Source organism: Heteronotia binoei, chromosome 17 (genome assembly GCF_032191835.1).
Source record: "Heteronotia binoei isolate CCM8104 ecotype False Entrance Well chromosome 17, APGP_CSIRO_Hbin_v1, whole genome shotgun sequence".
NCBI lineage: Eukaryota > Metazoa > Chordata > Lepidosauria > Squamata > Gekkonidae > Heteronotia > Heteronotia binoei.
In genome coordinates this window covers 32,533,169-32,605,257 of record NC_083239.1, presented here as the reverse complement: position 1 = coordinate 32,605,257, position 72,089 = coordinate 32,533,169, and the positions used below count along the sequence as shown (strand labels likewise).

Genomic DNA, 72,089 nt, shown 5'->3' with positions numbered 1-72,089 from the left:
AAACTTTTTTTAAAGTACACCAATTCAAGTAACAGCAAAATAAATGTGCTGATGAAGAAAACACAAATGTCCCCCAAACAGAACCTCCCCCCCCCGCCCAGGCTGCCTGTAGGCTGAAGAAGCAAGAGGACAAAAACCTTGGACTTCTGTGCTGCTTAGCCTCTATCAGCAACTCCAGAAAAGCAGGATATTGCTTGCCACCAAAAGATTTACCTTTAAGTCACCTAGACCCAACCCAAACATCAGTTGCTCCAATCCAGAGTAGTGTGACAAGGGCTCAGAACTGTGAATTTTCATATACACTCCTACGGATATTAACTATGCTCGAATATTCACACTCAACTGCTATCTCAAGCATGTACTCAAAAATTATATCCCCCTGCTCCCTCTCTGTAATAGCAAAATGGGTGGCCAAGTATCCACTGGTCACTCAGACAATATCAGGTATGCAGAAAGGATGGTTACTAACTGAGATACAGACCAGTTTCTAAGACAGAAGAGAAAACTGTAACGGCAAAATGATGTGTTAGTGGGAACCAGTATTACTCTGGGCCATGGAGTGTATTGTTTGCAAACATTAAGAACAGAGTATCATGACATCACAAAATTACATTCAAAAGAACGTTAGTTGCCAGCCATTACCGAAAATGCAAAAATGCTATTAAATTTAAGTTTTTTAAAAAAATATTGTAGGAGCAGAGTATAACAAAAAGTTGGTGCAACTGGAAAGATCTTCACAGGTCTCTCTTCTTTCATAGGAGCTCTAGATGAGTGAAATTCAACTTCATACACACTGGAGTTCTGTTTTTCTGTCCTTTGTGAGGAAAAGCAGATGGGAGGCTGGTAGCAATTTTAGGTGAAAAATATTACAGAGGAGAAAGGGTTAAGAAGTCCTGGCTTCCTTCTCCTCCAAAACCTGTATATTTTGGTGCTGCATGCTGTCTCCATAACTGCATTTTCTGAAGCAAGAAAAGTTTGGTCCTCAGTCCATACAGCTGTAGGCCTCTATTGCTCATTACAAACTGAATTTGCTATGTGTCCATTTCACCTGTGAATTGTTGGGAACGTATAGTAATGATCTCTGAAAGAAGCTTCTCCTCGATTATTGATTTTCTCATTCAAGATTCCTTGATAAGCTTCAGTGGTAATTTGTTGTCTACTTTTTTTTAACCTTAGAAGCCCTTCTTTCTCTAAATTAGATTTAAAAAACCATTGAGCAGGACTTGTGTTTATCTTTTGCACCATGCATATGCTGTCAAGTATATATATGCCATCAACTGATGGAGACCCCAGCATAAGGCTTTTAAGACAAGAGATGAACAAAATTAGTTTGTCATTGCCTTCCTCTGCAGAGTCTTCCTTGGCAACCTCCCAACCAAGTATCAATTTGGTTTTGCTTTGGAGATCTGACGTGATCAGGCTATAATGTACTGTTCCATGTCCCACTTCGCTGCTACAATTGTTCGTTTTAATAATAATTGCAATATTTTAGAAACTCCTCATAGGATTATTTATGAAACAGTGTACCTTACAGAAGATTAAGAGCTCTGCTACTTAGAAAAGTTCCTTGCTCCATAGACAGAGGGATAAAGCTTCAGATTATGTACTGAAGCCAAGTATTACTACTGTAGAAAAAGGCAATATCTGGGGTACAAAGAAGAGAAGAAGATACTGAAGGGGCAGGAGGAAGGTAATTAGACAGGATAATGAGGACAGCACCTTCTCTCTCCTGAAATGTCATTCCTTATCTATCCCCAGATTGCTACTCTTGGGGCAATTTCCTCTTTCATCTCAGAAATGTCACACTAAGGGTGTGATCAGATGAGCAGTTTGGCCCACTATAGCTACCCCCCTCCTCTCTGGATTAAATGGGCAGGATCACATGCGTACCTCTTGCCCCCATGCCCCACTTATCCCTACCTCTCCCTAAAATGACTCCCACATGTATTAAATAGACACCAGTAAATTCTGCTGGCTTCCTTGGTGAAGCACTTTTATTGCAGGTTTCTGGCCATCTGATCACTCCAGGGTACCATGCAATTGCATGAGTGGTGTGATCACTCCACCCCATTCCCTGAATATCCTTTCCCTCCCAACCCCACTCTGATGTATCCTTCAGCGTCCCTACAGAATTGGTTAGGAGTTGTCTGCTTCTGTGCATGCACAGTGGGAATTTAAGGGGAAGAACACCCAATCCAGCCACAGGTCCTTGGTTGTGGCACATTAGCAATATGGATGACCAACCACGGGCCAGGAGCACTATGATGCCAGCTTAGCAGCTGCCATCTCATCAACATGAATGTAGGGCTGCCCCCTTCAGCTGCCCCTCCTGGAGAGTGTTGGCTATCCCTCCTGGAGAGTGTCGGCTGTGACATGGAGGGAGGCCTAGGGGTTGCTTCTGGCCTCAGAAACAGAGTGTGGCTGAGTTCCAGTCATTCGGTCGTTGACTCCATGGAGTAGGGGTACATTGCCTGCATGGCACTCTCTCTCTCTCAGTATGACACCCTCCTCCATCCTTCCTCCCTGGCTGTCAGTGTCAATCCCTTTTATTTGCTTCACACCTCCGTGCCCTCCCCTCTTCCTTTCATCCATTCCACTGACCAACCACCCATCTTTTCCTTCCCTTCCCCATTGGTGCAGCTCTCCCTTTTCCGCTCTTGCTCCCACCGCCCAGTAGCCCTCCGTTCTGCTCCCTCGCCCCATGGCATTGCAGAAGGGCAGTTCCGGGCGTTCGCATCAGCGGTGGCCATTTTCCTGCCTGGACCAGGTGACTTCCCCGCTGCCTCGCTATTGGTGCCACCATTCTCAGCTGCCCTGCCCCTGCATTGGCTGTGCTCTGCCGCTGTTCGGCCTGATTGGCTCTGCAGCTTTGCCACTGGAAAGGGCTGGATTGTGTCACTGGGGCTCCTGGCCCCTGTCCCTCTGCCAAGGCCCCAGGAGGCTCTTCGCTAGCAGGAGAGGTAGAGTGAACCGCAGTCCTGGCATGCTCCTGGCCCCTTGTTTGGGTTCTGACCCTGCCCTGCTCTATGTGCCAGCAGCCGCTGGGGTGCCTGGGAAGTGGGGTTGCCAGAGCCCCAGGACAGGTAAGAATGCCTTGGCCTGGACAATGAAGCAAGGCAAAATCAAGCAGCTTTTTAAAAGCCGAGATCCTGCCATGGCAGCCTACCCATCTGATCACACCCATTATCTGGCAAAAGAAAGCCACTGCTTAAATATCCATTTGTTGGTTTTCCATCTTAAATTCTTCTGATAAGAGCATAAGATGAGCCATGGTGGAATAAACCAAAGCCCTCCTAGTCCAGCATTCCATTCACATACTGGCCAATCAGCTACCTCTAGGAAGCCCACAAACAGGAAGCCTGCAACAGCATTAAGAACATAAGAGAAGCCATGTTGGATCAGGCCAACGGCCCATCCAGTCCAACACTTTGTCACACAGTGGCAAAAAAATTTATATATACACACACACTGTGGCTAATAGCCACTGATGGACCTGTGCTCCATATTTTTATCTAAACCCCTCTTGAAGGTGGCTATACTTGTGGCTGCCACCACCTCCTGTGGCAGTGAATTCCACATGTTAATCACCCTTTGGGTGAAGAAGTACTTCCTTTTATCCGTTTTAACCTGTCTGCTCAGCAATTTCATCGAATGCCCACGAGTTCTTGTATTGTGAGAAAGGGAGAAAAATACTTCTTTCTCTACTTTCTCCATCCCATGCATTATCTTGTAAACCTCTATCATGTCACCCCTCAAGCTAAAGAGTCCCAAGTGTTTCAACCTTTCTTCATAGGGAAAGTGCTCCAGCCCTTTAATCATTCTAGTTGCCCTTCTCTGGACTTTCTCCAATGCTATAATATCCTTTTTGAGGTGCGGCGACCAGAACTGCACACAGTACTCCAAATGAGACCGCACCATCGATTTATACAGGGGCATTATGATACTGGCTGATTTGTTTTCAATTCCCTTCCTAATAATTCCCAGCATGGCGTTGGCCTTTTTTATTGCAAACGCACACTGTCTTGACATTTTCAGTGAGTTATCTACCACGACCCCAAGATCTCTCTCTTGGTCAGTCTCTGCCAGTTCACACCCCATCGACTTGTATTTGTAGCTGGGATTCTTGGCCCCAATGTGCATTACTTTGCACTTGGCCACATTGAACCGCATCTGCCACGTTGACGCCCACTCACCCAGCCTCAACAGATCCCTGCCTATGCTCCCCAGACACTGATTTAATAAGGCATACTACCTTTTGCTACTGGAGGGAGTAGATATTTATCATGACTAGTAGTCATTGCTAGCCCAGACCTCCATGAGTTTGTCCACTGCCCTTTTGATAATAAAGATATACTTTGAAAAAGATCAGGATATCATCACTTTTGTTGATATTAGTATTAAGGGTTTTTTTAAAATGGGTGATGTATCCTGTCCAGAATAATTACACAGCGTGGTGCTTCTCAGTACTACTTTCATCCATCTTGAAGGATTCAGACATTCCTGTCACCTACTCTCACATTAGTTTATCTTGTCATTTTGTCATCAGTTGCATGATTGTGAGAAGCGGCAAAAAGCCCAGTCACTTGTTACTACAACGGGAAAAGAAAATTGACTGTTTACATAAGACATTCATTGGGGTGATGGGTTTGCATTCATTTGTGATAGAGGAGTGACCAAGGATACCTCCAAGGCTAGTCAGCAAGGGATCAAGTCACACAGACGTTGTTCGGAAATTTACTGTTGTCATCTGTAATCTTAAACTCTACTTTTAAGCACAGCCTTGTCACCTTTGTGCAAACACTTCAGATGAATTCATTGTAACTGGGGCAGCCATGTTTATTTATTGAACCATTAGGCCATTCACATTTCAAAGTCCCTCAGCTCTTTCTCTAAGAACACATTGTTCTGTCCTATGGATTATGTTACAGGTTGGACTTGTGGAAGCAGGCAGTTTAAATGCATCACCAGCATCAATCAGGATGAAAAGTGGACGCTGGATCCAGCTGCCTTAATACATGATGAGTCCTCACTGGCTAAGGCAGCAAGCAGTCATGTAGCCCCAGGAACCGGCAGTCCTCTTCACTCTTCCAAATATCATTCGTCCAGCTACCCACTTAATTTGTCCAACAGGAGATTGCATTTGGCATGTTACGAACAGACTATCACAAAAACCTATAGTCTGATTTTTTTTTCTTAACCACAGTAATGTAAATAATATTTAAGAATGCAGCTCAGAGAGATTCTTGAGTGGGGGGGGGGCAAGTTTGACCAAGAACCCTAGGGAGTCCATCAAGAGCAGTGATGATTAAAAAAAACCAGACAAGGAGAGTAGCTCTCAGATCCCAGAGCTCCTAATGAGAGGGTTTCTATCAAGGCTTCCCACAAGCCCAGTGATCAAAGCTGGGCTGCCCTCTCCCACCCCAATTAAGAAAAATTGCATTTTTTTTTGTAGCTGCAGAAATACACCAGAGAAAAAAAAATGGTGCGTATGGCAGGCATAGAATCCAAAGTAAAGCTTAAAGTCTTGGCTGCCTGGATTCTCTGTAGTAAGCTGTGCTTGAATAACAGGACTTGGTTCCTATACTCTGCTTTTCTCTGCCAGAAGCAGCCTTAAAGCGGCTTACACTCACCTTCCCTCTCTCCCCTCACAACAGGCACCTTGTCAGGTAGCTGGGGCTGAGAGAGTTCTGAGAGACTTGTGACTGGCCCCAGGTCGCCCACGTAGAGGACTGGAGGGATCTGGGGATCCCCCAGTTTTTGGGCTCCTGGCTGGCATAGGAAGCCCCATCCCAACTGTCCTCCATGGCTTCACAGGCCCTGTCAGCACCTGCCCCACAAGCCACAAATTTGCAGCTTGGAAGGCAGGCGCTCAGCACCCACTCTTTTCAAGCAGGGACAGTGCGTGCCTGCCCTACAAGCGATGAATTTGTGGCCTGCAAATCAGGAATGCAGATCAGGGGGCACCCACTTCCCTCCCAACCATTTAAAGGGAAGGCCCCTTTAAATAGTTGGGGGAAAGGGGGGCATGTGTATGAAGAGAGACCCCTGAATAATTATGAACACCCCTATAATAATAATAATAATTGAAAATATGGTTTTGCCTTTAACAGCAAAGAGAATGTCTGATGCAATATTTGAAGAGCTGTGATTGTTAGAAAAGCAGGCAGCCCAAATGGGTGTAAGACACAGATGGGTACTGATAAAGAGGCCCTCTGAATAAGCTCCTTGCCGAAAGTTGATAAGGCAAGAGCAGAGGAAAATGTTAGAAGTTACTGGAAGGGTGGATTTGAATAAGATAACCAGGGAGAAGGGGAGGAGAGAAATGAATCAGATAACATGTAAGGTGGCAGGCTGCAGGCTCGCTTTTGCTTAAAGCTGATGTTTTGAGAAGTGTCCGGGGTTCATTATTTTTGGGAGCCTTGATGCTGAAATGAACCTGCTTTGATGTCAAAGTAAAATACCTCGTTTTTCAATCAGTAAGTGTGCGCCTCGCTTATTCCTCTGCTACATGTATGCAGTGCTGTATCACTCTGCATTATGTCATTGTGTTGGGGATGGCCCCACACCCTCCCAGAACACCCCCCAAATCCTCCCCACTGGGGAGAAGATGGGACCTGGCAACCCTAAACCAAACCCTATTCTCCAGATTAGAATCAGCAGCTCTTAACCACTACCCCACAATGGCTTTTCATGGTTAGAGGCATCTGCAGAAGATGTCAGCCTCTGGGTATTTCTGTGGTAGGTAACAGCATCTGTGGTTGGTAACAGCATCTGCCACACTTCTGTTATTGCAAAGATATTAAAACAGTGGAATTTCTCCACTGACCCCCAAGAAAACTCCTTCTGACTCAAGCAGGCACAAAGTTCACCAGTGTGAATATCCCAGCAACTACTTGAACAACAGCTACAGCTAAGCAACCTGTTCTCTGTAAAAGAAGCAGAGGCTGTTAGTGATGTGAAGTCTGCCACAATTAATACAGAAAACTAGCTGGACAATTTTTTTCTTAAATAGAAGAGGAGTAGGAGTGCTGTGGTGGCCTAAAACCTCACTTGTGTTTGTGAAATGTAAGTAAGCAAGAGTTTCTTTGGGGGTAAACTGGCAAGCTGTGCAAATAATCTGGGCAAGAATGCAGCAGGACTTATCTGTGCCTGTGCCTTGTCAACGTTTGTACCTGGCGTTCAGGGATTTACATCCAGAAGAACTTTATCCCAGCAGGGTAAGCTGCTTTTCAGTCAGTTTTCCAAAGACAGGGATTTCATTTCTTTACCTGAATGAACATCCAAAATATTTTAAAATTCCAGTTTCGCTTTTTAAAAAAGTGATGCAATTGTTATTTTTGTTAATGGCAGTGTGTAATTTTGTCAATATTAAGATACTATATAGCAAGGAAACCACCTAAATCCCGTATTTAATTCTAAAGGAGTTTCATAATCCTTTTAGTTCTGGCCATCGGAGTTAAAGGGACTGCACACCTTTTAGATGCCTTCCCTCCATTGAAAATAATGAAGGATGGGAGCACTTTCTTTTGGGGCTTATAGAATTGGACCCCCTGGCCCAATCTTTTTGAAACATGGGGGGTTAGTGGAGAGGCGGCAGATGCTATGATGAAAATTTGGTGCTTTTACCTCAAAAAAAAGCTCCCCCTGAGCCCCAGATACCCACAGATTGATTCTCCATTATACCCTATGGGAACTGGTCTTCATAGGGAGTAATAGAGTGCCCAGTAGACATTTCCCTCCCCTCCCTGCTTTCTGATAATCCTGAAGTGGGGGAGGGCCTTCAAACTGGGGGATCCCCTGCCTGCAACTGGGGATTGGCAAACCTTTGTGCAGGCCTATCTCAGCTAAAAAAGGTCTGTCTGGGGTAGTAGAGCTCTGTATTCTTGGTGCCTGAGGGGAAACAGTGGGATGGCTTCTGAAGTCTGGCCCTGTTGGTGGACCTCTAGAGGGTGCCTGCTTTTTGGCCACTGTGTGACAGAGTGTTGGACTGGATGGACCATCAGCCTGATCCAACATGGCTTCTCTTATGTTCTTCAAAATAATTTCCTCTGCTCCTGAACCTGGGTAAAGATTAGCTAAGAATGCTGATGGTGGAAATTGCTGGCAAGTCACAACCAACCTAAGGAAATTCTGTCAAGTTTTCAAGCCAAGAGGCTTTCAGAGGTGGTTTGCCATTGCCTGCCAGGGAACAACCCTGGACTTCCTTGGTGGTCTCCCATCCAAGTATTAACCAGACAGGGCTGGTGCTAGACTTTTTGGTGCGCTAGGCAAGACTAGCTATTTACGCCCCCCCTCCCGTGCTCTTCGTCCAGTACCTACCTGTGGCTCGCTCCCCACCACCCCTGAATCCTGCCCTCACCAGAGCTGACCCTGCTTAGCTTCCAAGAGCTGACAAGATCGGGCTAGCCTGAGTCTTCCAGGTCATTCCTTGCTAGGATTACCTTAAAGAATTTAGATCTAGCATCCAAATAGAAACAGGAGAAACCATGAGGAAGAGCCTCTAAATTCCATGGATCCACAATGACACAGGCACTGGGCAACAGGTTGGATGGCAGCTTGGAGGTATAGGGGGAAAATGGTGTATATGCAGTGTGCACAGAATGGGGGGGATTTAAATTTTATGCATTTTAAACTAAGTGCATCCAACATTTTTTTACTTTTGTGTGTCTGTTTAAGTGCCATCAAGTCAGTTCCGACTTATGGTGACCCTAGTTTATTCCATCTTTGCACAGGTACAATAGCAGCATAAAAAATTAAACACAGAGCACAACCAAAGCATACAAGTTTACAAAAAGAAATGCAAAATAGTTACCAAGGTTGTGATTTAAAAGTATAAGAACTCATGATACACAGGATTACTCAGAAGAGTGCTGCAAAAAGCTAGCTATTCCGTTACTGGCAGAGCTTTTTGAAAGCAGGAACACAGTTCTAACTGGCTTGACATCGTTGGTGTGGCCTAATATGCAAATAAATTCATGTTGGGATTTTTGTATAAAAAAGCTCTGTGTGAAACCATGGGGATGCCAGGGGGTGTGGCCTAATATGCAAAGACATTCCTGCTGAGCTTTTTCTACCACACCCCCCCCCCCTTGGTTACTGAAAACCAAAGTTTTTAGAAGCTTGTTTAACAAGAATCAACATTCGGGAAAGCCACAAGGTTAGTAATTTTTCTAAGAATGAAGAAGTCCCACAATTTTGTTTGCCACATTTGTAGTGTAGGAACTTGCCAGTGTTTGGCTATGACAATTCTAGCTGCAGTGAGTAGATAGGTTAACAATCTGGTCTTTAATTTGTCACCTGTTGGGATAAACCAATATGAAAGAAGTGCAGATTCTTTGATAGAGTCCATCCATCTTATCTTGGGTTTGCCTTTATTCCTGCTGCCTTCAACTTTCCCTAGCTTTCTAGTAATTTCATAATAAACTGTACATTCCAAATATTGCTGCAATCCCCAACCTGAAAGCTGAAGTTCCCCAAAAATATACCACAAACAAATGAATCACAATTACCAATGCACAATTAACTTCTCTAAACAAGGATGAAGTTCTCTAAAACTGCTCCATCCCATTTTAAGATACTGTATTTTTTGCTCCATAAGACTCACTCCCCCCCAAAAAAAAGTGGGGGGGGGGAAGTGTGTGCGTCTTAAGGAGCGAATACTGCAAAAAATTCACACAAATGCCTCTAAATTCACACAAACGCCTCTAAAAACTAGGTGCGTCTTATGGTCAGGTGCATCTTATGGAGCGAAAAATTGTGGAATGCACCATACTTGAAATGCTTCTTTGGATACTAAGTGTTAGCAGAGTTATATTCTAAGACTGTGAAACTTCCCCTCTGCTGTACTGGCTAACCCACCCCCTGCCATCCTGGATTTGGGCCAGACTCCATGGGCATTAGCTTCGTACTGCCATGCACCTGTATTGACATGTATGTCCACTAGCTAAGAATGTATCCCAAACTACTCTGGGAATTAACATTCTAGAGTTCCTGTGAGCATAAGAATGGAAGTAGAGCCCTGCTGGATCAGACCAGTGATCTATCTAGTCCACCACTGTATTTCCCACAGTGGCCATCAAGTTGCTGTGGGGAACAAATAAACAGGGCATAGAGGCCAATGCAGTCCCATGATGTTGGCTCCCAGCCAACATCAACCTTTGGATGTGGAGATTCCTTTTAGTTACCTTGTGCATGCCACTTTCTAAGCAAAGGACTTGCAACAACCAGTGTTTGAGTTGGGAAGACTTTATGCATTAATAAACCTTTATGTTAAGTTGTATATCTTCAGTAATGCAAACAAGCTTTCTTATATTGGCTCTTTGATGATCTCTTGCTCTTTCTGTTCTAAATTGGCTCTTAAGCGGTAAAAAGGTTGCTGATCCCTGCTGCAGCATATTTTCATTTTCTCGCCTTTATTGCTGTGTCTCTCAATTTACATTTTCCAGTTTATATATGATTTCTAAGGGGCTTCTCACATCTTGAAAGGTGTTTTTTAAAAAATCCTAGGCTGAATCCAGACTGGCAGTTTAAGCTGACACAGGGACGGCTCACAGACAGATTGAAAAATCAAGTCCAGACATGCACATCTGTCTCCTGTCCAGCTCCCGTACTCACCCTGTCCTCTGGCGTCTCTGAGGTGGCTCAAAAACCTACCACATATGAAGTGGTAGCAAATGCTTTTGCTGCACACCATCTGCCTTTCCAGGCACTCGAAAGCCAGAGAGTGCAAGTGAAGTGGATTGGCAGTGTGAACCTGCCAATCCACTCTAGGCACTTGCCAGTATTCTTTTTCTTAAAAAAACTGCCCTAGGAGCATGGGCACATGAGTGCATGGACACTAAAAAAGCGTAAGGAACAAAAGAAACTCAACCACACTAAGAGGATGGTGCACTGCACTGACTGCACTGAAGCACCCCTTGTGTGAGATATTGTTACTCTAAATGCCTTGGGTTTCCTTTTTTAAGTGGGGAATTTAGCAGAAATCCCAGGTAGCGCTCTCAGTGGCTGGAATCTCCACCAATTATACGGAGTGCGGGTGAACAGAAAGAAAGACTCCAGTCAGAGGTGAAATTTAAAATGTTTCCTTAGAAAAATATATATAAATACAATCACACATTCAAACAATCAAGCACTCATAACAAGAGACTAGGAAAAATAGTAATGAGAAGTAGGGATATTTAGGAATATTGTAGAGGGGGGTGATACTACCTGGTCCATGGCTCCTTGAAGCAGAAGGCATGAAGGTGGAGAGTAGCCCAAAGAGAGTTTGGGGGTGAAAGTCTGGTAGGGTAAGACAAGACACACTGAACTGGCCATGTGCTGGCCTAGATATAACACAGTGGCGATGGTCTTCATAATAGGATTAAGTTCTCCACAATGATATTTCTCTTAAGCTTCTTCTTTGTGTCCAGCGATCTTCTCAATGACTGGCAGGAACAGTCTTTTTGTTATGTGCAGGCATGGTAGCAAGCTCTTTTGTTTGACTGTGGACTCCTCTATTTGCATCTGGCTTGACACACCCGGAATATGCGTTCATCCTGTTATGCCCTCATGGCTGCTGAACAAGATGGATCCAGGGTCCCCTCCATCATGGCTTTTGCTGAAAGCTGTTCTTAGAGGCTGTCTTCCTTGGACAAGAGTGCAGTTGTGTTTTGCATGGCTTGGCAGCTTCTTGGGGAAGCCTGATATGCAGTGGAATGCATAGTCACAGCAATGGCAGGAACAAACAAGGAGGCCTCTGGAGTTCTTGCTGCTTGGCCCCACAGAGTGATATGTGCATATGGAAGCTGGCACAAATGCCAAACGCTTAAGATCAAACAGAATCCACTGCCTATAGATAGTAGGCAAGCGGGTATTTGTTATTAATGTCCATATTGGGTTAGTTCTTATACCCAATGTCCTCTGCTTATCACTGAATGTTCATAGAAGCATTCTGCCTGTGTTCACACAATATAAGTTCATACCAATAAGATTCCTGTATCTCTGACACTAGGCCAGAGTAAACTCAGTCCATAAATGGTGATAAAAAGAGGGTTCAGAAAGTCTGGCATCAGGGCCAGGGTGCACACACTCCATTTAAAGATGGAGGAGGAAGCTCATGCTTACAATACAGGCACCTTGCTCAGGAGCGCCTGATCTCTCTTTGTCCACTCTGGTGCACCCAAAGCTGCCCATCTGTACCCAGCCCTAGAATAGTTCAATGCTTCACTGGATTTTACGTAAGAATATTTTAATGTAGTAACAGGTGGTCACTGAACCTCTATGACCTCCAGTTTTGCTTCATAAATTAAAATGGTAAAGAGTTTCCTGGACCTCCAGGAGATATACATTTTCTTTAATCCTGGCTTAGCAAAAAGCACTGGGGCCTGCCCATGACCATTAGCCACAACCTATAGTGCCAAACTCAATCCTTGCATGTCTCTAGGGTCCACAAGCATTAGCTCATGGCTTGTGATAGGCTGGGTTCATATCTCCTATCCCAGGGTGAGGTTTCTGTGCTCTGCAGGCTGCCAGCACTTCCCTTTGAGTTCTGTGAAACTAGGGCATGGCTCTTTTCCTCTATAAAAGGGGAAAGGGTAGCAGACAGAGCAAAGGAGAGTCAGCAGAACCCTCCTTCCCTTTGTCCAACTGAGAGTGGGCCACCAAAGGTAAGAGACTTGTGCTGGCTTATTGCCTTCTGATGCTGTTCAGCTATGTCTGCTGAACCAAACTCAGGTCATACCTAACTTGACATGAACACTGGTCCACCTAATCTTAGCTACCATTGGTGCCAGCTAACCCAGAAGAAACTCCATTTAATGATCTGATGCAGAGATCTTGCAAATATTTCCTGCAGGTGAAAGCAAAACTGCTAACTCTACACCTCAGATCTCAGCGCTTTCTGCTTTGCAATGACTACAGGAGTGATCACACTGGGAAACTGGCACAATATTATCTCGGCTCCAAAAAGCCGCTTGAGTTTGGTCCGTTTCTGGACGATCAGACAGCCACTGTTGAAGTGGAGGATCATGACTGCAGTCCGTGGTTGGACATTCACACTGCTAGCACACCTCAATCAGGGACCCACTGTGGAAAGGTTTTTTTTTTTTTTTAAGTCCCCTGGTGTGTGTAAGCAGAGAAACGCACAAGCGCTCCTTGGAGTGGGGTTAGGGGCAAAAAGCCCCGCATGAACACTCCAGTAATGGCTTGGTCACACTGCTCTTGTGTTTGAGTCGCGTTGGGGCGATCAGATGGCAACCGAATATGTGACTTAGATGCAACTCAAGGGGAAGCTACCAGGAAGATCACAGTGGCTATTTAATTTCAATAGGAGGTGTCTGGAAACAGGGTAAGAACAGGTTCAGCTTGGAAGCCACATGTGTGCATGTGATTGAGCCTCTTTAATCCAGATGGGAGGCGTGGCTAGGTCAGGCCAAATCTCTCATGTGATTGCACCCTATAACTTCTCCCTGTTCTTCTCACCTCCTTTCTAATGCAGTTTCAGGCAGATAGCTGTGCAGGGCTACAGTAGACAGGTGAGATATAAGTTTAGGAGCACCTAGAATCCAACAAGATTTCCAGGGTACAAAGCTTTCTTTATTAGATTGGTCTCTAAGATGTTACTGGACTCCAGCCTTGCTCCTTTTTGTGCGAACTTCCAAAAGATAACGGGCGATTAACAGTGCAATCCAATGTAGAGTTAATCCAGTCTAAACTCATTGATTTCAATAGTTATATAGTAATTTTGCACAGGACTTCATTATCAGTTGTCTAGAAACAGAACTTTCTATTTATCTGTTTATTTAGAGTCCTCACAGTTGCTTTCCAATTTCAATTTCTTCATCATCCACCTTAAAATTGTGTAATTTTCCAATAGCCATTAATTTTATCTTCTTGACGTTCAGCTGTAATCCTGCTTTGGCACCTTCTACACCTTCTCTGCCTTAACCATCAGTAGTCGTTTCAAATCTTCACTATTTTCTGCCAGTAATGTGGTATTATCTGCATATCTCAAACTGTTATTCCTTTCACCAGTGTTTAAATCTGATCCGGCTTTTCTTATAATGCTCTGCATGTAAGTGGAATAATGAGATAAAATACATCTTTGTCTGACAGTTTTGCCAACTGGAAACAATTCTGTTTCTCCACATTAATCTTATCCAAGGGAGCACTGCTTCAGCGGGCTTGCCTCTGAGTGTGAGAAGCAGCTGAGCTTCCTATACAATGGGATTTACTACTTAGAATGATTCACCAGGCCCCCTTATTAGAAATTTTGAATTTTAGAAAGGTTGTAAAAGCCCTTCCCCCCCCAAAGATCTTTGGGAGGCAGAACATTCGGACACATTCACCCCATCCTCCGGCATCACTGAAGTGGCTTAAAAAGCTACCACTTCCTAAGTGGTAGCAAATCTCCACAGCACTTCCTTGTTACCTTTCCTGGCCATCTGAACAGCTGAAGAGCATCAGGGAAATGCTGCTCAAGTGCTTGAATGGTCTGACCGCTCCTCCAGCGTATGCATAGACTGTCCTTGTCCTGGCAGCAGGCCACGATCTGTCTGACCATCCTGGGGGCACTTTCTCCTCTGCCGGATTTATTCCAGGATGGAAGCCTGCCGCTCCCAAGCCACCGGTCTGTACCCAGCCATAATGTGTTTATTCAGTACTGATAAACTGTGATTTCTTTATGCTGTCATCTGCTTTAACTGCATGATTTGTGATTTTTATGGTGGAAACATATTTGGCACACCACAGTGGGTGGGGCATATAAAAACAAGGGAACTGAAACTATCTAAACAAGCTTTGCTTTTTTATGAAGTGAGAATTCATGAAGCTGCCTCCAACTGAGTCAGACCCTTCAGCTATTACAGTCAGCATTGCCTATTCTGACTGGCAGCAGCTCCCCCAGGTCTCCGACTAAGATCTTTCACACTTAACCACCTGATCCTTTTAATAGGGGATGCCATGGTTCAGTCTTGGAATCTGTATACCAAGCAGATGCCTTGCTGGTGTTTCCTGCTGACATCTGGCCAAACCAATATTTGAAATGATCAAAAATTTGGGAGAATGGGCAGTTATTTTGCTCATTTGCAAGGTGGCACCTACAGAATGTAGATCCAGATTTCCTATCAGTGTCCACATGGTGAGAAAACCTTCCTTCTGTCAAGGCAGCTGCTAAAGGTATAAGGCCTCTTTCTGCCCATAGGAGTTTTGTCTGGAAATCTCCTTAACAATTGACACATCAAGGGGATTTTAGGAGTTTTTGCAAATTTTAAGATCTTTTTTAAACCAGACTCTCATTGTAGTATCCCACCCTCCCTTCTGGTGTGTGTATAGATCAGTCTGATATATTTACATTCCAATGCCTCTGATGAAGTGAGCTCTGGCTCAAATGTGCTTGAATAAATTTTACTCATCTTTAAAAGGCTGTTGACCTCCTGGTTCATCCCGCTTCTCACCCTTCTTCAACTTCTTGTTTTGTAGCCATGGCGATGCTGAGGGTCCTGATCCTCTTGACTGGTCTGGTGCTGCTGAGTGGTGAGTAAACAGAGCATCAGCTCCTCCTTTGCTTTCCAGATGGGGAGCCAATGAGTTTGTGGATTCTCACTTTCCTGCCTGGAAATCTCCCTACATCCCCCAAAAGATAACCCCCCCCCCCCATTCACTAAAATGAGCTTCCATCTTTAAAAAGTTTTGTGTTTTCATTACATTATTCCAGTTAGTCTCGAAAGAAACAGACTACTCCTTTGTATTCTAGAGATGAATTAGCAAAGGTAATGCATATAGTTCGCTGCAAGGAACAAAGTAAGGCATTTCTTTGCTATGCAATGAAAAAAATAGGATTTTGAAAGCAGCGAATTAGCTTTTCCCCATTTGATGTTCCTGAAATTGGATACAAGCACCCTGCCCCTGACACTGCAATCATTCCTCTACAGAGCCTTTCTTGGTGGTCTCCCATTCAGGTTACTAAAAGTCATTATGGGCCCTGGACAAAGATCCATCTCCCCCGCCACCCCCCGCCCCCGCATTATGACCCAGAACCAAACTCTTTCTGTCACTGAAATAACTATAACATATTTGTGAGTAAACATGATTGGGATTGACTAGCAGGGCATTTTTTTGGTGTGATTTTATTCACAGGTACTGAGGACAGGTGTCTTTTTCCAGGGTTCTCCCAAGTTCTCATTCTCACTCAGGCAGACCCTCAGGAACACCTTAGTGGGGATCTGCTGAGGGAGGGGAGAATTGGTAGAAACTGGCACAGTCCTACAGATGAATATTGACGCCTTAAAAAAATGAAGTTCTGGAACAGAGTTTAGAAATGGTTATCCAAGTGGCTGAGCACACATATCATATGAACATATGAAGCTGCCTTATACTGAATCAGACCTTTGGTCCATCAAAGTCAGTATTGTCTTCTCAGACTGGCAGCGGCTCTCCAGGGTCTCAAGCTGAGGTTTTTCATACTTATTTGCCTGGACCTTTTTTTGGAGATGCCAGGGATTGATCCTGGGACCTTCTGCTTCCCAAGCAGATGCTCTACCACTGAGCCACCGTCCCTCCCCTGGAAACTGGAATGTGTGTATTTTATATAAAGTAGTAAGATCTTGACTACAGATCATACTAGCAGGACTTTTTTTTCTGGAGGAATGCAGAGAACAGTATTCAAAAACATCTTTGTGGAAACTACATTCTTGGTGCTTGGGAGGGGCAAAAAATGTTTAAAAGGATCACAGTGAGCATGTGTTCAATGAGCCTGTGTGAACACAGTGAACATGTCACAGCTGAGAACCACGGTGAGGATGTGATCAATTATGCTCTATAGAAAGAATTAATAATCACAATATCCCACTAGTTTTAAAGAGTAACATTAAGTGGTCCATAAACCTGCAGTTTCAACTTTATTCATAGCAGACTCCAATATTTCCTTTTTTTTTTACCACCACTGGTTCTTCCAATTGATATCATGTGGTTCATGCTGGGTTCTAGACATTTTTTCAAGCCTTATCTCTTTCCCTGTCCTCATACTCCTATGTTCCAGGTCAATGGGCATTTAGTAAGACTTCCATACAAGAACTTCAAAGCCTTATCTGTGAGAAGAGTTCATGATGGCATTTTGATTGACCAAGCTTCTCAGATACAAGTTCACCTCCACCGTGATGGAGGTCTTACAGTCAAAGTCAAGGAGAACCTGGCAGGGAAATTATGTGGTCCCTGTGGAAACTTTAATGGAGCTGCTGCCGATGACCTGAGAACACCCAATGCAGAGAAGAAGAGTATTGCTGAGATCCTCCGTTCTTGGAAGGCAAAAGATATCTCTTCTTAGTAAGTGACTCAAAAGACATGACCTCTTTGTAGAAAGGCAATGCAATGTCTGCAGTTTTAAGTTCATTTTGGAAGTGTTGTGTGGCATCCAATGTAGCAAAGTTGAGAACTAATTGCATAATGAAGAACATGCATCTCTTCATGATCTCTAAAATTTCTGCAGCGCAGAGTGACCCCAGGTGCTTTAGCATAGCCATGGGAATTGTAGTGGAGTCATCACTGTATCTAGCAATATCTGCTATAAATTATAGGAGCATTGCACCTATTAAATAAGTGCTGTATTCTTCCTTCCTCTAGGGTAGCTACTGTTGATGGCAACTGTCCTAGAAGAACTGGGTATCTGAAGTCACATACTTGTCCTGCAGCTAATTAATAACTTTCCAATGGAACTCTTAACTTTGCCAGACAACACATTGACTGGGAACATTCCAGATCATCAAGACTAGATCCTCTCAAAGGATGTAACAAAAGACAACAGAAACCTATGAACAGCTGATGTTTGCTCTAAGCAGCTGATAAAGCCTTTTTGTATTTCATGGCTCTCTTAGATGGGCATCAACAATGTTTTAAACAGACATTATGCACTGCTTCCCATGAGCAGGGGAAACTTTTTATATCTCTCTATATAGTCTTAGTTGATTATGCATTTTATCAAAATAAGTTTAACCAATTACATCTATATGCATTTGAGTATTAATAAAGTACATGTAGCTTTGAAGAAAAACATGGTGTTTTAGTTTTATTTCTTTGGAAAATTTGTATGTCACCTCTTCAGTCTTGCTTGAGGTAGCATGCTAGTACTGAAACAAATAAAAGTAAAAACAGGCCATGCACTGCTGCTGTGTTAATTACTCTGCCAACAACTACCACCCGTATAACCAGATTTCAAAGAGAAAAACTAGAATCAGGGGATATGCCTGGTCTTTCTCTGACTAGACTACAGAATGTTGTTATCTTGAAGAGCCTAAAACTATACCAGTGAGAAGTCAATTGCAGCAGTAACATTAAAGTTAATGAAGATACTTTTCAATGTTTGGTCATACAAGAGACAGCCTGAACTTTCCACTTCTGACACCATATAATGTCCCCCCTTGGCTGCGGGTTCCCAGGTTAAAGTACTCAGGCACTCATTCTCAGGTCCATTCAACAGACTCAAGCTGGCTCAAAACATCAACTATTTATTTGTAAGGCAGGGGACAATTCCCACAACCAACTGTAGCCAAGACTTTTTTAGTAGAAAAGCCCAGCATTTGCATATTAGGCCACACTCCCTGACACTGAGCCAGCCAGAATTGTGTTCCTGTGCTTTCCTGCTAAAAAAAAAAAGCCCTGATTATAGCTAACATACAAAACTGGAAACTGAAACTAAGGCCGTTTTCCCACTGACCTTACCCCGGAGCGACGTCCCTCTTCACCGCGCAGCGTCTGCGCGGATTTCCCACCAACTGCTGTGCAGAACCAGGAGGTGCCGCGGCTTTTGCGTCACAGATGTAAACCGCTAAAAACCAGTTTACATCTGCGACGCAAAAGCCGCGGCTCTTCCTGGTTATGCGCAGCAGTTGGTGGGAAATCCGCGCAGATGCTGCGCGGTGAAGAGGGACGTCGCTCCAGGGTAAGGTCAGTGGGAAAACGGCCTAAATCACACAGATATCGGGGGGGGGGGGGGGAGCAGACTGTTCCATTACATATATCAATAAATATACCACAGTTTTGCTCATTATCTGGCAAAAGAATGCCACTGTTTGAATACCCATCCTAAATTATTTTGATAAGAACATAAGAACAGCAATCTGGATGAAATCAAAGCCCATCTAGTCCATTCACATATTGGCCAATCAGCTACCTCTAGAAAGCCCACAAACAGGAAGTCTGCAACAGCATTATCCTGCCTGTGCTCTCCAGCAATTGATTTAAAGATACATACTCAGAGTTTTTTTATAGAAAAAGCCCAGTATGAGCTCATTTGCACATTAGGCCACACCCTATGACACCAAGCCTACCAGAACTGTGTTCCTGCTCCAAAAAAGCCATGGACAGACTACCTCTTGATCATGACTAGTAGCCATTGCCAGTCCAGTCTTCCATGAGTTTGTCCACTTCCCTTTTAATAATGAAGAAATACTTTGAAATGGAACACCATACTGGATGCTTGTCTTGTAAGCATCGTCACTTTTGTTGATATTACTGCCCCAAGATTTTATTTGATGAGTGATATATCCTGTCCAGTATAATTACACAGTGTGGTGCTTCTCAGTACTTCTGTCATGCATCTTGAAGGGATCGGGCATTCCTATCGCCTACTCCCGTGTCAGGCTCGCTTGTCATTTTTTCATCAGTGATATGACTTTGAGAAGTGGCAAAAAAGTCCAGTCACTTGTTACTGTAATAAGAAAACTGACTGTTCACATAAACCACCCACTGGGGTGATGTGTCTGCATTCACTGTGATAGAGGAGTGACCAAGGATAACTCCAAGGCTGGTCAACAAGGGATCAAGTTACACAGATGTTGCTTGGAAACTTACTGTTTAGAAAGTTGTCATCTGTATTCTTAAGCCCTATTACGCACAGTGTTGTCACCTTCGTGTAGACACTTCAGATGAACTCATTGTGACTAGGGAAACTATGTTTATTTATTGAACCATCTGGCCCATTCACATTTCCAAGTCCCTCAGATCTTCTATAAGAATACACTGTTATGTCCAATGGATTATTTGGCAGTTTAAGTGCATCACCAGCATCAATCAGGATGAAAAGCGGTTGCTGGATCAAGCTTCCTTAATACATGATGAGTCATCGCTGGCTAAGGCAGCAACCAGTCATGCAGCCCCAGGAGCCAGCATTCCTCTTCACTGTTCCAAATAGCATTCCTCTAGCTACCCACTAAATTTGTCTATCAGTAGACTATATTTGGCATGTTACAAATTGACTATCACAAAAACCTAGGGCAGAAAGGGAGGGGCAGTTTGACCAAGAACTGTAGGGAGCTCATCAAGAGCAGTGATGATAAAAGACAGACAAGGAGAGTAGCTCTCTTAGATCCCAGAGCCACTAATGAGAAGTCTTCCATTAAGGTTGCCTTGGTATTTTGCAGAACACATAAACTTGTCAGCCCTGGCTCAGTGAAAGAGCATCTCCTTGATACAAGCAGTAGAAGTAACTCTAATGATTTTGGTAAGCAAACACAGAAACAGGCTCAGTTGAGTTTGTTTTCCCACCACAGGGGATGAAAGAAGAAATGACCGCCACTGCTGAGTGAGACAGGATTCCTTTCCAGCAGAGCACTGTCTTGGCCAGCATGTCTGGAGGGAGGAACTTTCTGGGCCACCATCCAAGCTCCAGTTGCTTCTGAACCATGACTCAGACCTCATCTGGGCAAATGTTCAGGTAAGCCTGCAGATAACAGCAGTTCTAGATCAGCAGCTAGTTCCCCCCACCCATGAAAGAACCATAAGCCTTGTGATGCATTGAACATTCCCTAAGTTTTATTCCCTATGAACCAAGCAGAGGTCTTGCAGTACCAAAAGGCTGACAAGGGTTGAGGGAAGGGGGTTTGAATAAGAAAGACACAGGAATGTTGCTGAGCTTTAAACAATAAATGGATTTTATTCTATGTAAAAGAAGAAGTGATCCTGTAGTGGCTTTAACATTATTTTTCCATCTCAAACAAATGGGCTCAAAATGGATAGCATTCAGTTTTTTGATGGAGACATTTTGCACTGTAGTAATACAGCTGTTGTTAGTGAGATGAATGGTGCTCAAGAAAACATTTTTCTCATGTCAAATGTATAGCACTGGAAAGACTGACAGCCTTTTCACTTATTCAAATGGGAAAACTGAGGGCTCTTGCAGGTGCACCTTTAAAATATAAGCTCCTTTGAGAAGAAGAGGTTTTCCCTCACTCAAAATTCTGAGTTTGAAAAGCCTTTTTTCAAGTATTTCAATGTAAAGAAAAATACTGAAATTCTGGAATACGTTGGGGGGTTGACCCCCCCAAGGGAATTACTGTCTGTGTTGTCAGGAAAGAAACGCTTTCTGAAACCAGGTTTTTCCTCAGTCAAAATGCTGAGTTTGAAAACATCTGATGACTTTGTTAATTATTCTTTTGGAAACAACAGGTCTTCTTTATTTAGTTTCTTTCTCTCACACACACTTCACCTTGTAGGGTTTTTTTAATAATCGGTAGAACTTCCCCACCAGTGCACACACAGTAAAAACCAGAAGATAAAGAAAAAAATAACACACCAAATATGTCAGCAGTTTCCCCCCCTTGAGGGAAAAAACACCTTCTCCTTTATCTCGGGAAAGCAAATGATCTACTCTGATTCTCCTCAGACTTGGGAGGAGGGTTAGGCACTCCTCTCACCTATTTATTTCAAGACAGGGTAAGGAGAGGACTCGCCCTTGAGGCAGCCCCCAGGCAGCTTTTTGCCTGAGGGGGAATTGACGCCAGACCTCTCTGTTCCAGCAGCTCCCTTCCCGCCATCACCGTTCTCCCAACTCCTCCCCATCTTTGTTTTGCTCTCTTCGTCCTTCGCCTCCTCCACAATCAGACAGCAGATGATATGCACTAAACAAGGCGGTCGGGTCCCAGGCTGGGAGGATAGAATTGGTTAAACTCCACCGCTCTGCCTCAATTCACAAACGCGCCAACTGCCACGCGGTGGCGGGAAAAGCTGCTGGACAAAATCTCCTCAGAAACAGAAGGTGGCACTCTCAGTAGAGCCCACAGCAGTAAATCTCACCGCATTCTCTGTGTGTATTTCACCAATTGCCACCTGGGGCGGTGGGGGATTCTTAAACTGTTATTCCAACCAAATATCCCCGTCAAACTGCTATTATCTCTATGGTGACAGGATATATATATTTTCAAGAAAGCAAAATCCTCCCTCATGACTGAAATGTCTTTGTTCACCAAAGGGAGGCAGCGGTCCTCAAAGATTAGCCCTAAAAAAGAAGCGTGGTGTGGTCACATGCTAAATAATGCACTTTCAAGGGTACTTTTCAACTAGATTTTGCTATGTGAAATGGCAAAATCCACTTTCTGAAGTGGGTGTAAACTGCATTATTTGACATGTATGACCACACCTTCAAGTTTCGATGCCTCGCTTTTCTGTCCCAGAAGGAGTCTCAAAGTGGCTTACACTCTCCTACCAGTCCTCTCCTCACATCAGGCACCTTTTTAGGTAGGTGGTGCTGAGAGTCACCCAGCAGGCTTCATGTGGAGGAGTGGAGATTCAAACCCCATTCTCCAGATTCGAATTCTCGGCTCTTAACCACTGCACCACGCTGGCTCTTCCTTCATGGTTAGAGGAAGCATCTGTAGAAAATGTCACCCTGTTATCTCTGTGGTTGTTAACAGCATCTGCCACATTTTCCCCATTGCAAAGATGTTAAAGTAGTGGGATTTCTCCTCCCACCCCCAAGAAAGCCCCCTCTGATTTCAGAATATGACTGACAGAAAATATAATAACAGAAGATTTGTTTCCGATACCTTCCCCCATTGACTTTGGTGCCTGACAAATCGCCTTGATAGATCTGCAGTCTGATATGGTAGAAGGCTTGTGGTGTGCTGAGATTCCGGCTCCTGCAAATCTAACTACTGCCTCCCCTTCCCAAAATGCTGAATTTCATAACAGTGAAGTGTGATCTGTGGCTGAGTGGGTGGCAGTGCAGGCTGAGTGGAGTAGAAGGAATAAAGTGTTGTAGAGACACTGCCCCCCCCCAAAAAAAATTCTTATTTGTGCATGATTTTCTTGTGTATTTGCACTGGAATGCGGAAAAGTTTTATCTCCCACCTACACGTTCCAATTTAGAGATCTGTGAACGCTTACAGGATTCCATGTGAGTATCAGTAACCCTGAGCAGAAAGAGGTTGAACATTCAAATGATCATTCATCTGCCCAGTATTCTGTACATTGCTTTCCAAGTCTGAAGTTGTCTGATTCCCACCAAGCAATTTGGAAAAATATCAATATCTGAAGACGGGCAGGGAGCTGTTTCTGTTGGCAGCAGAGGCTAGGACTTGCAATAGTGGACTTAAATTATGGGTGAGAAAGTACTGGCTGGATATTAGGAACATTTCTTTACAGTAAGAGTTGTTCAATGGTGGAATCAGCTACCAATGTGAGCTCCCTCTTAATGGCAGTCTTTAAGCAGTGGCTGTACAAACACTTGTCAGGGAAGCTCTTCTAGACTGATAAGAACATATGAGAAGCCATGTTGGATCAGAACAATGGCCCATCCAGTCCAACACTCTGTGTCACACAGTGGCCAAAAAAACCCAGGTGCCATCAGGAGGTCCATCAGTGGGGCCAGGACACTAGAAGTCCTCACAATTTGCTCCTCCCAAGCACCAAGAATACAAAGCATTGAGTAGAGGATTGGACTAGATGGCCCGTGTAGGCCCTTCCAACTCTGTGATTCTATGATGCCTTATATAAATTAACCTCCACAGGCTCACTAACAATCATATACATGTTGCCATCATCAAAAAAATATGCTCAGTTTCCATGGCCCAGCTAATGGATAAGGCCAAACAAGATTGCAAGTTCAATAGTTTATTATGACAATATAATCCACTATGGCTCTTGAAGACTTTCAGTACGGATAGCAGAGGCATCACCACAAGGACTGCTTGACTACATCCTGATTGGAAGCAGATGGATGAAGTGGATGTCCTCGCATTTTCTGAAGCTTTCACCTAAAGAAAGGAAATAGCGATGTTTTGCACTTGAATGGAGATTGCATCTTCACTTCCTTGGGCAATAATAGCTCCCAAACCCTCAGACCTATGCTGTTTATTATATACTTGGAATTCAAACAAACACTCTTGTGTTTCCAAAAGCATCCCTGTTTTGTTGCTGTGTAAGTGTATACAGGCCCATAGTTACAGTGGGGCCCGGGGGGTGGTGGTCCAGGTCCACCAATCAGACCCCTCTGTAACCTTTCTGGCCCCACCTTCCTTGGCCTTCTCCCGCTGCAGCAGGAAGTCAGGGCAGGATTAACAATTAGGCCAAGAATTAACAATTAGAAGGAGCCCCGTGGCACAGAGTGGTAAAGCTGCAGTACTGCAGTCCTAAGCTCTGCTCACAACCTGAGTTCAATCCTGGCGGAAGTTGGGTTCAGGTAGTTGGCTCGAGGTTGACTCAGCCTTCCATCCTTCCGAGGTTGGTAAAATGAGTACCCAGCTTGCTGGGGGGAAAGTGCAAATGACTTGGGAAGGCAATGGCAAGCCACCCCATAAAAAGTCTGCCGTGAAAACATTGTGAAAGCAACATCACCCCAGAGTGCGAAATGACTGGTGCTTGCACAGGGGACTACCTTTACCTTTATTAACAATTAGGCTCCCCCCCTTCCCGGTTTCCCCCCTGCTTAGAGCTCTCCCAGCCTGCACATGCAGCCGGCCACTAAGCCATTCTTTGCCCAACTTGCCTGCTGGCGTCGTTGCCAAGTTTGCTTCTCTGCCTCTTCCCTGAAACTTTGTCAAAGGGGCTTTTGGGGAAGTGCCTGCAGGCTGCAGCGGAGGCAGCAGATGGCAGGGTGGGTGCTCCGACTCTGAGTTAATTTGCAAGCGGGCCCCTGAGATTTTGACTGCCTAGGGGTCTCCATAGGGTTTAATCCGGCACTGCAGGAAGTGCACAAAGAACAACAACATCCTAGGCAGCCTCCCAGTCATAAGTGAGTCCTCTTGACCCTCCGAACTCTTCGTCTTCCCCCTCTCCACTTCACTCCAGCAGTACCGAGGGTGGAGATATGCGAAGAGTGCAACTTGTTGTCAGTGAAGTGGCACAGCGAGCAAGTCTTGCCCATGCCCGAGTCCCAAGGTGAAAAAGCATGTTGTACTGCTTGGCCACTCTGGCTTCAGCCGTGCATGGTGCCTGCTGCTATTCCAGCTGACTGTTTCCCCGTTTGCAGTGCCTGTCTGTTCTAAGCGGCGGCAGTGCCAGCGAGCAGGCAGGCAGGGGAAGAAACGGGGAGGCAAGTTTGCTCATAGCAGCCCCTTTGCCAGGGAGATATGCTGAACAGCGCACTGCTAATCCAAGGAATTAGTGTGCATGCACTGGGGGGTGGGGGGGATGCTACTGGTGAGGAATCACCTCTCCACTGGGCACTGTGGGCAGGCAAAGGAGGGAAAGTGGAAGGCATCCTCACTGCTGCCCCCTACTGGAGAAGGAAACGCAGGGCTGGGGCTAGACGGAGAGGGGCGAAGAGGCTGCTGGTGTTTGCGGGACCCTTGAAGCTGTCTGTCTAAGCCCAGCCTTGCATCATTGGAGGAAGGGAGAGAGAGGGAGGGTTGTGTGCATGCTGAAACCTTGGCTCAGCTACTCTCTTTGCGCACAATGGATTCATCCGGCACCAGGCAGGCAGGTGCGCAGGGCCAGGGGGTAGGGAGGAAGAGGCTGCCAGCCCCATCTCAGAAGTTTTGGAGTATTGTCTCAAGCTCCCTGGCCCCCAGGTTTTGGTATGTTGACCCATGGTCCTTCTCCCCCCCCCCCCCCCAGCAAAATCATGGCTATTAGCCCCACCAAATTTGAAATCCTGGCTTCAGCCCTGCATGTATATCTGTTCCACCACAGGCAACTAGAAAAAAGCTTGTTGTTAAAGGCAGACCTCTGCGTTCTCACAGTAAACGTGTGTTTGAGAGCCATGGACCGGAAGAACCATGGAACTCTAGGAACCTGCACCCAAACCATTCCTCCCCATGAATGGTAAAGCTAGACTAAATCATCCAGAATGGGGAGCAGAAAGCCCTGGCCTAGATAGACCAGGCAAGCCTAATCTTGTCTGATCTCAGAAGCTAAGCATGGTCAACTCTGGCAAGCCCTTGGATGGGAAATCTTCTTGGAATACCAGAGCCAGAGGCAGGGGGAGGCTTTATTCAGTCATCTCTCTGAATATCCTCCTGGCCCCCAGTAGGGCTCAGTCACCAGAGGTCGCCATGACTTCCAGGCACGCGTGCGCACACACACACACACTCACACACAAACACACACACAAATACAAAAAAAAAATGGAGACAGGGAAATGGGCCCCTATGCAAAACAGGAAAATTACAGCTCCAACATTCAGTGGGCATATGAATTGCCCATGGTGCTTGAGGGTGCCATCGCACCCTCCATTGTGTTTCATGGCAGCCATTTGCTTCTCCCTTAAAGTGTCTCTTCTACAAGCAAAGAGTCAATCCTGGCTTTCCTCTGCCTAATTGGAGTAGGGATGTTTCAGAAGAGCAAAAGAGGCATTCCCTTTGGTCAGCAGGGAGCAGCCACTAAGAAATAGTTCACAGGAGAAAGCTTGGCTTGGAGCCTTCCGACATTTTGTAACTGGCTCTGGCCCGCTATGGCAGACATTTTGTGATGGGCCTTTTCAGTGTTCTCAAAATTTCAAGGCTCAATGAATTTGAGACTCACGGATCAGTGGGGAGAACTGGCTTGGTGTTTCATGTACTCACAGTGGACATTCAACTCTCTCTGCGGAGGCTGGAACCACAGATCTATCCACTTGGAACACCCAACGCCCGGGCACCCCCACATTGGTGGTCCTCCCGATATTGATGATATCAGGGGTTCGGGAAGAAGGGATGGTATAGTAATTGGTTTTGTCTCCACTGTCAAATCCAGCCTGTGGGAGGAAACGAAAGGGAAAACTCATGTTATTATCCATTCCTATAGGATAGGAACTCTTCTGGACGGAGCTGTTTATGCTGCACAGGTGTTTATATACACTGAAAAATCTTCTCTTGGTTATCCTATGAAGGAAATTTACACATTGATTGTCCTGTCGTGGTAGAACCAGACCTGTTTGGCTTCAGCAGCAGAACAGGATCACGTGTCACCTTCTGGTTATTAGGATGAAGTGGCCCTATAGCTACCCACTGCCAGGGTTTGCTTTTTTTTAGCAGGAATGCAGTTCCGGCTGGTTTGACATCAGGGGTGTGGTCTAATATGCAACTGAGTTCCTTCTGGGCTTTTTCTACAGAAAGCCCTGTGTGAAACAATGGTGACATCAGGGGTGTGGCCTAATATGCAGATGAATTCCTGCTGGACTTTTTCTACAAAAAAAAGCCCTGCTCACTGCGCAAAGGTTTTTTATAACTGGAATTTTGATATTTCTCTGAAGGAAGATGTGTGACTTAGTTACTGCTTGTCCCTGCTTTCCAAGTTGTCTACTATCCAGAAGAAGTACCTGTGCTGGGGTTCCTCCGAGGCCTGTGGCTTCATTCCCACCACTTGCTGTCCCCGTGGTCCACTGGATGCCAGCATAATTCAACATGATGAAGGACATTCGCCTGTTGGTGATCAAAACAGCCTGGAAGGTGTTGACCTACAGCAAGAAGGGAATAGAGAGAACAAGAGTCACATTTTAATCTGTTATTGCCTCAATAGTCAGGATTGAAAGAGGAAATACTTCTTTATCCAAGGAGTGACTAATATATAAAAAACACTGCCAGAAGATGTAGTGGCCAAAAGCATAGATATTGTATAAAACAGGATGCTAGACAAGATGATCCAGCAGGGCTCTTTTTATGTTCTTAACAGCCTTTGATGGGATACAAAATAGGGAAGAATCACGCAAGTTGACATTTTCTCAGTGCATTGGATTCAGTGGTAGATTATCCCTAATAGAAGCAAGGGGATTTTTGCTGAATTCCTCTTTCCACTGCAGAGTTATCTCAAATGTAGTTTCTGAGGGCCCTCTTGCCCCAGCTGCTACATTTTCATGGAGCCCTTTGAGCTGCAGCAAGATGAGGGAGGTGACCAGGTTCCATTTTGCTAATCAGGTCCAATGTCAGCATACTTGGAGAAAGGGCATCTGTGAGGGCCCAGAGCTTCTGGGAGGACCCACTGCTGCTAAACAGGCTGTGGGCTGTGCAGGGGGCTGTGAGCATGGCTGGTGGGAGGTTTTTTAAGCAGGCAGGGAAAGGACGCCCAAGCAGGTGGGAGTAGGGCTGCCATGCCCCCAGTCTGGGCGGGGGTTCTCCCATCCGGGAGGTTCCCAACCCGCTGGCCCACACTGGGCCAGCGGGGGGAACCTTCCCCCCAATGTCGCCGGTGTGATGACATCACCCGTGAGTGATGTCATCGTGCTGGCAGTGTTGCATGTCGGCTGCTCTAGGCGTTTCCAGGAAAACTCTATGGTACAATTTGTGCATGCAAAACAAGTCCCCTGCCAGAGGCTGGGGAGGACTTGGCAACCCTAGGTGAGAGGCATGATGGGAGGTGAGAGGGAAGGAGGGCCTTCTCCACCAGGAGAAGGTCTGGTTAATAACATCTGGAACTTAAAAAACCCCTGGAGCTGTGCTTCTGTTGGTCCAGAGTAATGGTGCATTGTTGGAGGGGATGGAAGGAGCCTGAGTCTAAATTGTATGTTAGTATTTTGTGAACCTAAAGATGGGAATCAAACAAATAGTGTACTAGAGATTCTGCAGGTGCCATATAAACATTTTCCTGGCTATGTAGGAGCTACATCCAGAAGAGCTTCCCGTTAGGCTTGGTGGTGGAAAGTGTCATCAAACCACAAATGGCTGGTGGTGACCTTGTAGAATTTTCAAGGTGAGAAAGCTGGTTTGCCATTGCTTGCCCCTACAGAGCAACCCTGGACTTCCTTGGAGTTCTCCCATCCAAGTAATAACCAGGGTCAAGCCTAATTAGCTTCCAAGCTCAAGCTAGCTTGGACCACCCAGGCCATGGCCCCGTTAGCCTAAGGGAACATTTTAAAATTCAGTAAGGCAAGCAAAAGTGGTAGCTCTTCCAGTCCCTAGTTACAGGATCCCCTAATTTCAGGGGCTCCTGCCAGCTGCCAGTCAGCGGGCTGCTGGGTGAAGCCCTGCCCACAACAGCAACGACTGGCAGCCACTTGGCAGCCACCCCTCTGTGTTTCCTCATGCAAGATTCTGATCAGTTGGAGGGCTCTTTAAATTGTGCAGGAGGGGAGAAGAAGAAGAGGATACTGGATTCATATCCTGCTCTCCACTCCGAATCTCAGAGTCTCAGAGTGACTCACAATCTCCTTTATCTCCCCACCCCCCAGAACAGACACCCTGCGAGGTGGATGGGGCTGAGAGAGCTCTCGCAGAAGCTGCCCTTTCAAGGACAACTCTCCAAGGTCATTCCAGCAGGTGCAAGTGGAGGAGTGGGGAATCAAACCTGGTTCTCCCAGGTAAGAGTCTGCACACTTAACCACTATACCAAACTGGAGGGAGTGGGGTGGCTGCTGGCCCAATGCCTGAACTCTTCACTTGGAGTTCAGGTGCAAGCAGCCCCAGCTTACAAAAAAAAAAATCCCAACAAATTAAAGGGAAGGCACTCTGTATGTATGGGGGGGAGGGAGGGAGAGAAGGGAAAGGAAGAGGGAGGAATAAACGGCAGACGGCAATGGAGTGGAGAAGGGGGACTTGTAGCTGGCCTTCCCTCCGAGGTGGCATGGGACTGTGACAGCATCCAAGGCTAGCCTAGCAAGAAGGGCTGGTGGTGGTGGCTTCCAAGCATCTGTTTCTGGGAAGGCAAGATGTAGAGGAGGAGGAGGCCACGCCGAGCCACAATGCATTGTGGCCCCACTGCTTCTCATTGCTCACAATCAAGGGGAAGGAAGTGGCTTTTCTTCAACCAGGACTGGGTAATGTTGGAGGCACCTGAGACTTGTCTTTCCTAGCCTGGTCAGATGAGAGGAAAGCGAAGAGGAAGAAGAAGAAAAGAGGGAGAGAAGCACACACACCCTGCCACCCACATCTTCTGAGCAGTGAAGCTTGGCACTGTTGCATTCTCAAAGCTGTTGCATGCTTTTGATTTTCACGACTTGGGAGAAAACTTATTTTGGATTTAAAGCCTCCTTGGATGTTGCACAGAGCCTGCTTGCAAAAAACCATTTAATGTTAACTGGTTTTTGCAAGTGGGTGCCACTGGTGCCTTGCAAGGGGTCACGTTTCCAACGTGATTATGACACTTATGTATGACATCATCACACCAGGGACATTCCACCCCCTTCAGGAATGGCCCCCCAAACCCCCCACCAGTGATGAAGTAGAACCTGGCAAACCTGAAGCATAGCCATGTGCATTTGGACCTATGGAATCATTACCTTTTCTGGTATATCATTTCCATAAGAAAGACCCACAATCTAAGCCTCTTCCCAGGTGATGGGGTCATTTCAACTTTCTCTTTTTTTTTTTTTTTTTTGTAGTTTAAATTTTTTATTGAATTAATCCACCTTATAAAGACAAAGACATATAGACATACAATACACATTTATATACACATACATATATCTCACAATCGTCTCAACACTTTCAATCCCCCTCCACCTCCCAGACATCCTCCCAAACATACCGGGAGTGACCAGAGATTAATATTTTACTTCCCTCTTATTCCAACAATATACCTTTACTTTTTACCCAACTATATATCGGTTCCCAACTCTCTTTACATTTTTGTATATTTCCATCACGTAACCTTGTGGTCATTAAATCAAGTTCCGCAGCTTCTGTAAGCTGAACAATATATTCTTCCCTGGAAGGTATTTTTGGTAGCTTCCAGTATTTTGCATATAATATTCTTGCAACTGTTACAATATACATTAACACCTTAGTTGTTTCAGGTGGGAGATTTTCCCTGCAAACATTTAAGAGATAAAGCTCTGGGGAGTGTCTAAGTCTAATTTTCACAATCTTCTGGGTCCAAATGCTAATTAAAGACCAATACTTTTTGGCATGTTCACATTTCCACCATATGTGGAAAATTGACCCTTTAGCCTTTTTACATTTCCAACACTTGTCAGAGTAACTGGGATACGCTTTAGCTAATCGTTCCGGCGTCAGGTACCAGCGATAGATCATTTTATAAAGATTTTCTTTATACAAAGCTGGTTTGATCAATTTTATGTTCCGTCTCCATATTTTCTCCCAGTCATCTAAAGATATGCTGAAACCGAAGTCCCTCAACCATTTAACCCAGGATTCTTTCACCACCTCTCCTTGCATTTTTTCCCTGAGCAGCCACTCGTAAATTTTAGAGATTAATTTCTGGTCTATTTGAATAATTTGGTCAAGGTCATTTAATTTTCTAGAAAAGCCTATTTCTTTATCTTTTTGATATCTTGATTTTATTTGACATTTCAGCCACCAATCCAAATTGTCCATTTCTTCTTCTCGGAGGTTATTTTGTCCATCTAATAGATTTTGGTAGCATGAATTATTCCAAGTGTAGAGATTCGGGTGGGTAGAAGCCTCTATCGGTGATAGCCATAATGGGGTATAAGAATAGAACTTTCTAATTTCTAACCATACTCTATAAAGGGATCTTCTGATCTCATGTCTCCAGAAGGAGCTATTTTGTGGGGGACTTTGGTACCAAAGGTAGCCGTGCCATCCTTTCTCCAGACCTGCCCCTTCTAATGCTAATATTCTTTTATTTTTCAAAGTGAACCAATCTACTAACCAGACTATTCGACTAGCCATATGATAGAGGTTCCATTCTGGCAAAGTAAATCCGCCTCTAAGTTTGCTATCTTGAAGTACCTTAAGTCTAATTCTAGGTTTTTTGTTCTGCCAAATAAACTGTAAAATTATTTTGTTGACCCGCTGAAAAAATGACTTTGGGAGCAAAATGGGAATCATTTGAAAGAGGAATAATATTCTTGGCAGCACATTCATTTTAATAGTGGCTATCCTGCCCAGGAGTGAAATTTGTAAGTCTTTCCATCTGTATAAATCTTGTTGTATCTCTTTCACTAGTTTCTCATAATTATTTCGGTATAAATCTTTCAAATCTTTGGTCATTTGGATTCCTAAATATCTTACTTTTTTTCCTTGTATAAATTCCGACTTTGTTTCAAATTGGCTAATTTGTTCATTATTCATATTTTTAGTAAAAAATTTTGTTTTCTGGGCATTAATCTTAAGTCCCGCTACTTGCCCATATTGTTTAAACGTTTCTTTCAAATATGCAATAGAAGTATTGGGATCTTCCAGCACACATAGCATATCATCTGCGAATGCTTGAATCTTCAACTCCTCTCCCTTGATTTTTATGCCTCTTATCCTGTCTTCGTCTCTTATTTTTTGCAGTAATGGCTCTAAAGTTAAAGCAAACAAAAGAGGGGATAACGGGCACCCTTGTCTTGTTCCTTGTGCCATTTCAATCATATCCGATTTAATGTTGTTAAAATTGATTCTTGCCTTTTGTTCAGTATAGATGGTTTCCACTAAGTTGCAAAAATTTTCTCCGCAGCCCACAGCCTTTAATGAATTCATGATAAATTTCCAATTCACATTATCGAAGGCTTTCTCTGCGTCGACGAAGATAAACGCTACCTGTTTCTCTGGATGTTCTTTATAAAATTCAATAGCGTTTAGTAAAAATCTTAGATTTTGTCTCATTTGTCTACCTGGTATAAAACCTGTCTGGTCTTCATGGACAATAGTTCCTATAACCTTCTTAAGTCTATTAGCCAGCACACTGGCAAAAATCTTATAATCGGTATTCAACAAAGAGATAGGTCTGTAATTTCTCACTTCTGCTGGATCTGTATCTTCTTTATGTATCAACGAGATCAACGCCTCCTTCCAAGATGCTGGTATTCTGTGATTCTTTTATATATCCTCAATTACGTTTTTGTACGAAATAAGAAGTTCTTCTCCACACGCCTTGTAGAATTCACTTGGTAGTCCATCTGGACCTGGTGCTTTATTTGGTTTTTGCTGGTTTATCGCCTCCACGATCTCATGCATAGTAATTGGTTTTTCTAATTTTTCTTTTTGTTCTTTGGATAACTGCTTCATCTTAGTCTTGATCAGATAATCATCTTGCCTCTGTTTATCTATATTTTGACCTTTATATAATTTTTGGTAAAAATTTTGAATTATTGTTTTCATCTCGTCAGTTTGCGTTATCTCCTTTCCTTCTTCATCTCTAAGTAGCTTTATGATTTTCTTATTTCTTTCCTTCTTTAATTTGTATGCCAGCCATCTACTGGTTTTATTTGCATTTTCAAAGTGGGTTTGTTTCATCCATTTCAGCTGTTTTTCCACTTCTTCCATTAATAATAAATTAATCTGATGTTGAATAGCAGCAATCTTCAATCTTATCTCTTCTGTGTTTCTTTTCTTTTGCTGTTTTTCTTGATCTCCTAATTTGAGGGTCAGATCTTTATAGGATTTCAGTCGCTCCTTTTTTCTTTCCGCAGTATATCTTATTGCAATACCCCGGAAAAAGGCTTTGAAGGCGTCCCATATAATGTCCATGCTAGTGTCTTTGATTAGATTATTTTGAAAGAATTCTTTAGTTTCCTTCTTGGCTATTTCCAAAAATTTGTTCTCTTTCAAGATCTGTAAATTGAGGGTCCAACGAAAGCTTTTTGCTGTTTCTAACAGTTTAATCTGGATCGGGTTGTGATCAGCATAGGTTCTGGGTAAAATTTCTGCCTGTTGAAGACGTAACACTAAGTCTGCCGATAGCCAACACATATCTATCCTCGACCAGGACTTATGCACAAATGAGTAAAACGTGTAGTCATTGGTTGTTGGGTTCTTGGTTCTCCACGCATCTATTAGGTTTAGTTCATCCGCTAATTTTAAGAAAGCTCTTGGCAAGGTATTCCGCAGCTTTCTTTTCTTTTGTTCTTCAATTTTTTTGTCCTTTTCTGTATCAAAAACCGCATTGTAGTCACCTATAATGCAGCAATTCTTCGGATTAAATTCTGTCAATTTTCTGTGTAGAGCCTGGTAAAATTTTTCCAAGTTCTCATTAGGAGCATAAATATTGGCTAATATCACTTTATTACCATTAAGCTCTATCTCTATTATCACCACTCTTCCTTTTTTATCCGTATAAAGACAGTTGGAGTGAATGGATCTGGATACGTAAATAGCTACCCCTCTCTTTTTCTTCTTTAGATCAGATGAATGGTAGAGAACCCCTAGTTTTCCATTTTTCAGATATTTTATGTCCTTTTCTTGAATATGTGTCTCCTGTAAACGGATTATTGAGGAGGAAGACTTCCTCAGTTGCTGAAAAGTTCTTCTCCTTTTTCCTGGGTCATTTAAGCCATTAACGTTAACTGATATTATTTGCAGACCAGGCTTAGCACTCATTTTATCCGATCTATACTATCCGGTATTAATTTCTGGGTTTTTTTGGTTTTAATCTTTGCCTTGATTCTTTCTCTCTGCGGCCTCTGCGAAGCTCTTTCTTCTGAGTTACTCTGACTGCCTTCTTCTTCTTGTTCGTCGTCCGTTTCCGACTCTTGGGTGCTTCTCTCAATATGTTGTTCCCAGAATTCTTCTACTTTTTCCATCGAGTTTATATTATATCTTCTTGATTGATATGTAAAAAGTAATCCTTCTGGAACTAACCATCTGAATTGTATCGAGTGACTGATCAACCATGATGACAATTTCCGATATTTCACTCTTCGTTGTCGAACTTCCCAGGGCACTTCTTTCAAAACCTTAATCTTAACGTCTTTCCACCTCAATTCCTGTTCTTTAGCTTTTCTTTGAATTTTCTCACATGTTGCCAAATGAACAAATTTGACTTGAACTTCTCTTGCCAGGTTGTGCTGTCGTATATAGTTTGATGAGACCCTCTTAGCCCATTCAATTTCTCTACTACCTCCCTCCAAACATTCTACATCTTCAGAAGACAACATTTCTATTACTTTCTCCATTATATTTTCATTCTTTTCTTCTGGTATATTTTGAAAGCGTAATATATAAGCTGCTTTCTCCATTTCTAGCCTTATTACCCTTTCCTCTAATTGGGCCAAGCTTGCTGCATTGTCACGAGTTCTGTTGGATATCTCTTTTTCCTTTTCCTCTATCTTATCTACTTTGGCGGTCAAGCTGTGGACCTGTTGAGTGTTCCCCAATAATTGTTTCTGAAATTCTTCCACCTGCTTGTTAGTTTTTATTATCTGCCCCAATAGATCAGCTTTCATCGTCTCTAGCGCTTCTTGATTTTGTTTGAAGCCCTCCATCACCATGTGTTGTAACTTTTCAATGGCATCTTGATTTGTTCCCTCTGGCACTGGTTTTCCCCCTCCCCCAGACGTGGGTGGGGGGGTACCTTGTCCAAGTTTTTTTGGCCCCATATCTACCCCCCAAAATCTTTCTTTAATTCTAAATTAATTAATTAGTGTTATTTTTAAACTTCTTCCTTTTACAATTCACAATCCCCTTACCCAGGGGGTTCCTTCTATTAAATAATTTAATATAATTACTTTGTTCTAGCCTTCTATAATCAACAACAATTCAATTCATTCAGTAATCAGTTACAGTTCACTTCAGTTCAACCAATACATAAAATCAATTCAATTCATTCCACACAGGAATCAAATAGCCTTCATTACTAATCATTAAATCAAATTGCATTCATTACTATTCATTAAATACCTTAATTTAAGTTCTATTTCTTTATAATATACAGTTACCTTAATTCCTAATACCAAGCTCACCTTTAAACAGTTAATTTCTATTTCTGTTCCAACCACAACAAAGTAATTTTCTTACCAGTAAGTCATTAAACTATTAACAAAAGTGTACAGTTCAGTTCTTTATCCTCCAGTAGAATTCAATTCAGTTTTCTGTCCTCCAGCTCTCTGCAGTGCAGTTCTCTTGAGTCTAGATAATTATCTCCTCTGTAATTTATCTCCTGTTCTGTTCCCCTTTTCCAGTTTATTTCAATTGTTCCTATATGTCCAGTATAGTCTCTTTATCTTTCTTCTATTCTTCTGTTCTTCTATTCTTCTTCCCGTCTATAATACTCTATATGTTCACTGTCTATGACCACGCCATTTATTGCAGTATTCCAATCAGCTCCAGAAGCGCTTAAAAGCCCATCTTCAGTGGGGAGACAGCCGCAACGAAACGTTGCTAAGAACCGTCTCACCACTCTTTATCAGATATATGATTTTTTGAGTTCTATTCCTTGAATTCCGTTTGCCTTCTGTCTAGTAAAAAAGCTCATCAAGTCCTATATAGTATTATTTTCAATAGCGGACGCCATTCTCTCCCCGCCTCATGGTTTCACTTTCGACTACAGCACAGCCGCCATTAAACTGTAATCCGCACCGCGCCTTTCGTAGCTCTCCTCTTTCCCTTCTATCTTTTCCTGTTTCTCCCTCCTTCCACCTTCAGTATCTTTCCCTTAAATACTTCAAACCACCTTCTCGATTCAACTACTTGCTCAGTCCATCAGCCTACTTGCTCAATCCATCAGTCTACTTACTCAGTCCATCAAGCCATCTCTTCTTTCCCGGATACAACCTCCGCCGCCGCCACCGCTGCTGTCCGCCGTCTGTCGTCCGTCATCCGTTTCTCTGCCCGGCCGGTTCTGTCTCAACTCTCCCACCTTATTCTTGGCTTTAGATTCCAATCTTCTTCTCCTATTCTTTATACTATAGTTCTAGCAATCAATAGTTCTAGGCATCAATCAGTCTCAGTTACCTTTCCGTCCCGCTTCTCTCCGCTTCTCCTTCCCTCTATGTTCTTCGTTTTCTTTTCCTCCGTTCTGCGTCTCTCCGACAGAACATTCACTCCGCGACATACACATAAATCCCAAACTTTGATGGATCCACTTGGAAGGTATAATTATGTTTCTTCTTGTTGTTTCATGCAGCGGATAAGAATGTTATCTCCGTCTGCTCCCTTGTCCGGTGGCCCGGTTAAGCACCAGAGTGTTGCTGGGCATCGGCTTCAGGGGCTCATTGGATCTGAGTAGGGAGCCTCCGCCACCCATCCAGTCTCCAAATAGTGTCCCAAACTGCGAGGCGTCTTCCGACGCTTCTTTAGGGGGTACTTTCAAAACGAAAGCCCCCCCGAATGCTCAGCAAATCCAAGCTTCTCCCGGAGCTCGGGAAAATGCTTAGCGACACCACGCCATTACACCGGAAGTCCCATTTCAACTTTCTCAAGGGAGTTGCTTATAGGCAGGGGTGGAATTCTGGCAGCAGCTCCTCTGCATATTAGGCCACACACCCCTGGTGTAGCCAGTTCTCCAAAAGTTTACAGAAAAGAGTCTTGTAAGCTCTTGGAGGATTGGCTACATAGGACTGCCAAGCCCCCGGGCTGAGCGGGGTTCTCCCACCCTGGAGGTTCCCAACCCGCCGGCCCACATTGGGCTGGCAGGGGGTACCTTCCCCGATGTCACCGCGCGATGACGAGTGGCGGACTGGCCAGGGTGTCAGGTTGCCCAATGGCGAGTGGGCCCTGTGGGCCCCTGATAAAGTGGGCCCCCTTAAACAATATGTTCTAAATGTTATGACCTTTTAGTCACTTGAAAATATAATAGAAGTTCCAATTTAAAGAAGTTCTTTGTCTCCTGGCAACCCGTATTTTTAGACCCAGTCCACCACTGGCGATGACATCGCCTGGAAGTGATGTCATCATGCTGGCGATGTTGCTCGCTGGCTGCTCTAGGCACTTCCAGGAAAATTCTATGTTTTTCCTGGATGCTCTAGCGATTTAGGAGGGAAAACTCTATGGCACAGTCTTAGGAGGGAAAACTCTATGGTAGAGCTTTCCTGGAAACGGCCACAGCGCCTGGCGAGTGACATCACCGGCGCGATAATGTCACTTTGGGTGACAACATCATGCAAAAAAAAGTCCCCCCATCAGAGGCTGCGGGGGACTTGGGAACACTATGGCCACACCAGGGGTGTGTGGCCTAATATGCAAAGGAGCTCCTGCTAGAATTCCACCCCTGTTTATAGGTCAATAGCTGCCATACATCTGGAAGGACATTTGTAGCATAACACATGATACCAGTCAAGAAGAGGACTACCTTGCTTGAAGTAGACCCATAATAGGCCACACGGTCCCAGGTAGCGACAAAGGCCCAGGCAGCAGCGAATGGGATCCCAGGAAAGTACCGATTGATGTCTTCAGTGCACCACCTAAGCAAGCTGGGATCCTGAGATTGCCTCCAGAAAATATCCCCACCTTTCACATTGTCAACATCACCCCAGTATGGAGCCACAAAGGGTGACCCACCATCCAGTGGGAAAGGGTTAGGTGTGAACTGTGAGACTCTCACACCAAATGAGACCACACCATTGTTGTTTACCTGTAGGGGTCAGAGGAATAGGAAAATGGTGTTAGTGGCAGGTAAATAGTTCATTAGAAGAATTACAAATCAGCTATGTAAGGAAGAAGTGTCATTAAAAAAAGGCAAGCATATGAGACTGAAGCTGTCAGATTCCCCCTATGGTTATAAACAACAAACCACCCACTACAGCCTCTGCCTGGAGCCTAGTGTTGCCAACTCTGTGTTGGGAGATACCTAGAGATTTAGGCAGTGGAACCTGAAGGGGGTGGGGCTTGGGGAGGGGAGGGGAAGGACTTCTATGGAATATAATGTCATAGAGAGACAAGAGTCCCCTTCCCTTTCCCAATTATTGGTCTTCTGCCTTCTTATCTATCAACTCTCCATGTTCCACAATTGCGTAGAGCATTTACTCTTGCCAGATGTAATACTATCCCTTCAGGTACAGTGCTCTAAACGGTTCTGCAACAATGTTTCTGTTTTCCTTCAGAATTTCCAATGGATAAATGGGACAAAAAAGTCTCCAAAACAATTTCAAACTGGCACTTCACTCTGGGATGTCAGCATCTTGCTAAGCAAAAGCTCACTGGGAGTCTCAGAGGGGTGGCAGAGTGGTTACAAAACCAAAATAGAACGAAGTCGGAGCTCAATGGCACCTTTAAGACCAACAGAGTGAGAGTTTTCATGTGCATGCACACTTCCTCAGACAGAATGGAAACAGAAATAACAATCTTACACATAGAAGGTAGGTAGTCAATCTCCAATTCTGACATATTTATGGACTTGTGATGTTGTCTCCTCCCGCCAGTTGAACCCTAACAGGTGATAACCATTTAACTAAGCTTATTATTCTTTCAATCTGTTAAAAAAACATCTTCATTATTTTGTATGCTAATTTACTGCCCACCTTCTATATGTAAGATTATTTCTGTTTCCATTCCATTCTGTCTGAGGTGTGTGTGCAAATGAAAGCTCATGCCCTGAATAAAACGGTTGGTCTTAAAGGTGCCATTGGACTCTAACTTTGTGCTATTGCTTCAGACCAATACGGCTACTCACCTAGACAAAACCAAAATGTTTGCAGAGAAGGTGTGATTTAGCCTCCTGACTTTATTCATATGGACTGAGGGCAAACAGCTGAGTATTCCACGGTTACTTCTAGTGTAGTTATGCTTGCCTTTTCCAACCCTCATGGTGAGTAATCCCCCACCCTTGCGCCAGCCCCCCCTCCCAATAAATTGATGAGTAGGAGAAAAAATGGTCAGAAATGGCTACTATAATGATGTTCTTGGAATTTTGCCATGTCTCTATGGTCTTAACCATTTCCCCTCCCCTCACAATTTCATTCTCCCCCAGGTGCTGCCCTCAAAATCTCCTAACATTTCCCAAGGAGAGAAGGAAACCCTGCTATGGTTCCCTTTGTCTTCCTTCACAGGGGTGGGGGGAGGGACTAACAGTTACAACTTTCAAATATATAAGACTGAGAACATGAGTCCAAACCTTGGACTCAAGATAAATTTATACAAACATGCACTCCTTTTATTCAAATGTTTGATGTTACTTTGTGTTTCCATTTTTGTATAATTATTTTTTTAAAAAAGAGTAAAGATTATTACTCATACTCATTAAGCAAGTTGTAGCCTTTTTGAAAACCACTGTGCAGTTAAACCCTGGTCATCCCACTCAACTAAATGACATCCCTTCTTGCCTCTTTCAAAGGCTATAGAAGAAGATAAGAAGAAGATGTTGGATTTATACCCCATCTTTCACTCTGAATCTCAGAGTGGTTTACAATCTTCTTTACCTTCCTTCCTCACAACAGACACCCTGTGAGATAGGTAGGGCTGAGAGAGCTCTCACGGAAGCTGCCGTTTCAAGGACAGCTCTGTGAGAGCTATGACTAACCCAAGGCCACTCCAGCAGCTGCAAGTGGAGGAGTGGGGAATCAAACCTGGTTTCCCCAGATAAAAGTCAACCACTACACCAAACTAACTCTCATATAGCAAGATAATGGGAGTGAATCCTACTCAAAATCAAGATTTGAGAAAGGAACATGAAGTGGGAGGGGTAGTATTGCCAAGTCCCCCGTGGGACCATAGAGTTTTCCTGGAAGCTCCTAAAATGGCAGGCATGTGACATCACCACCACAAATGACATCACTTGTGAGTGATGTCATCACACCAGCGACATCGGGGGAGGATCCTCCCACCAGCCCAATGCGGACTGATGGGTTGGGAATCTCTGAGGCGAGAGAACTCCCACCCGGCCCGGGGGTTTGACAGCCCTAGGGAGGGGAGTTCATTCTGGCCCAATATTACATACATAGAGGGTGCGGTATGGCTTGCCATAGAAGGTGAAAGGAACAGAAATGGTGATCCCTGCAGATGCTCCATCATCTGATTTCTCATTCTTGCTGTCGCCTTGAGATGTCCCATAAGGATACAGCAAAGTTCCTAAAGACAAAAGAAAGTACCTTACTTGGATCTATTGCAAATATTTTTTACAAGAGAGTCATTTTGGTGAAGAAGGCTGTAGCGCACCATAGACTAAAACAGAACTTACTTCTGAGTAGACCTGCAGAGACTTGTTTCCTGAATAAAGAATATAGCATGAAACCACCTCTGGCTCTGCTGCCTTCCCTTTTTTCCTCCCCATTTATGGAGAACCCACACTTTTAAAAGATGCCCTTCTCATGAAGCAATTCAGAATGACACATTACCACCCCTAGACTCCTACCATTCTTACAACTATTTAGAACGTTTTTGCTTCTGAGGCCCTCGGGAAACAGCAAACAGCTTGGAGGAGGTGGGGAAAGATCCCCTGTTTTCTGTGAGCCAACTCCTTCTGTGAGCTTTTCTGCTGGATCCTTAGCTTCCTTGATTCTAAAGTTTCTATACAGCACCTCTTTTTATTTCTTTGAAAGTATAGTCACCATCCAGCAATGGTTTCACCAAAGACAAAGGTAGAATTAATACAATTTATACCCAATGGAGTGACTCTCACAATCCTCCAAGTAGTTCTCCTCGAATTTAAGTGGCTCTTCCATTTAATTTAGAGGAAGCTTCCTTAGATCAGAAGAAGACATAAAAAGAAAATTGGGGTATACATATCAAAATAGATTTTTTTTTTCCTAGTGGAGTGGAAGTATAGGAGTAGGATTCACTCCCATTATGTTGCTATATGAAAACTCAAAAATTCTAGTGGGTTTTGTTTTGCCATAGGACTACTCTGGACTGGAGGTTTATACACAACTATGTTGCTACCAGAAGTCTTAAATCTTGCCTTGGATCAATTTTTCCATGGGATACAAGGTCCCTCATCTCATATAAACATGACTCCATTATTTTTTTCCACCAGAATTTAGACCTTGACACAAGAGCACCATACCTGTTGGTCTCTGGATAGAAGTCAGTGTTGATCCTAAAAAAGAAGGTAATAACAAGAATATCAAGCCTAAAAACAGATTAATAGGCATGTATATGCTTAAGTTCTAATTGTGCATGCTTATCTGGAAGACTATAAATGTACTTGGGAGAGGACCCCTCTTCCCCAACATTAAGCTTTTGTTGTCTCCTATGATTGTACAATAAAGAATTCAACAGCTTTGGAAATTCTTTTAGTGCCTTTCTTTGACACCTCCTCCTCTAACTCATGACCAGATAATCTCCATCTGATGTTGAGGGGAGGGGTGTCTGCCATAGTCAGTCATCACTACTAACTTTTGAAGGAGCTACCTCAAAATTAGTTTATATATATATATATATATATATATATATATATATATGTGTGTGTGTGTGTGTGTGTGTGTGTGTGTGTGTAGTATACACACACACACACTGAGATTGTTTTGCAAATCTGGGGAAGAGTTGCCCCAGCTTCGTTGGTAGAAAGTGCTATCAAATTGACGCTGACTTCAGGTGAACCCCACAGCGTTTTTAAGGCAAGAGACAAAGAGGTGGTTTGCCATTGCCTGTCTCTGCATAACAACCCTGGACTTCCTTTGTGGTCTCCCATCTATTTACATATTTACAGGCATGCAGATAGCAATGGGCATGAGTGGTTCAGTTCATGGTTTGTGGCCACACACGAACCAATACAAATTGGCAGGTTAGTTTGCGAACTGAACCAGTTCGTATCGGTTCATGATCCCTGTTTTCTGCTCCCATGAAAAGCAGTGGGGAGCAGAAACCAGGGGTTTAAATGGCTCTGAGTCATTTAAACCCCTGTTTTCTAGTCTTCACTGCTCAGCTGTGTGTGTGGGGTTTTTTTTATATAAAGGGAAGAAAGCAGGGCTTTAAATGTCCCTGAACCATTTAAACCCCTGCTTTCTGCTCCTCATGAACTGCCTTAAAATTCATGGAAGTTCATGGCGGCTCTTCAGTTCATGAACGTTGCTTTGTGAACCATGAACTGGCCATAATTCATCACAATGTGAGCCGGTTCATACCCATCCCTACATGCAGAGCCCTAAATGGTGGCAGTCACTGGCCCCAATGCATGGATTTTGCCTATTCATGCCAGCTATGAGGTGTAGTGATAGACTGATAAGCAGAACTTGGAATCACATGTGGAAAGCTAAAGGAGGGAACATTAATTTATTGTACCCCTATGGCAGGGGTAGGGAACCTTTTTTCTGCCAAGGGCCACATAAATATTTATAACATCATTTGCGGGCCATAAAAAATTATCAACTTAAAAAAACAGTGCTCCGCCAAGGAAGAACAATTCAGGCCGGCAAAATTAATATAAATAATTGTTTTTCTATTTGAAGACATGTGCGGAGAGCCTAATCTGGCACACACACACCCAGCTTGCTGCCCTAGGCAAATGCATAGGTCCAAGGCTTTTTTTGTAGAAAAAGCCCAGCAGGAACTCAGTAGCATATTAGACCACATCCCCTAATATTAGCATATTAGGTCACACACTCATTAGCATATTAGGCCACACCATCTGAAATAATCAAATAAGCAAACTGAACTGTGGCAGTAACTTTTCCAGGTCCTGCAGCAATTCTGGCCGACCGGCCAGATCCCAGGGAGGCTGCCGCACAGTACATCTGAGCCCTGTGATCCCTGCCTGGCCCTGGGGAGGCTGCTGCACAGCGCAGCTGGGCTCCACAATCCTCGCTGGCCAGCCAGGCCCTAGAGAGGCTGCCACATGGCTCAGTTCGGCCCAGCAATCCCCAAGGGCCACACCAAGTGACCTCGAGGGCCACATATGGCCCTCGGGACAGAGGTTCCCCACCCCTGCCCTATAGGCTCATTTCTTTAGGGAGACATGTTCCCCTGGTTCTTATTTAAGTATCAGCAGTGCATTTTCATGAGATGTAGTAACAAAACAGAAGCAAACTGGGCTTCTACACAATGAGATGTTGGCCTTCTCTATAAAAGGTCCTTTGCAGCAGTCTGTGTAATTGTTCTTTCCCTGTCCTTAGACCCCAAACACAACTGACCATATCCTAGTGTTTGTAGCCTCTCCATTCACTACTTGGCTAATAAATATCCCAGGGACAATACCTGGGATGGGACTCTCATTCATCTGGCGGACAGGGTGCAGCATTCCACAGCTATACAGCATTTTCCAGTCAATTGCAGTAATGTCTGCTTCCTGGCAAGCAGTGGCATAGGCCTCCACCATTTGCTGCAGCGTGTCTTTGTCCCCTTTGTTTAAACACATTTCAAGGATGCATTCTTTGAAGTACTCAGAAGGGCTCACTGTGGAGTGGCAGTCTCTGAAGGGTCCTCCTGAAACTTTGCTGATCACACCGCAATACTTTTCATGACTGTACAGCTCCTCCTGGCTCTCGTCACAGGCTGAGCAGGCACTGTCCGGGACTTCCCAACTGCTGACCCAGTCTGTATTGGAAGAGGCTTGAGTGCCATTGGGATAAGTCATGTCATCATCTCTCTCTTTGTTGAAATTCCCGCAGAGTCCGCAGGTGGCTCCATAGTAGCTACTCGGGAGGGTCAGCACGACTGTGAAGTTATTGTCGTGCATCACCTGGAGGCCAAAATCTGTTTCAATGGTGGGCATTCCATCATTCTTGGAGAGTTTGATTTTCCCATCTTGCAGGGTGGCTGGGAGGCTGGCCACTGCACCATTTACCTGTGGTAGGAAAGGACCATATTTCTGACCTGTGGCTGTCACTGAAAAGTGCAAAGATGCCCATGCTGGCAGATCCTGGAGAGACCACAAATGGCTGAGGATCCTTCCTCTCCTTCTCCCTCCTCCTCTTCTTCCTTCTCCCTCCTTCCCTCTCTCTCTTTTTGCCTTAGAATGTTTTGAAATCATAAACTGAGCTACATACACACATGGTTAGATATTACATGTTGTACTCAGAACTATTTGTAGCAGGAGCTCCTTTGCATATTAGGCCACACCCCCTGATGTAGCCAATCCTCCAAGAGCTTGCAGAGCTCTTAGTACAGGACTAATAGTACATATTAAGCCATACACCCCTGATGTAAGCTCCAGGAGTATTGGCTACATCAGGGGTGTATGGCCTAATATGCAGTTCCTGCTACAAAAAAGGAGTTCCTGCTACAAAAAAAAGCCCAGTTGTACTACACCAATAAATAACACATGGGTTATGCTCTCTGGACAAGCCTACCCAATTAGGAATTATTGTTGTAGCACAAGACAATATCCAGTGTTGTATGCGTGCTGCCCTGTGCTGAATGCCTGAACAAAAAAGTGGTATATAAACACACAGAAGGAATTAATGAATAGCAAGTCACCCCTTTGCCATTAGCTGAAGATTGGGAGCCAGACAGACTACAGAGAACCTCATCAACCCACCCTGGAATTGGCAGAGGGTGACCTGTGAGAAGGGTAATATGGGTGGCAAAGTGTATTAAGCCAGCCCTGAGTATCTTCTGACTTAGAAATGCTTTCCTCTAATCCTAGATTTGTCCATGGTCTTTAGTGGTGAATAGTATGCATACTTTGAGGAGCTCTTAATGAATGCTTCTGGACATTTTATCAAGTAGAATTCACAGCCACAGGAAATGGCGACTGCTACAAGCACTGACAATTTCACGAGGGGACTGGGGAAACATGGAGAAGAGTAGCTATTAGCCACAAGGTATAGATGGAACACTATCTCTGGAGTAGTGATGGTCTGTATTCTTGGTGCTTGGGGGGGCAACAGTGGGAGGGCTTTTGAAGTTTTGCCCCCACTGGTGGACCTTCTGATGGTACCTGGGTTTCGTGACATAGGGTGCTATCACACTGGGAAATTAATGTGATATTATCTTATTGCCAGAAATCCCGCTTGAGTTTGGCTTGTTTCAGAGGTCAGACAGCCACCATTGAAGTGGCAGGATCCTGGCAGCGATCTGTGGTTGGCCATTCACACTGCTAGTGCGCCTCAACCACAGACCCACCATGGAAAGGGTTGTTATGTTTTTTTTTTTAAAGCCCCCCAGTGTGTGTGCTCAAGCAGAGAAGTGCACAAGCAATCCTCCAAGCAAAGTTGGGGGGGGGGGGGAACCTTGAACATGCTGGAAACATCTTGGCATGATCACACTGCTCTTCTACTTATGATTTGTGCCTGAGTGTTCAGATGGCCAGCAAATATGCAGCCTAAATGAGATTCAGGGGAAAACTACTGGGAAGACCCAGGTGGCTTTTTAATCCAGACAGGAGGTGTTATGTCTTGAGACGAAAGCTAATGCACCGCATGGTGATCGCTACAGAGGCGACTAGGGGGAAACCCACTGGTCCCCGGATGTAGCTCGCTAGATGCCCCGCCCACCAAGATCTGTGGCGGGAAGCTTAAATGGCCAGGATTGGACTGGTCAGACTGGGGGGCATTTCCGGGGAATGTATATAAGCGGGACGCGGCCCGCGTGCTTCCTCTCTTGTAATGTACCACCTAAGAAAGCATGTTGCCTTCAACCCGTCTCGTCACTCAGTACATTACAGGAGGCATCTAGAGACGGGGTGAAAACGGGTGCAACTCGTAGGGCAGATGTGCTTGTATGATCATGCACATTTAATCCAAATGGGAGGCTTGGCTAAGTCAGGCCAAATCTCTTGTGTGAAAGCACCCATAGAGTGTCAGACTGGATGAGCCACTGGCTTCTCATGTTCTTATAGACACTTCTAACACTTTCTTGTCTGTTAATCCCAGCTTTTTTCACTTTGAGGACTTCTGAGCTATTTTCCGGATATCATCAAACACATCATTCCTAGGAGTTTAGCTGGTTCATTGGGATTCTTAGACTTTTTCAGCTAGTTATACCAACTTTTTGCCCACTCTTAGTCATGTACCTCCTGTTACTATAAACAGAAACACCATTAACAAAGAATCCTAGATTCTTTCTTACCATGATTTGGGCACCTTCTCCCCTGCTAATGGTGATGTTGTAATCATAGACCTTGATATGGGTAAGCTGCATCTTGAAGGCAGCATCACCCTCTGTGTTGCTGCTCTTTTCTTCAACTATGAAAGGTACAAGGTTGGAGTCACTACTGCAGGCCTTCACAACAGTGTAGGAGCAAGGGTCTTGGAGGTCTACGGCGAGTCCATCAAAGGTCTGAACATTATGGGACGTAGAGACTTGACAGGTCCCTTTGTACTCAGGGATGCAACTTGCTTGACCATTCTGCACTTTGCATGTTTCCTTTGCTCGGCACTGCAGCTCGTTGCAGGGATCTGCAGTAGATGAGAAACCAAGATAAAGATAAAAAATCCTAGACGACCTATAAGAGGCAGTTGGTGGGAAATGACCACAAGATCTCCAAACACTGTCATGCAGTCCTTTTCCTAATTTAAGGTTTTCTTGACCTTGTGAGGGTCCTGGCAGAGGTCCTCCCCGCCACCCCTGCCTCCTGGGTGATTGATATCACCAAGGAGGAGAGGCCCTCTGAGAGCCTGGATGAGGCCGCATGCCACCTAGCCTCCTCCATGATGCTCACCCTGCCCCACTGCCTGCCCCCTTCTGCCCTCCCCCCCCAGTTAAAGCTGGAGGGAAGGGAGGGCACGTGCAATGGTGTGGCAAGGCTCTGAGTGGCACAGAGAAGCCACTCGTTGCCTGGCTTCTGTTGCTTTGCTTCTGGAAGGTGAAGTGACAGTGGCCAGGCAGTGCGTGGCCTCTCTGCACCGCTCAAAGCCTTGCTGTGCATGCCCTCCCTGCCCTCTGGCTTTGCTCATGGGGGGCAGGGGGTGTCACTCCTTGGTCCTGGGAAACAACCTACTCCTAGTACTCCTGCCTACTTTTGTTGTACCCTGGTGGAAAGTCCAGAAGTCCAGTAATTTAGGCTAAAGCATCTGGTATTCCTAGGTGGTCTCCCATCCAAGTACTAACCAGGCCCAACTCTGCTTAGTTTCTGAGATCAGACAAGATCAGGTGCGTTCAGGGTGGTATGGTCATAGGCCCTACATCACCTGTTATTCTCAGGTGGTCTCCCATCTATACTGCCTTGAACATGCTCGATCTTGTCTGATCTCAGATGCTAAGCAGGGTCAGGCCTAGTTTCTACGTGGACGGGAACAGGGGTGGAATTCTAGCAGGAGCTCCTTTGCATATTAGGCCACACATCCCTGATGTAGCCAGTCCTCCAAAAGCTTATAAAAAAGAGCCTTGTAAGCTCTTGGAGGCTTGGCTACATCAGGGGTGTGTGGCCTAATATGCAAAGGAGCTGCTGCTAGAATTCCATTCCTGGATGGGTGTCAGCCTTTTGGGCGACTAGCCAAGCAACCCTATCACTACAATGGATTTAGACTGGAGTAAGCCTGCATAGGATTGCACTTGGCTAAGGCAAGACTGAATACGCTGCTCCAGTTCAGTTGCACTAATGACATTGTCTTCAAGGTGTATAAAGTCTGTTCTGTACATTACATGGTAGCAGCAGAGGGCTAGATTGCATTTTATGCAGGGAGATTTACCCCTTCCACTAAATTTATTTATGGGAAGGTCTGCTAATATTTCTGTGCTGTGCAGAATTTGGAGAGCCACTGTGGTACACATGGAAAAGTGGCTCCAGACTTTGCCATTTTCTTGATCTGCAATGGTCTTAGGGCTTTTTTTGTACCAGGAACTCCTTTGCATATTAGGCCTGATGTAGCTAATCCTCCAAGAGCTTACAGTAGACCTGTATTAAGAGCCCTGTAAGCTCTTGGAGGATTGGCTACATCAGGGGTGTGTGGCTTAGGAGTTCCTGCTACAAAAAAAAGCCCTGGTGTATTATGTGGTTGATTGAGGATATTTACATGTGCAGTTGGGTTTTCTCCAGACAATGTCCCCTGGACCATGTCAGGTTAGGAAACTGGTGTGTGTGTGTGTGTGTGTGTGCTGCTGAAGCCCTTTCTCCATATATGTAAAACTTGTGATCAAATTTGGGCAATGCATTTGTAGGAGTTGTGGAGGATCTGCAAGACACGCGTGAATCTCATACATGACAAAGGTTGGGGATGCCATGATGTGTGAATAATCTTCACAACACATTCATTTCCAAATATCTTTGCTCCTCTCAGTTCTATCACATTTTATTCTACAAATGTACATCTGAAACTTCAATCGACAAAGCGGCCCTTGGCCTTCCGTGGGAATAAAAACTGCAGTTCTTATGTAAAGCTGGGCAAAAGGACAAAAGAAGGGAGATAGGGAAAAAAAAGACAGCAGCTTTGTCATTACCTTTTGTACAAATTGCTGGAGAGCCATATGCCTTCTCAAGTCCAACCCCAACACTTAGCAGCCCAAAAGGGGAGGTGGGGTGCTCCATTTTATGCACTGTGTATCTGCTGCCTAAGCTGTGTGATGCCCAGGAGAATTCAGTGCCAGGAATTGGTTTCCACTGGAGATTTCTCAGTTGTCGCTTGTCCAAGGTGATCCCAGAAGTCTCTGATGATTTGGCAATGATCAGAGCATAGTTCTCAAATTGGTCCTGCCCATAGATGTTGTAAGCCTGGCAGTAACTAGTGACTGGAGGGATTGCCATGAAGAAAGGGTCATAGCGGAGATGGCCATGGGTGCCACCATCACAGAAGAAGATAACTTGAATGCCTGAGCTAGCTGAGAGGGACATGGCGGTTGAGCCTTGAATGCCATAGAACATTGATTGAGCACCAACCACAGTCCTGCTGCTCTTCCTCATTCCTGTCAGAGCATCAACTCGAGCATTTTGGGACGTGGAAACATACACTATGTCATGCTCTGTGTCAAAGGGAAGAGAGGGGACAATGAAGTTGGTACCCCATCCAGAAACAGGCAACAGCTGCTCAGAAACGTGGTCACAAGAGATTTTTCTAGTGATGCATGTGTGGCCGCTGTAAACAGCCACTGGTTTCTGAGAGACTATTTTTGTACCAGAGACATCCACCTCGCTTTGTAGCTGGACAGCTTGGTAAGGATTAAGGGCAATGGAAATCTTGCTCCCACGGTAATATGTTTTCCCCTGAAATGTCACAGTCCCTTTCAGGTAGACGTCAATGGATGTGGGCTCCTCCCAGGCGACAATGGCAAACTCTCCATAGCGATCTGTACCTACAGTTGGAGTGATGATGTAATACTCAGTTCCTAAGGTTGTCACCGGATAGACAATGGTCGTATCCACTGAGCTAGGTTTCTTATTGACTGAGAGGATGGAGATATCTTTGTCAGCCCGGACAATGACTGCGTTGTCAAATAAATCAGTTCCAACCATCTCTGCTTCATGTGGGATTGTCACCGACAGGAACTGACCGTCGTTCACCTGGGTCTTTGCCCTCAATGCTGGCCGTTCCATATTGATAGTAACAGATGTGTTAGGAGCATAGCCTGAGATGATCAGCTTGAAATCCCCCTGAGATGTTCGTTGCAAGCCGTTCTGCATGAAAGCTATGGCAAATTCTTTTCCTAAAGGACTTGAGGCAAATGTCGTTGGGATCAGGCCGACGACCATCAAGGCAGGAGCAGCTGACATTCCTAACAAGAAAAAAAAATAAAGCTTTTAGAGAGCTCCAAATAAACGTTTCACTGTGTTTTAGGAGGCCATCAAAGTGAATGTACCTGTGCTTTATGTTAATCTGTATGTGAAAGGATTGGCCATAATAGCCACTAGGAAAATTCCTGGTTGGCTGATGCCTTGGAGTCCTCCTCCAACCTCTCAGGCTGCCTCAGAGGAGTCTTGCCTTGCTCAGGGTTTGGAATAAAGAAGAAGATATTGAATTTATATCCCACCCTTCACTCTGAATCTCAGAGTGGCTCACAATCTCCTTTACATTCATCCCTCACAACAGACACCCTGCGAGGTAGGTTGGGCTCAAAGAGCTCTCACAGAAGCTGCCCTTTCAAGGACAGCTTTGCGAGAGCAATAACTGACCCAAGCAGTGCTGGATTAAACCCTGAGGAGGCCCCTAAACAGTCAAAATCTTGGCCCCTCCTTGCAAATTATCTGAGTTTGTGCCCACCCCACTGTCCATTGCCTCCACTGCAGCCTGCGAGCACCTTCTCAAAAGCCCCTTTGACAAAGCTGTGGGGGAGAAGCAGAGAGAGGCAAACTTGGCGATGATGCTAGCAGCAGCCTCGCCAGGCAAACTGGGCAAAGAGTGGTTCAGTTGTTGGCTCTGTGTGCAGGCTCTGAGGGCTGCAAGCAGGGGGAAAATTAGGGGGCAAAGCCAGCCTGGGGCCCCCAAAGGCATGAGGGCCCATAGACCAGTGCCTACTTGGCCTAACTGTTAATCCAGCCCTGGACCCAAGGCCATTCCAGCAGCTGCAAGTGGAGGTGTGGGGAACCAAACTCAGTTCTCCCAGATAAGAGTCCACGCACTTAACCATTACACCAAACTGGCATTATCTGAATATGCATATCCTTGACGGCAAGTCAAAATGACCTAAAATCTGATGTACCACGAGGAGGAGGAGATTGGATTTTTACCCCACCCTTCACTTGGAGTCTTAGAGCAGTTTAAAATCTCTTTTACCTTCCCGTCCCCACAACGGTCACCCTGTGAGGTAGGTGGGGCTGAGAGAGCTTTTAGAGAACTGCTCTTAAGAGAGTAGCTCTGAGAGAACTTGTGACTGACTCAAGGTCACATCAGCAGGTGCAAATGGAGGAGTGGGGAATCAAACCCAGCTCTCCCAGATTAGAGTCCGCACTCTTCACTACAGCAAACTGGCTTTCAGGGAGAGAATGAACATATGAAACATATGATCATATGAAACTGCCTTATACTGAATCAGACCCTTGGTCCATCAAAGTCAGTATTGTCTACTCAGACTGGCAGTGGCTCTCCAGGGTCTCAAGCGGAGGCTTTTCATGCCTACTTGCCTGGGCCCTTTTTAGTTGGAGATGCCGGGGATTGAACATGGGACCATCTGCTTACCAAGCAGATGCTCTACCACTGAGCCACCGTCCCGCCCCTAATGTCATTACCATCCTACACAGAGTTGCACCATACTGTGATTAAACTAGTCTGTTGACTTCAGTGGGTATATAAGGATATAACTCTGCTTAGGGTGGCACTCTTAGGCTGTGATCACATAAACTAAATAATGCACTTTCAATCCACTTTCAATGTACTTTCCAACTGGATTTTGCCAATTCACACAGTAAAACTCAGTTGGAAAGTGTATTGAAAGTGCATTATTTAGTGTGTGCGATCACAGCTTTAGTGTTCCAATACATAGGGTATTGGGCTTGGAATGGGGATGCCTGAATTCAGACAGCCACTGATTGTAGTAAGTGGCCTTGGTCTAGTCCAGGGATGGCCAAACTTCCTTAATGTAAGAGCCACACAGAATAAATGTCAGATATTTGAGAACCGCAAGACAGGAAGGAAGGAGAGAGGTGGAGAGCAACAAGACAGGAAGGGAGGCAGAGGTGGAAATTAAGCAACTTTAAATGCATTTTCCAAGCCACCAGCTGACTTGGCTTAGAGAAGTGATTTAAAGAGAGAAATGCCTTCTTCAAGCCAGCCGATGGGGTGGTTGGAGCTTCAAGAGCCACACAATATGTGTGAAAGAGCCACATGTGGCTTCTGAGTCACGGTTTGGCCACCCCAGTCTAGTCACAGTCAGTCCATCAGCTAAATCTGCAGAGTCACTATAAAGATAAATTGGTTAACTCCATGTACCTCCTTAGAGAAAGGTAGACAAAATATGATAGACAGAAAATACTTCTAGGGAGAGAGAGAGAGAGAGAGAGAGAGAGAGAGAGAGAAAGAGAGATTCCTCTGTTTATCCAACCCTTAAAGAGCTCATAGTTGAGATAAAGACCATCCCTTTGATTATAAAATGCAAACCACTAGTTTGTACAGCCTCAATTTGCCTTGGAATTGTGAGGAAGAAAGTGGAGGTTTAACCTTTGAACCTTGAAAATATTTGTAATTTAAATTGTTCTCTTCCACATAGAGAAAACCAGTGTGGTGTAGTGGTTAAGAGCAGCGTACTCTAATCTGGGGGACTCAGTTTGATTCTCCACTCCTCCACATGAAGCCAGCTGGGTGACCTTGGGTCAGTCACAGTTCTCTCAGAGCTCTCTCAGCCCCATCTGCCTCACAGGGTATCTTTTGTGGGGAGAGGAAAGGAAGGTGATTGTAAGCCGCTCCAAGACTCCTTGGGTAGTGACGAGGAGAAGTATAAAACCAACTCTTCTTCTTAGTTGTTATTGTTAGCATTAAATGTTTTAAATGTTTTTAAAAGGCTTCAGAATAAAGTTTGAGTCCAGTGGCACTTTTAAGATGAACAACATTTTATTTAAGGTATAAGTTTTTGTGTGTAGGCATACTTCTTCAGATACAGAAGAATTATCTGTATCTGAATAAGTGCGCATGTACACAAAACCTTACACCTTGAATAAAACGTTGTTGGTCTTAAAGTTGCTGCTTCAAACCAACACAGGTACCCACCTGACTCTATCTTGAAAGGTTTCAATGTGTGAAATGAATGGAAAGTTTAAGTGTTAAATATTGTCTTCCTTTTTTGCATTGCCCTGAGGCAAATAGAAGCTTCCTCAGGACTTTTTTTGTAGAAAACGCTCAGAAGGATTTCATTTTCATATTAGGCCATCCCCCTGATATCACCATTGTTTCACATAGGGCTTTTTTTTGTAGGAAAAGCCCAGCAGGAACACATTTGAATATTATGTCACACCCCTTGATCCCAAGCCAGCCGGAACTGTGTTCCTGTGTGTTCCTGCTTAAAAAGAGTCCTGAGCTTCCCAAACCTGAAGTCTGTACTCTATTTATTGATGTAGGTGAGTGATTTTTGCCTTGCTCACTTTTGCTCTGAGTACAGACATGTGTATTGACCAGGTTCTTGAATAATACTAATTTGTACAATTTTAATCTGGCAAGAATCCTATATATTCTTGGGCCTTCTGCCAGTGAACTGATATGGGACCAAAATGTTCAGGTTTGTCTCTCAGCCAATAACACTGCTTCTTGGCAATCTTATGGAGAAACTAATGAATACAAGTACTCACCCCACAGAATGCATATTTTGGCCCAGAATTCCATCATCCGCATGCTGAACAACAGATTGACAGAAGCTGCAAAAGGAATTTTGAGAGTAAGTTAAAACACCTGATCCTTCCATGGAGACAGTCACCCATCCAATACTTGGCAGATGAAAAATGGTTACTTGTTTTTTCATTTTAAAAAGGCAATGAATTCTCAAGAAATGGACTCAGTTCAACAGGGGATTATGTGACACAGGACGATGGAATATCCTCATTCAAGTGAGTGTGAAGGATTGCAGCCACAGTTCTCTGCAACCAAGAATTTTTTTTTTTTTTTGCATATTGCAAATCTATGGACAATTGCATTACAAACTGTTCACTAAATGCAGGAAGTATGCGTGTTTAAAATCCCCTCTTTCATTTCATTATGTCCAAGTGTTCTTGCATATAGTCATTTTCTAAACTGTATTTCTTTTAGACTGAGTTAGGGTTGCCAACCCCCAGGTCATGGCTGGAGATCCCCTGGGATTATTATTGATCTATAGGCAGCAGAGATCAGTTTACCTGGAGAAAATGGCTGCTTTGAAAAATAGACTCTAAGGCACTATACCCATTGAAGTCCCTCCCCTCCTCAAACCCTTTCTTCAGGTTCCACCCCCAAAATCTCCAGATATTTCCCAACTCAAAACTGGCAATCCTACAGATCTATGTGTTTGCTTTAAATCCCATGTTGTGGCGTTAATTTTTCTTTTTCTGAATTGCATCTAGCCAGTTCTGGAGAGACAGGTACAGTTATGTTCTTATGTTCTTACATAAATATTTGCATCAGATCTTTCACCTTGTAATGGGGCTCAGCAGAATTATCCAAACCACCTGAAGAAACATATTAGAAAAAGTGCAGTCTTATGATATATCCTACTATAAACCATCCCTCGTATTCCAAATTCCATTTTCAAAGATTTGTGGGGAATTTCATCCCATTACCAATGTTAATGCCTTATCTTTTCCAGTAAATTGTCTTATTCAGAGGCTATATTATCCTGTGTGGAACTCAAGATGGCTTACAATATAAATGATTAGGGGAGAAAAAAACATTATAAAACCCATAAAGGTCACAATTTAAAAACTCCAATTAGGACTGTCAATTAGGGATGAGCATGATCCAGTTCATGAATGAAAATTCATGATGAATTTTTTGGAGGTTCAGAGTTTGCAAACTGAAGAGCTGCCACAAATTTCCATGAATTTTAAAGCAGTCCGTGGTGGTTCATAAAGAGCAGAAAGCATGGATTAAAATGGCTCAGAGTAATTTAAACCCGTTCGTTCTGCTCCTTACCACTTTTTTGGGGGGGAAACCCCTGCATTCCACTCTCCACCAAAAATGGCTGGGAGCAGAAAGCAGGGGTCATGAACTGAAACGAACCAGTTTGGTTTGCATAAGAGCCTGCTGGTTTGGTTCATGGTTCGGTTCTTGGTTCAACCATGAACCACGAACTGAACATATCTTTGTGGTTCATGCCCATCCCTACTGTCAATCAGGACATTTTTTGTAACAGGAACTCCTTTGCATATTAGGCCACACACCCATGATCTAGCCAATCCTCCAAGAGCTTACTGTAGGCCCTGTAGGAAGAACGCTGTAAGCTCTTAAAGAATTTGCTACATAAGAGGGGTGTGGCCCAATATGCAAAGGAGTTCCTGCTACAAAAAAACCCCTGCTGTCAATAATAAACACTAAATCAGACAAATGAAGTCCTAAATAATTGTGGTTAACTGCCTCCTAAAGATCAACAATGATGGGGCTAGGCACACCTCTCTTGGAGCTCGTTCCACAGTTCCCCTCTTTTTTTATTCACCAGATGAACCTTTTTGATTGGTGGAAATGTCAGGAGATTATCCCTCTGCAATCTTAATCCCCAGGCAGGAACATATGGGAGAAGACAGTCCTTCAGATACCTTGATCCCAAGATATGTAAGGCTTTAAGGGACAAAAACAGCACTTTGAATTGGGCTCAGGAGCAAATCAGTAGCCAGTGTGGTTGCTGTAACATCGGGGTCATATGCTCCCACTAGCTAGCCCCAAACTATCAGTCTAGATGCAGATTTCTGCACTAGTGGAGCTTCTGAACAATCTTCAAGGGTAGCCCACAGTAGAGCAAGAGTTCAGTATAGATACAACTAAGGCTCGAGCAGACTGAATAAATCACTGTGGCTAGATCAGACTAAATAAAGAACCAGCCCAGCTGATCACATCATGAGGATTTTAGCATGCTAAATCCATCCCAGCAGCAGTAAGGAGGATTCCAACCATGCAGGAAATGGGGTTAAATTAGGTTTGCCTGCTCTACATTGGAATATACCTGAGCATTTTGGGGTGGAGCTTGATAAGGGTAGGGCTTTTTTTGGGGGGGGGGGTGGCCTCATCAATATACAGTGCCATAGAATCCAAAACAGGCATTTTCTCCAGGGGAATTGATTTCTATTGTGTGGAGATCAATTGTAATTCTGGGAGATCTTCAGGCTCCACCTGGAGATTGGCAAGCTTCAGTTCAATTTCACATGTCTTCTGAGTCCCTATTAAATTCTATCTACTAGGATAAGATCTTATGTCATCATCTGGCCTTTTTTGGCCTAACCTACCTCACAAGGTTGTTGTGAAGGTAAAATGGAAATGGAGAAGACAACCCTGCACTCCTTGGAGGGAGAGCAGGCTAGACACAAATAAACAGAGGTTCCCCCATGATTGGCTCTTTTTAAAATTACATCTACAAATATACTATGGACTGTATGAAATGTAGGGTTGCCAGCCGCCAGGTGGGGCCTGGAGATCTCCCGCTTTTACAACTGGTCTCCATCTGGCAGAGATCAGCTTCTTTGGAGAAAACGGCTGCTTTGAAGGGTGGGCTCTATGGCATTGTAGCATGCTGAGGCCCCTCCCCTCCCTAAACCCCACCCTCTTCCAGATCCACTCACAAAGTCTCCAGGTAATTGTGGCAGCCCTAAGTTGAGATGTGTCATTTCTTGCTTGACATCCACAGTTTGTTAATGTAATGTGACATTCTGTTAAGGGCTTGTAACTAAGAGATGGCTCTTGGTTCCTTGGGAAAGGCTGCCATGAAGAATCAAGCTGTGGCTACCTACCTGCTCTGCCCTCCTCCCCCTCTCCATGTCTGTTGATGGCAAGTAGATTGGGTTAATTTTTTTTAATTTATTTTATCAAATTTATATCCCGCCCTCCCCTGACGGGTTCAGGGTGCCTACCAACAGTTAAAAACAGCAGAAATATTAAAAACAGAACATGCAATGAAATAATTTCCATAAATTTTACAGTCATTAAAAGTCCAAGGTGCACGTTGATGTTCTGGTTATTCTGATGTTGTGGTTTCAATTATATTGGTTCAGTGAGATTGTCGGTGCTGTGGAATAATAGTCACCACCCCTTAACCATTGAAAGCGAGTTTGAACAGTTCGGTCTTACAGGCCCTGCGGACCTGTGGCAGGTCCCACAGGGCCCTCATGTTTTCGGGGAGGGCATTCCACAGAGCGGGGGCTATTACTGAGGACACTCTGGCGGTGGACAATCTAGCTTCTTTTGGTCTGGGGATCTTAAAAAGATTTTGGGACCCCCCTGGGGTATGTATGTTCAGGGTAGGGTTGCCAATCCCCAGGTGGGGGCAGGGGATCCCCTGGTCTGGAGACCCTCCCCCCGCTTCAGGGTCATCAGAAAGCGAGGGGAGGGGAGGGAAATATCTGCTGGGAACTTTGTTATTCCCTATGGAGATGTATTCCCATAGGAAATAATGGAGAATGGATCTGCGGGTATCTGGGGCTTTGGGGGGCTGTTTTTTGAGGTAGAGGCCCCAAATTTTCAGTGTAACATCTGGTGCCTCTCCCCAAAATACCCTCCAAGTTTCAAAAAGATTGGACAAGGGGGTCCAATTCTGTGTGCCCCAAAAGAAGGTGCCCCTATCCTTCATTATTTCCTATGGAAGGAAGGCATTTAAAAAGCGTTCAGTCCCTTGAAATGTGATGGCCAGAACTCCCTTTGGAGTTCAATTATGCTTGTCACACCCTTGTTTCTGGATCCGCCCCCAATGTCTCCTGGCTGCACCCCCAAAGTCTCCTGGCTCCACCCCCAAAGTCCCCAGATATTTCTTGAATTGGACTTGGCAACCCTAGTTCAGGGTTGTTCAGCATGTGGCATTTGATGACTGCTTGTTGTTATTTTCAATCTTACAAACCACTTAGAGTTTGCATTGAGTGGAGAAAAGTCCCATGTTCAGCAGTGGAAAAGCTAGCTGAACTAACTCATTGGATATGCTAGTATATTTCATATAGGGCTGGAATTTCTAGAACATGCTGAAACTCAAGAGTAGGAGGTAATAACCGACAATGCCAGAGTTTCTTACCTTTGGTCCTTCTGTGTTTCTGATGTACTGGAGTCCAAGGAGATGGTGCTGCTGTATCCTTCCCTCTAAATTCCCCTCTTTCTTTAGCTTCCCTTTATATAGTGCACTTGAATTGTGAGTTCTGGGAAGTCTTTGGCAAAACTCCCACTAACTCTAGAGGGATGAGGGGCTTTTAAAAAACTCTGAAAGATTCAAATTAAACTGTGTGTGTGTGTGTGTGAAGGTAATAAGCACATCTGGGATCCAGCTCCTTGGACTAGTTCTCTGTCAAGACTGTGGTCACAGCTTAGGTTGTGTAACTTTGGGTTCTTGGGAGGTCAGTGGTGATTAATAAAAACAAGTTATTATGGTGGCTGTTCTGATATTCTCATTAAACAACCATCACCTGGTCATGGTTGACATTGTGTTTTAGCCACTGAAATGACAGATGTAGCCAGAAGTCATTTTGTAGAAAAAGAGGTGCCGGAGCTCATTTGCATAACATTTGCATTTGCCACACACCCCTGACATCAGCACCCACCTTAAAATGCTTCTTGAATTATAACTGTCATAATCAAACCTTACTCCCATCATACGTATTAAATTACTTTTTCCTATGTGGCCACAGTGGCATGAGGAAGATTTCCATCTGTCTGCTTTATATATTTTAGTTATTTTCCCAATTTTTATGAGGGAAAATATTGGAAAGTTTGTCAAATCTAAAAGTGTTCAGCGAAATTCTCATAGGGAATGAACAACGGAGTCCAGAAGCAAGTATTTTTTTTGGGGGGGGGCAGATAAGAAAGAAAGAGAGCACAATAAAATGTAGACCTTCCGGAGCGACCCTCCTGTGGGCTCCTGGCCAAAACAAGGCCTGGTTGTAGCTGAATTTACTGGGTATCAGGGCAGCAATCTTGTGAGCATCTGACACACTGAACCTAAGACTCTACAGGGTTATCAGAAACGGCAGTGAAAACTGAGCCGAGCCCTGGCCTCCCATTCTAAATCAGCAGGCTTCCAGAAGGTTCATGTAGTGACAGGCAGTGCTTTAAACTAAGGGTAGCCACACAGCCTGTTATGATCTGAGGGATCAGGTTTGTTTAGAACTGTAAACTTTTTCTTCAGTTCCTAGATCTTCTTAAGGAAGGAAGTGTAAAAACTTGGGCTTGCTGCTGTGAGGTAAGCTTGGTGGGGAACAAGTAGAATATGAAGATTGCTGAGGCAGGAATTTGATCTAAATAGCAAAGATTTATTTACAGGTGGTTTTAAAAGAACAGATCAGCAACATGAGTCTCCAGATTGTCGAAGGAGAAATCTGATTGAGGCACATAAATTCAAGCTAGTTGTGGCTTCAGAATGTGGCATGAATTCTCTTTAATAGGTATGGCATGAACCAGTGGAAGTTCATGATGAATTTTGGCTGGCTGAGAAACTGAAAATCTGGATTTACATGGATTTTAAAGCAGTTCATGGGCAGTTCGTGGCAGTTCATGAAGGGCAGAAAGCAGGGGTTTAAATGGCTCGGAGACCTTAAAAATCCCTGCTTTCTGCTCCCCACTAAAATGGTGGGTGCAGACAGGGCTTTAGCCAGGATTTCAAATTTGGTGGGGCACATAGACACGATTTTGTTTGGGGGGTGGGGCTAGTGGGCTGCCTCCCCACAGCAAAAAAACAAACCAATGCCATGCTGCATTCCTAAGAACTTCCCACAGCATCCACATTGCAGAGGCATCAAAGGGCCACAAACCCACCACCCACTCCTCCCAGACCACCTTCTGCCCTCTGGGCCAGCGAGGGGCTCATTCTCTGTGGGGAGGGGAGAACAAGAGACAGCCACAACCAGGAAAGAAGCCTGGGCTTCAGGGCCCCCACCCACCAGCAGACCAGCTTGGCAAGTCTGGGACAGGAAGGAGAGGGCCTCTCAGCTGCAATGGAAGTCGGGGGTGGTTAGTGGTGGGGCTGGGGCCCTGACCCCAATATTTAAATGTTAGGATCAGGAACTCACAGGAACACAATTCCGGCTGTCTTGGCACCAGGGGGTGTGGCCTAATATACAGATGAGTTCCTGCTGGACTTTTTCTACAAAAAGAGCCCTGCTCATCCCTACTCTTTAATGGCTGCCAGTACAAATAGACTTTCACTGACTAGCCACTAGGTTGGTTCCTTTCACACGCCCAGGATTCCATTCATATCAGCCTGCCTGTTCCCAAGAGTTAGACTAAATGCTATGAAGTCTTGTTACCAGAGAAGGCATCACAATCAGGTATTCTGCCGTCTCCCAGAAGCAGGCTATTCTTCCATGCTACCAAGCAGGGCTACCCATAAAACTGTCTGCTCTTTTGCTGACGCATCCAAGGCTTTTTTTGTAGCAGGAACTCCTTTGCATATTAGACCACACCTCCTGATGTAGCCAATCCTGCCGGAGCTTACGTTAGGCCCTGTACTAAGAGTCCTGTAAGCTCTTAGAGGATTCGTTACATCAAGTGGGTGTGACCTAATATGCAAAGGAGTTCCTGCTTCAAAAAAAGCCCTGGGTATACCCAAACCAGGCCTCGGATTCAGTAGGAGCACACAGGAGCGTAGCTCCTGAACCTTTCTGAGGGTTCCTCCTCCTCCTTCTCACCATACTAGGGTTGCCAAGTCCAATTCCAGAAATATCTGGGTACTTTGGGGGTGGAGCCAGGAGACTTTAGGGGTGGAGCCAGGAGACACTGGGGTGGAGCTAGGGGGGAGGAGGGAGGAAACGGCTCCAAGGAGCGTGGCGAGCCACCCCACCTCGGAGCGGGCGACGCCGCTGCGCGGCTGCCGCCTCTTCTCCGCTCACCATAGCTGCTCCTCCAAGATGGGCTCAGAGCAGACAATGGGCTTGCCCGGGGGAGCGCCGAGTCTCTCACTCACTCACTCGCCAGCCAGCTGGTGGCACGCAGGGTGGGAGGGCGGGGCTTGGCTTCCTGCAGCTGCGGCGGAGCCCTCGAGAGGGCGGGGCGGGCAGAGAAAGAGAGAGGAGGGGAGGAAGGAGAACAGGGAAGGAGGAGCCATGGCGGTGGCAACCCGGCTGGGGAAACCTGCTGGGGGTTGTTGCCTGTGAAACGTCGCCGTTGTTACTGAGTCGCTTTCCTTTCCCCAGCCATACGGTGTCTAGGAAGTGGAAGGACTTGAAACGGTTGCTGCACATCTCCCCCGTCCCACCACACACCTTTCTGCAGGGCTGAACACAGCCTTACACGGCCGCTGCCATCCTGATCTTTCTCGCCTTGCCCAGCACATAAAAGACTCCCGCCACTAACCACTATCTCTGTTGATGCTCCGTTCTCTGTCAGCCTGAGCCCATCTCGGAGGAGCAGCTACGGTGAGCGGAGAAGAGGCGGCAGCCGCGCAGCGGCGCCACCCGCTCCGAGATGGGGCGGCTCGCCACTAGGCTTCCCAACCCTCCCACCCTGGCGGGGGACCTCAGGATTTCCAGCCTCTTCCCCCGCTCCCCCCAAAAAACGGAAGTGGGGGGAGGGGGGAAACGGCGCCAAGGAGCGTGGCGAAGCTGCCCCATCTCGGAGCGGGTGAAGCCACTGCGCGGCTGCAGCCTCTTCTCCGCTCACTGTAGCTGCTCCTCCGAGATGGGCTCAGGCTGACAGAGAACGGCGCCGTTTCCCCCCCTCCCCCTGCTTCCATTTTTTTGGGGAGCGGGGGAAGAGGCTGGAAATCCTGGGGTCCCCCGCCAGGGCGGGAGGGTTGGGAAGCCTACACCATACCCATTGAATAGTAGGTGCAGCTGCATCACAATCCTTGGATGAGTCCCACCACCTATTTTTCTACAAAGTGACCCCTGACCCAAACTATCTCTGCACTTTCCCTGAGATAGATTTGATTAACTATTGATCTGTTTCTTTCTAATAATCTATCCCTCATTGCAAGGTGATTAGATGCTGGAGCAGCACTCCCATAGGTTCAGGGCAGAAATAGCTGAATGGCTTTTTGAATAAAGGAAATTTCCAGATCCCTCTGGATTTTACCATAGAGTAGGTGTTAGGTCTCTGTTGGAGATTAGGCCCAAGTGCCAACATATCTCTTCATATTTGTTAGTAAGAAAAGGTGGGGAACCAGACAGGGCCTTAGGGGAACAGGCTAAGAAATAATTTTCAACATAACAAAACAATTCAGGAGAAATATGGAAAAAGAAAGTAAAATGTGAGCCAAGGGGAAGAGATGTCAGGTTGAGGTGACTTCATATGAAATTTGAAGCAGATGTGAAAGCTACTCTTTGGGCATGATAACAATAGTAGGAATTTCAAGAGAAACAAAATGGTCCCTAATAGATTTAGCAGTTTGGAAGGGTGGGTGGGGGGAGAGCAGAACATTTATCGTAGTGAAATGTTCCTTAATGCCATATAATGAAAGCTTGAATAAGTTGATGGACTAGTTTTGATATGAGTATATTAGATTTTAAGTAATTTAATTTAATATCTGCCGAAACAGGCTCAGGGTGGGTAACAGCATAAAACATATACATTAGCTTTGTTAAAACATAAAAAATTATCGGTAAGACAATTTACAATACAACATAGTAAGAGCCAGATGGCTATGCACCTTAAGTCTGCTCAGCCAACTAATGGTAACTAAATTTACAAGCATTTGACATAGTAAATAGTATAGACACAGTCTGGGCCAACATATAGCAGGAGGGGCAAAGCAGATTATGCAAATATCCAGACCTTCGGTGAAGGGCTTCACCAAAAAGCCTAGCAGAAGAGCTCCATCTTGCAGACCCTGTGGAACTGCAGAAAATCCCGCAAGGCCTTGATCTCCATGGGGAGCTCATTTCACCAGGTTGGGGCCAGAGTCAAAAAGGTCCTGGTCCTAGTAATAGCTAAACGGGCATCTTTTGGACCGGGTCTACCAGTTAACAATGACCAAATAGTTGGTTGAATTTTGATTTCACTCTAGGGTTGCAAGGTCCAATTCAATAAATATCTGGGGACTTTGGGGGTGGAGCCAGGATACATTGGGGGTGGAGCCAGGAGTTAGATTGTGATAAGCATAACTGAACTCCAAAGGGTGTTCTGGCCATCGCATTTAAAGAGATCACATTTAAAGGGATGAGAGAGAGAGAGAGAGAGAGAGAGAGTCAGGACACATCCTGCCAAGCTTCTTTCCCACCCTACCAGGACATTATTTCTTCCGTCCCTGGCTGCACTTTGTCCGGAATGCTGCTCTGATCCAACCACATTTTTACATCCTGGCAGCTTCCCTGCCACTCAAGAACTGGTTTCAGGTCAGGAGTCTATCTTCTGAAGCCAGTTTCCCAATTGGTAGTTCTCTATTTTGTTCTAAAAGTGTGGCCATCTTGATTTCATATATCATTTAGGGTTGTTAGTCTTGAGAAATTCTTGGCAATTTGGGGCAGTGTCTGGGGCATGGAGGGAACTCAGGACAATCCTATCTAACTTGGTACTTTGATTCTTATGGTCCATTTGCAGTCTTGCCTGTTGGAATAAAGTCCAGGTGAGGATGAGTTGACTGTGACCGATTCCCCACTAGCCTTATGCCGCTCTCACTCTCCTCTTCTCTGTGGGGCTTCCGTCGGATTTCACACTATCTGCCCCAGGTCTGCAACTCACTTTGCCTTTTTTGCGCAGCAAACAGAAACCGGGTTTTAGAGGATCTTGTTTGCTGCATGAAAAAAGTGGAGTGAGTTGCAGCCCCGGGGCAGATAGTGTGAAATCTGACGGAAGCCCTGCGGAGAAGAGGAGAGTGGGAGCAGCATAAGGCTAGTGGGGAATCGGTCCCAGACTGTTCTAATAGTCCATAGCAGAGCACAGGCTTGAGTCTGGACGGATGTTCACTCAATTTGATTATACCATTTTATCGCCTTCTTGCTTGGCTGCAGCTATTGAAGGATGGCACAGCTCTGTGAACTTTCTTATCCGTGGTGTTGTGCATGTGATTCAGTGAAGAGATGTAGGTTGCTAGTTCCTGCCTGGCTCATTGGAGCCTCTAGGACTGAGTTTGGGGACACTGAAACAATGGGAAGCAGGATTCAACTCTTCACGTTCCTGGACCTACAGCAAACCCCCTGCTGGTTCAAATGGCCCAATGACGTTCTAGCGTGGGAACCTGAGCTGTATATAGTTGGCCCCATTGGCCCCATTCTACAATCTTAGTTTAACCATTGCTATGCTGTGTCACTAATAAAGAGCTTTTATCACTATGCTATGAGTCTCCTGTTGCATCTGACCCAGTAATTTACACATGGAGATCAAAACCTAGCAAATAAAATTACAGCACTCTGAAAGAGGAGGTATTCATTAATTCCTTCTGAAGTATCCACATTATGGATTTGCTGCAAATAGGGATGCCAGCCTCCAGGTGGGGCAAAACGGAACAAAAACATTGTGTATTATAACACTAATAAGTGCATAAAGTTATTTTAACTCAGGTATACTCATTCATTCACAGTACAAATAACAAGCACACAGGGCCAGCTCTATAGGGCATAGCACCCCAGGCAGCCTTGCTGCCCCCCCGCCCCCCCCCCCCGCAGTGCTGCCTCCTCCTCCCTCCTGCCTCCTCCTCCCTATTTTAATGCCTGCAACCGCGGTACAGCACCGCGTTACGGGACTCTTGAAAGGCCTCTTCCTCCCCCCCCCCGCCAATCACCTGATCAGTGGGTAAAACCGCATCAGTGGGTAAAACCGCACCTATGCCAACACCCTGGCCTGCTCACAATCAGCGCAGGGGCAGCAGTAGTGGTGGGAAGGATGAGCAGCTCATCCTTCCCGCCACTGCTTCTGCCCCCGTGCTGATCATGAGCACCCCGGAGGGGTGGCATAGGAGCCGACAACCTCTGGTACAGTTTTACCCGCTGATCAGCTGATCGACGGGGGGTGGGGGTGGGGAGAGGCCTTTCAAGAGCCTTGGAACGCAGCACTGTACCATGGTTGCAGGCATTAAAATAGAGAGGGAGGGAAGAGGAGGCTGGGGAGGCAAACAGGCATTTGCCTAGGGGGCTGGGCAGTTGGGAGGCCGAATTGGCACCCCCTCCCTGCTGGCGCCCTAGGCAATTGCCTAGTTTGTCTTCTGGGCGAGCCAGCCCTGGAAGCACACATATATCTAACAACACACTAAAGAGTCACAATCCCCATCTCTGCTGCATCGTAGGGCTTCTTGAAGGTCTCAGACATTTCTGGTACACAAGAGATAGACGGATCAAAGTCTAACCTGAAAATTCCTCAATGGCTCATATGCAGACATCTCAGGTGTGATGACATGCACCCTAGGTTAAAAATTCTGCATGTTTCAAGAGAATCCCTTCTTCTGGCCACCCTTTGTTTCAAATTGGAACTACTGCTCAGCAATTTCATCGGCGTCAGTCAAACCAAATATGTAGGCAATATAGTTCTCAATGAATGATAGCCCCCAGGAATAGCAAAAGTGTTCTCTCCCTTGGCCATTCAAATTCTCTGTTCCAAGCACTAAAATGTATCACTGAAATTTACTTGCAGTGGGTGTGCCAGTGGAGATGCAGCCCCCTGCAATGGTGGGGGTGGCTCCCTTGCTGGGCAGGAGAGTCAGCCCTGCCTGGTAATTATGTTTTTGGGGCAGTGGGAAGGTGGGTCCAGGGAAGCACAACCAACTGAAACTATGCAAGTGGCTCCTTGGCCTCGGGCAGCGTGGGTGGGTTGGCATGTTTCCAGTGGAGGAAGGGTTGGCCTGGGGAGGCACAGCTACCCACAACTGAATGGGTGACTCCTGGGCAGGGTGGGAAGAAGAAGACCGTAGATTTATACCCCGCCCTTCTCTCTGAATCAGAGTCTCAGAGTGGCTTACAATCTCCTTTATCTCCTTCCCCCTGTGAGGTGGGTGGGGCTGAGAGAGTTCTTACAGCAGCTGCCCTTTCAAGGACAGCTCTGCGAGAGCTATGGCTGACCCAAGGCCATTCCAGCAGCTGCAAGTGGAGGAGTGGGGAATCAAACCCGGTTCTCCCAGATAAGGGTCCGTGCACTTAACCACTATACCAAACTGGGAGGGTTGGCCCTGCCCAGTTATCATATTACAAGCAGTGGGAGGGTGGACCCAGGGAGACAGAGTCACCTGCTCTAGGGGTGGCTCCCAGGCCCTGTCATTGTGACAGTAGTGGGTGGGCACAGGGAAAAGCAGCCACCCAGAAGCATGCAGGTGGCTCCCAGGCATAGTATGAGAGGGTTGGCACTGCCCAGTAATCACTATGGTAGTCTGCAGAGGGAGGGAGGGAGGGGCTGGGTGGAAGCAGGAGTGCGGGTGGCTCCCAGGCCTAGGAAGGATGGGCAGGCTTTTCCTACCTGGTGCTGTTCCATTGGGCAAAGGATTGTCTCATCTACATACTCCTGAACCCACGCCTGTCATCTCTCCAAAAAGCACTTTCCTGGGGCACCTTATTTGAGGGTCCATAACTTCAACCCCACAAATCCAATCTTCACATAACTTGTGGGGCACGTGGAGGGGTATCCTGGAGAAGTACAGTGAGTTGATTGCCTCTAGCTCACCAACCTGGAGTCCATACACTCCTGAACTCTGCACCTGACATCTCCCCTGTTATGTATTGAACATAAGTGATCAGGCCGCATGGCGATTGCTACTGAAGGCAACCCCTGGGTCCCTGGATGGAGCTCGCCAGTCGCCCCGCCCATCAAGATCTGTGGCAGGAAGTTTGACCGACCAGGATTGGCCTGGTCGGATGAGGGGGCTGTTCCAGGTAATGTATATAAGCGGGGCCCGGCCCGCGTGTTCTCTCTCTTGTAATGTGCTACTGAATAAACCATGTTGCCTTCAAACCGTATCGGTTCCCAGTACATTACATTCCCGAAAAACACTTTCCTGGGGTGCCTTGTTCGGGGGTTTTTAACTCAGTCCCCTAAAATCTAATCTTCACCAATCGTGGTGGGCAGGTAGAGGAGAGCCAGCTGGAGATGCCCTGTAATTTGGGAGCCTCTAGGACCCTGAGGTAGGCAAATTCCTGGACAAACCAAATCAGGATTTCCTGGTCTGTGCACATCCCTAAACTGAAGTATAAGTGCCTGAGGAGAAATTATTATGTGTGAGCTATGGAAGAGTTTTCCACATTTCAATGAGAGCTTTGCTTAAACCACCATTCCACAGAAAGGCAATTGGCCTCCAGAACACTTCAGGGAAAAAAGGGTTTTATGCACCAACTGGGTTTCTTCCTTAGAATATATGTAATATTGCTGTTGCTGCTGCCAAATCCCAGCTGCTACAATTGGGTTTTTTTTTCTTTTCCAGCAACTCACTCGGGAAAGGAAAGCTGTCCTGCTCCAGGACCCTGAAGCCTTCCATGAAAAACTGAGTTCAACTGCAATTTTCTATTGGCACATTTCCACTTTTCCTTGGGATGATTGGAAAAAATGATTAGGGGAAAAAAGATATTGGTTTGCAGTTGCAGCTCAGGTCTGAGAACTGGGGTTGGGGGGATGGTTTCTTGTAGGGTTGCCAATCCCCAGGTGGGGGCAGGGGATCCCCCAGTTTGGAGGCCCTCCCCCCACTTCAGGGTCGTCAGAAAGCGGGGGGAGGGGAGGGAAATGTCTGCTGGGAACTCTGTTATTCCCTATGGAGATTTATTCCCATAGAAAATAATGGAGAATTGATCCGCGGGTTTCTGGGTTTCTGGGGGGGGTGTTTTGGGGGTAGAGGCACCAAATTTTCAGTATAGCAGCTAATGCCTCTCCCCAAAATACCCACCAAGTTTCAAAAAGATTGGACCAGGGGGTCCAATTCTATGAGCCCCAAAAGAAGGTGCCCCTATCCTTCATTATTTCCTATGGAAAGAAGGCATTGAAAAGGTGTGCCGTCTCTTTAAATGTGATGGCCAGAACTCCCTTTGGAGTTCAATGATGCTTGTCACAGCCTTGATCTTGGCTCCATCCCTAATGTCTCCTGGCTCCACCCCCAAAGTCTCCTGGCTCCACCCCCAACCCCCCCAGATATTTCTTGAATTGGACTTGGCAACCCTAGTTTCTTGCCACCAAAGGTAAAGAAGGAAGGTCAATTTAGCTTTTGGAGCACTTTTCCCACAGCGTGTATAGTAAACAAACAAGAAACAGAAACAAGTAGGAGGAAATGGCATTACCGGGAGAGGACAGCAGGATCTCAGGACCCCCCAAAAGGAAGGGAGGCACCCAACTGGCAAGCAGGGCTTTCTTTAAAGCAGGAACGCACAGGAATGCAGTTCCGGCTGGCTCAGCTCTAGGGAGGTGTGGCCTAATATGCAAATGAGTTCCTGCTCGGCTTTTGTTGTCAGGAAAAGCCCTGTGTGAAATAATGGTGACACCACGGGTGTGGCCTAATATGCAAATGAGTTCCTGCTGGGCTTTTTCTACAAAAAAAGCCCTGCTGGCAAGGTTGTGAGTGTGAGGGCTGCAGACCAAGGGAACCTCACTGTAGGCTCAAATACCATTGGGCCTGGCCAGATTGGGGAGCAGATGCTAAGCACAATATCCACCTGATCCCATCTGAGATCAGAGACATATATAACATCTTTTAGGGCTGGCAATGACTACAAAGCCAATTTCTTTGTTTCTTCTCCACTCTCATCTTTAGTCTAGAAGTTTCAATTCTGACTAGGTGAACATAAGAGAACATAAGAGAAGCCATGTTGGATCAGGCCAACGGCCCATCAAGTTCAACACTCTGTGTCACACAGTGGCAAAAAATTTTATACACACACACACACACACACACACACATATACACACTGTGGCTAATAGCCACTGATGGACCTGTGCTCCATATTTTTATCTAAACCCTTCTTGAAGGTGGCTATACTTGTGGCCGCCACCACCTCCTGTGGCAGTGAATTCCACATGTTAATCACCCTTTGGGTGAAGAAGTACTTCCTTTTATCCATTTTAACCTGTCTGCTCAGCAATTTCATCGAATGCCCACGAGTTCTTGTATTGTGAGAAAGGGAGAAAAGTACTTCTTTCTCTACTTTCTCCATCCCATGCTTTTAGAAAAGTATATTTAAACCCAATGTCCCATCCTACATGTGGATGGCCCTTATGTACCTCTCCTTGTTCTTTTTCAGAATGATGAAAGCCCCTCGAAAGAACATGTGGCTGTGGATACAGCATTCAAATCCCAGCTGCTGCATTCTTAAATGACAGCTATGACCCTGAACCGAAAAGGGTTGCTCTCATTGAATTGGGAAGTTAGCTCACTTACCTCATGGAGGATTTCTCTGGAGGAGCCACTGAAGGAGGTCAGCCATGAGCCAGGGGTGAGCAAGCGCAAGTCTTTCTGCCCTATACAGTCTCACAGACCAGCTGACTTGAGGTGCCGCAGGTACATTTCTCCAAGCAGCTGTCTAACATAATTCTCTCTCCAACCTGTAAGCAAAGAGAAGGGGGACTTGATTGGTGGTAAGGTAAAGACCGCATGCCCAACAATAGCTAATAGCAGAACAAAAAGCAATAATCTCTGGCCAGGCTAGATTGGTTAAGAGATGCTGGGCACTGCATCTGCCAGAAGCAAGAAACAAACTCTGTGTAATGCCTTTCATCAGGACCAACCGCAATGACACAAAACATTGTTCAAGCATTTGAGCTAGGCTTGCCAGCTCTGGGTTGGGAAACACCTAGAGATCTAGGAGACAAAGCCTGGGGAAGGAGGAGGAGAACATAAGAACATAAGAGGAGCCATGCTGGATCAGGCCAATGGCTGTCCAGTCCAACACTCTGTCTCACGCAGTGGCAAAAAACAACAACAGGTGCCATCAGTAGGTCCATCAGTGGGGCCAGGATGCCAGAAGCCCTCCCACTGTTGCCCTCTCCAAGCATCAAGAATACAGAGCATCACCAAGAGGAAGAAGAAGAGCTGGATTTATACCCTGCTGTTTACTTGGACTCTCAGAGGAGTTCACAATCTCCTTGCCTTCCTCTCACAACAGACACCCTGTGAGGTAAGTGGGACTGAGAGAGCGCTGAGGAAACTGTTCATGAGTGAACAGCTCTGAGAGAACTGAGACTAACCCAGCTCCTGCTGCCACATGGGAAGCCTCATGGAAAAGCAGCGAGCACTGCCTGGGAGTAGGGGGGCTCCCTCCAGCCTAGGGGAAACCAAGTCAGCTCCCCTGCCCACCCACCTGCCTCCCACCCTCTGTCCCCAGCCCTCCCTCACCTTGGAACATGGCCCTCATTTTCTTCCTGTCTACGCGGAACTGCTCCTCATCCCACTCCAGGCTGACCAAGTGGGTGCGGGTGAGGCCAGCTGAAGAGGATCTGCCACAGGCGCCCTCTTCATTGGGCAGAGGTGAGTTGGCACTGTGCTCACTGTTGGAGCCTGGGTCAGAGAGTGAGTAGCCCAGAGGGGTGGGTGGCCATCCTTCTGCCAGCCACTGCTGCTCCTCCTCCACTCAGTGGGCCAAGCTGCAACTCATTGCCAGCACTGGCAACAGAACAAAACAACACAGGCAACTACTGCCCCATTGTCACTCTCGCCCTCCTCCACCTCTACCTCCTCCTCTCCACAGCAGCAATAGCAGCAGCCAATGTCCCTGCCTTCTCCTTCTCAGGACTCTATTGGGCTCCATAGCCACCAACCACCAGCTTTATCCCAGCCTGCCAGAACCTTGGTGACGGTGGCTTTCTTCCCACACTTACAATTCTGCGCCCCTGGACTGCTGGTGCCCCCGGCGATGGCCTAAATTGCCTAGCGGGCAGTCCGACTCTGCTCCTATCTGTGGAGTTAAATGGGGCTGGGAGTTTTTTTCAGAATTACAACTGATCTCCAGATTACAGAGATCAGATTCCTTGGAGGAAATGGCAGCTTCAGGGGATAGGGAGAATGGTCTCTATATTTATTTATTTATCTACCTACTTCATTTATAACGCACTTTCCACTCCCCCCCCCAGTGGGGACCCAAAGCAGCATATATTGCTTCCTTCTCCATTTTATCCTCACAACAACCCTGTGAGGTGGGTTGGGCTGAGAACAGGGCTTTTTTTTGTAGAGGGAACGCCTTTGCATACTAGGCCACAGGACTTTTTTTGAGCAGTAATGCACACGAATGCAGTTCCAGCTGGCTTGGTGTCAGGGGATGTGGCCTAATATGCAAATGAGTTCCTGTTGGCCTTTTCTTTTAAAAAGCCCTGTGTGTAACAATGGTGACATCAGGGGGTGTGGCCTAATACACAAATGAGTTCCTGCTGGGCTTTTCTACAAAACCCCCCTGCTACGCCACATCCCTTAGTGTAGCCAATCCTCCAAGTGCTTACAGGGCTCTTATTACAGGGCCTACTATAAGCTCTTGGAGGATTGGCTACATCAGGGAGGTGTGGCCTAATACGCAAAGGAGTTCCTGCTACAGAAAAAGCCCTGGCTGAGAATGTGTGACTGGCCCAAAGTCACCCAGTCATAGAGTTGTCAGCCTCCTGGTGGAGCCCCAGTGAGTCACAATATCAACTAATACTACACTAAGCAAAAAGACTTCTGGCATATGAGTAATGACAACACAAACATATCTTGCCAGGAATGCCATCCGTTCAGTAAATAACTAAATTTATCTGCATTCAAATCACAATATATTACATTTGTGTCAACAGCCAAAGCTGATTTTAATCCTAAAAGGCGCACAAATGCTTTTCATTCTGGTTGAAAACAATATGCATAAGCAGCCGGCGGCAGCGGCTAGACCACTGAGACAGGCACATGGTATTGCATGTTTTTGTGTGCCTGCCTTGATCCAAATGGCATCTGCCAGCTCCGTTCCTGCTATAACAGGGTGAATGAATGGAGCACTGCACCAACATGGGAAAACGGGGGATTAGAAAGTGAAACCTCTGATTTCTGTGGAATCTTACAGCGGCAGCTGTTTGTTTTCCAGGCTCCAACTGTAGCTCTGGCCTTTTGGCACACAACTGCATCTGCCTCAAGGCTTTGGCAGACAGTCTGCCCCATGCCTCTAGTTACACAGAAGTCATCCAGACACCAGTTGAAATA

At 45.4% G+C, this 72,089-nt stretch overlaps 1 protein-coding gene and 1 pseudogene across 1 annotated transcript; both read right to left on the bottom strand.

The window, feature by feature from the left end:
• Positions 1-26,739: 26,739 nt before the first annotated feature.
• LOC132585758 (IgGFc-binding protein-like) lies at positions 26,740-70,278 on the bottom strand. The gene is made up of 10 exons (XM_060257643.1): positions 70,269-70,278; positions 53,743-53,808; positions 48,975-50,243; positions 46,665-46,993; positions 43,851-44,439; positions 41,722-41,754; positions 40,657-40,787; positions 38,074-38,355; positions 27,485-27,622; positions 26,740-26,920 (listed from the first exon to the last, which is right to left on the bottom strand). The coding sequence occupies exons 1-10, from the start codon at positions 70,276-70,278 to the stop codon at positions 26,747-26,749; spliced, it is 3,021 nt and encodes a 1,006-aa protein (XP_060113626.1). The 3' UTR covers positions 26,740-26,746.
• On the bottom strand, positions 47,597-47,715 carry LOC132586548 (5S ribosomal RNA; annotated as a pseudogene).
• Positions 70,279-72,089: the final 1,811 nt, after the last annotated feature.

Coding starts and splice junctions, on each gene's coding strand:
- LOC132585758 (XM_060257643.1), bottom strand. Junction 50,244..53,742: donor CAAAATATGCATTCTGTGGG/GTGAGTACTTGT, acceptor TTTTCTTGTTAG/GAATGTCAGCTGCTCCTGCC. Junction 27,623..38,073: donor ATGGGTCTACTTCAAGCAAG/GTAGTCCTCTTC, acceptor TTCTTGCTGTAG/GTCAACACCTTCCAGGCTGT.